Here is a 70,904-nt window from a genome sequence, read left to right as displayed (position 1 = left end):
AAAACAATCTGCTATAGGTTTCTCATTCAGTGATACAGAAGCTGAAAATCAGTGTATAACATGTATTGTCAGCCCCTTACTAATTAAATTTAACCTTCATGTCCTGCAAACACAGTCTCACAGACTTAGGCGTAAACAGATGGACAGCACCTAATTCTCAAGTGATCAGCACTCATTCCTGATCAGTTCCATTGGCTTTCTAACGGTCTTAGGCTGCCCAAGCTGTCTGGAAAGACACGTGTTAATCTCGTGTTGCTTGCTCTTTCTTTCTATGTAAAATCTAAAGAATGCATCAGTCTCTATTTCCACTGTTTTAACTTGCAAAAAAGCAAATAAATAAATAAATGAAAAATAAAAGGTTCGAACATTTACTCTAAACTTTTAATGGACTGATTCTTGTTTATTTAATCTTTCAACATGTATTGAGCAAATTAGGTGTGCAAAACTGCAAGAGGGCAAACTTGGAGAAAGGTGGCTGCTCCGTGTAAACAAGGTAGCAACTTCAATTTTTTTTACCAAAACTATGACGTTTGACAAATAAAGTTTTTTTTGATCAAATAAAAATCACCACAGTAAGAAAATTCACAGCCATGCTGAAGCTCAACACAATGATATTTGGTGATTTGATGAGCGACAGGAAATTGCGCACGGCATTGATGTAAAGGAGCCGGCTCGTTACAGGGCTGCAGCTGCCCGAGCTTTACGCTCTCAAAACCTTCTCCAAATTGACTTTTGCCTCCTTTTGTTTGGCTTTTTTCCTCTATGGCACTGCCAAATATTGTTTAAGAGGTCCTTTTCTGGCCTTATAACTTCAATACACATCATGAAGGAAAGTTTCATTTCAAGTGTTCCTCGCACTCTTTAACACAAAGTCCTCCTGGCACTGCATCTTTAAGGGAGCCATGTTGACCAGTAATATTGCTTTGTAAGAGGACGGCAATTTATCACCACACCCTCCTTTTAGCATTTCGCTCCAACAATTCTGCAAACAGAACACGGGATGCGTCTGCACCCACAAGTAAGAAAATCGCAAATGCTTTGGCATATGCCCTTGTGTCCTTACATCATGTAGTAGTTATTGTGGCAGCCACTGCAGCTGCCCAACACCGACAGCTCGCAATGACCCTTTACTCTGTTAAGTAAAGCTAATAAGACCTGTTTAAAGCACACAGACATGAAGCAACGAAGAAACTCTGCTCTTCTCTGCTGAGCAGCACATGGCAACATCAATGAAGAGAGCCAAGTACAGCCAGGCATCATCTTTCAGTTCTTTAATGATCTGAACCTTTTTACTTCAGAACCACAGAACACAAGATTTCACCTTTCAGCCTTATTAACATCAGGAAGGTGATGAGCAGGCCTGTTCCAAAACCTGGACTTGAGACTGAGCGATAAGAATATCCGCAAAATCTGAGATAGCTGCAAAGAGTTTTTTGCTCAGAAAAATATCAAAATTTGAATAAATACTAGTGATGCACCAAAATTCAAGACACACCGAACCGAAAACAGAAACAGAAAACAAAAAAAAAAAACTAAATCTGACTTACTTGGGCTTTTGAGTGAACATACTAAACATAAAAAACGATAATAAAATAAAAACACATCGATGAAATCTGTTTTCAATAGAACAAAACCGTGCTGCCAATAAATAAACAGTTTATATTAAATTTACTAAGATGATTGCAGTAGGAGTAGGCTACTGAAAATGCCAAGGACACAAACATCCTCAACAACAGAACTCTAAGTGATTTGGGGCAGCTATTCATTTTAAGTTATACCTGCACTTTGGGACTTTTCATTATTTCAAAACCTATGGGTACAGATGGAGCTGTGCAAAGGGGTGGGGCGTATCAGAAATCAGGAAACAGTGAAGTTGAGTTATGAGTTCGGGAATGAATCCTTTCTGCTTCCGTTTTGCTGTATAGATGTACAGATCAAGATGTGCTTTGCTGCACTATACATGCTATACTCATGAATGAGTACAACACTGGACACCTCTAGCGTGGCTCTGTCAGTGCCTCATGAAATTAAATCAGGTGGGCTGGAGATGAAATTGAACAAATCCATGTAATGGCTAGGATGGAAAAATCTGGAACCAAACCTGTATTGTTGTAACTAGCTCATAAATATTAAATACTTATTTGAAAACATGTTATATGTTGTGTTATATGATGTTTTTACAACCAGAAACACATTATCCAGATAAATGGTATTAAACCAAAAATTCCCTTTGTGCCTAAGACTATACACACAATGCTGTGCAAAATACACAGTATTCAACAGGAAATATCAGAATCAGGAAACAGTCCTGAAGTCCAGGTACTGAAACGTGAACCAAATAAATAAATAAAAATTTTATATATATATATATATATATATATATATATATATATATATATATATATATATATATATATATATACACATACACATACATACATACATATATATATATATATATATATATATATATATATATATATATATATATACATATACACACACACACACACACACACACACACACACACACACACACACACATACAAGCTCAACAGCCCTATAGGGGGGATATATATATATATTATATCTCAATAAGGCTGGAAGAAGCGTGAAGACGTGAGCAAAGCTTAGGAGGAGAGAGAGCAAGCAGATGAGAAGACAGTGATTATCATGTTATGCAAGATACTAAAAAATTAAAACCAAAGGAAAACGTCCAGGTATATCAACGCCTCTAGTGACCGTCGTAAGCTTATATATGATGGTATGAGCAGACACTGCACATGGGCTATGGCTCTTGACTCCTACGAATTATTAAAAAGCAAATGTCCTGGAAAAGGGCTGTCGTGCCCATAAAAATAACCACAGGCTGCAAAATACATATTATACATTCTCATGTTCAGAGAAGAAAGATTTTCTGTTGAGAAAAAGATGGAGAATAAAGAATAGACATCAGCAGAATGAAGCAAGTCTGGAAGGTGGTCAGGATACAGGGGGTGAAAAATTCCTCTCTCCATGTTCGGTAGCAAAAGGCAAGAACACACAAAGCCTCTTAAGAACAGCAACAAGACGAAAGTAGAACTGTGCTGCCGGCTAGTGGACAAATGTGGTACTTAATGAGAATCTCAAAGACGTTTCATCAGCAAACGTTAAAGAAAAACTAAAAACCAAACCAAATACCAAGATCTAAATATTCTGAATAAAGGTAACGACCTCCCGTTTCATTATCATGCAAATTCAAGCACTTGCACTTCTGAAATGATATAAATGAGTCACCCTTTTCATTCAAACGACCCACCAAATTAGCAGAATATTAATCATTTAAGTTTTACATTCATTACTTTTAACTCGGCAGTCATTATTTTGCTAGGAAACGTACAAAGATTCTTCTTGAAAAGCTTTGCAACCAAACATGATTAAATAGCTCTCACAGACTCCACACGCTTGAGCTTCTTCAGCAATACAAACCAGGTAGTTCCACATATTAGGAGTTTGATAAATTGGAACAAAGGAAAAAAAAAACAAACGTTTGTGGCTATGAACACTGATGAATGCGCCGATATGGGAACTTTGGGCATGATCTGATATCTTTTATGCATCCGTCCATGCCAACATTGAAACGCAAATGTTTACAGATTTTGGAAATTGAGACGCAATCCCCCCCGGATAATATGGAAAAAGACAGCATTTATTAAGGGCTGCAGGTGCAGTAAAGTGGACATTTTAGCATTTGCATATATACCTCATCAAAAATCAGTTTATCTAAACATCTGTCCGTTTTCACCTTTGAAAGCACATATCCGCTGCTACTGATGATTCCAATGTCATGCTTTTCTAACCAATAGATTTCTAGTCAACATTTCACACACTGCACTAAACCCAATTAAAATTTGCGTTCTTTGTAATGAAACATGCAGTTGTTCACTGAAATGACTGAAAATGCCCATGATATGCTCAGAAAAGCATAATGTGACATAACGTTTATACTAAATATAATACTGCCCAGGCCTAAGTGTGAGCGATTTCATCTAACAGCCTAAAAACCTAAGCATTTCAACTTGCTGAGTAAACAGTCTGATGAAGGGATTCGTTTTACAAACTGGATGTGTGGTTATTAAATCTGCACAGCGTCTCCAGCGTCTATAAAAATTCCACTTGATTTTTTACATACTCTAAAATGAACATTGGTCATTTTAACCCCCCTGTGTGAATTAACATGTCAATAAATATTCCAACATTGCTTGTGTGGAAAGACTCACAAAAGCATTTACTTCATCTTCAGCCTAAATCAAGTCATTACGTACTGGCCTACATAGACCTACATGACATTCTGTGGGAACAGTGGGCCTCGTTCACCAATATCAAGTTTTCTCTTTCGTTCTTGAGAAAGATCCTAAGAAAGATCCTACGTCAGATTATTCGCACTGCTGTGATCCTGAGTGTGTGTAGATTCTGTCCTTATTTAGGACAAATCCTAAATAAGAAAACACTGGTGAAAGTCAGAAGTGTCTTTGTGAAAACAGTGAGTGGGTTTTAGGAAGAAATTTCTTCTCAAGAACGATTGGTGAACGAGGCCAAATGACATCATGCCCATACGTCCGGAAAACTTTTTCGGACTGTCATAGCCAAATGCTGACAGCAGGTACCGCTCTGCCTTTCAGCCACTAACACAGGGAACCGGCTAAGGCACATTCAACTCTTCTATTGAAACAGTTCTGCCAACTCCACGGCTTCAGCCATTCAAACAGGCAAGAGTCTGTCAGTGCTGTAGGCACAAAGAGAAGCATGAAACATACAGCACTACCAACAAGCACCAGCGATCACTCCCATTACCTGCTGCTCGGCTTAAACTCATTCATCAGCGCCAACATGACACAAAAGCATGACCACATACCAAGAAAAAACAAGCTGAGCCACGATTATGGCTTTGCAGCTCAAACACAGGTGGAAGGAATAGGACTTTAAGCACATTTACTGCCAAATTAACATCATGTACCATTTTACTGGTTGATCTATTGACAGGTTAACAAAGCAGAAATGGCAAATCTGTGATCAAAGACCAAGTTTGTCTCGTTTAAGTCACAGATATATGCACTAATACGAATAGGACTATGTATTGGCCAAATACTAATATGAAATATTAGAAATAATATCTACTTTCAGCAGCAGACGTTATCAGTGATACTGATACTCTTTCACATCAGTAACAGCAATTATATTGCATTATATTGTTTAAAAAAAATTTCAGTAAGAATTTTTTTTTTTTTTATAAAAAAGCCCAAACAATAAAAATGGACTTAACTGAATAACAGACCAAGCACAGCTCCAAAATACTTAAGAAAAGATGAACTAAAAAGATGAACAGAAATCATGGCACTGTAGCAAAAAATGCATATGAATAAATGTGTCGCATAGTTTCTACTTCTTAATGTTAAAGACAAAAGCTGGGGAAATTACTTTTATTCTCACTGATTCACCAACAAAGTAAATGTTAACCTATGATGTTTCCCCGAGTCGCTGTGAGAGCTCTTGTTTAAAATACGCACTCAAACATGTTAAAAGAAATATTCAAAAGGTTGAACTCTTTAAAAAGCAAACCGTTCTAGCAGTGTTTTTACAGACGTTGGGCAGGAGGAGAGAACATGTCCGTGAGTTGGAAGTGGGCCAAATACCACTGCCACATGCAGTACTTGCCACGTCCTTCCCAGCAGCCTTGGCATGTGCCGGCCCTGTTTTGCCTAAATGCTGTAATATGAAATTAAGATATCAGGAGATAAATGTGCGTGGGGATGGTGCGCAGGATGAGGTTTCACACAGTGGATGAACAAAATTATTTCAGTGCAAACCTTTTGAACTTTCTCTTAAGGCCCTCGTCAGATGTTGTTTCATTGATCAGCTTTAAAGAAAAGAAAACAAATCCTTATGGCAACTTTGTGTTTAACCACACGATAGGAGTTCCAATATTTGGACTGCAGCTGCATGTGTGGAACTCCTGTCCATTTAATGGAGGAAAAGCTTTTTTCAGTAGACATTAAAGTCGACTTAAACATTTAGGCTGATTGAGAAACTGTGTCTTATCTCTGCTGTTTGAAAGAAAAACTGTCATTTTTTACAATTTAGGTGGAGACACACTCCCTATTTCTAACTTACCCGAAATGGCTATACAGGCTAGTGTCAAAGCAGGCTTCACTCAGCTCAGTGGAGTGGATGAGTGGTATTGGCAGCATAATTATACAGTCTTGGCGAAACAGCGGTGGATCAATGGAGAGAAGAAAAAAAAAAAAACACTCCAAAAAAAAAAAAGACTCCAGCACAAACTTGCCACTACAGCAGTAATAAACCAAAGGCTCACACACGCATCATGTCTCTTTCACAGCCCATCATTCACCCTCTCTTCCATACACACACACACAGACACACACACAAAATCACGTGACTGCACTGGGGTTTTTCCACTCAGCCCTGAGCTGTAACACAGAAAAACATGGCTGCCACCTCACTATCGTCCAGCTAGAACTAGTTATGAGGGGCACAAAGAGGGAGACTAACTTACAAAAAATAAACAAACAGAAACCACAAAGCACCTTTCACAGTCCCACAAAGTACCTGCTGTATCCCTCAACAGAAAGAAGCAACACGGTCTGCGTGACAAGTACAAAACCGCAAAGAAATGGACCGAACTAATAAAGTACTACGGCTTTCCTCACACGTACAAACACCCTCAAACACTCTCAGTTAAGAACACAAATAGCAGGTGAAGCAGTGTTAGAAACCGCAGACAGTGAATTCCTTCGTGCACACGCTTCTTATTTGACGCTGGATCTCTGTGGGATGGGATCTGTGAGCTGATATTCCATGTACATATCTGCTGATGCCTATACCAATGATGATACATAAACATGTATAACATTTACAAATGCAGTGAAATGAATAAAAAGCAGATACATATCAATTTGAAATGCTGGAGAAATCTAATACCAATAACTCCAATATCATCATGCATGGTGATCACCTCTATTGACAACTGCAGTAATGGCATTCCAAATAGGGGAAGTGACAAAAGGTACATCAACCATGGGATGCGGTCACAGAAGTAATTGGGGGGGGGGGTCCTTCATTTGTGTTTAGAGATGAGTGACTGGGTAACAGTCAAAACTCATCTTCACTAGTTTAAAAAAGGAAAAAAAGGGGAAACTGTGGCTCTTCCACTTTGCTTCTGAGGCATTTTCAGACCAACAGGAGAATATTTTCTACACCAATACAGTATCATTACACACTAGACAGAACACTTAGTACAGTGTAAAATGGCTGGCAGCCCCGGACCGCCTCATGCAGGGTGCCAGCATTGTTTGGGTGCTAAGCCTGGAATGATTCAGCGTTTCCAAGGCGACTAAGTTCTAGATGACAAGGCAAAGGCTGAGAGAGACCGAGAGAGAATGAAGGACACTTAGTGAGCATTTTTATAGCTTACTGAGCTGCTGCTGCTACATCTGTCTCAGGAGATCCAGAAACTGATAGACGCAGGCAGAAAGGAGAAAGGCTATTGAGCATAACCGTAAGGGTTGAACGAGGATACAGTCTGAAACAAATGTAAAAGAAAAAGGAGGACAGGAAAAATGGGAATGTGATTGAATTAGAGCTATTAGGCTGGACAATTGTCATTTTCTGATATACCAGTGGAAATGAAACTCATCCGACACCTCGGCCTCCGCACTGCTGTTAGATGATGTCCTATGACATCATAGCAGTGACATGATTTAGTGAGTCATACAGACACAGCTGCAGCTATATTACCATAGTGACAAAACAGACAAGCTTGATGCCTTTCCATTTCCACACACAGCCACAAACAGAAAAGGCTTTCGCTACGACTGTCAGACCTGACAAATACAGGGTGATAATCAAATACACCCCAGGCTGATTTACAATGCAAGCGGGAGCATAATTTTAATATAAAATATATGTCTAAGCCACAACATAGTTTAAATCTACAACTTATTAATTGGCACTTTCAGCTTAAACATCAGACAACACAAATATTGAGAAAACACTACCCCTTCAAAAAGAAAAAAGGCAAGGATATGGCTATGGTTAATGGACAAAATGGTCAGTGCATAATAACACTATCTTTGAAGTTCTTTCAAGGAGCTTCAAGTGCCCTTTAACTTCCAGTGCATAGGAGAAGCAGGAAAGGCTACGATCCTAACAATAACATACTTCACTCCCAAAAACATACAACAATATGTGAAGCTCATTTTAACCTCACAAAACACAAAGACATAACAAATGCATGTACTGAACTTTGAGTTTCTAGTGATGATAAATGAAGGCAGACTTATCCTTGAGCTGAGAAAGCTACTTTTGATAGCAGTATAGGGGTCACATTGTGTTCTGTCAGTACAGGTCATGTAACAAGCAGTAAAGTGGCAATAGGCAATTTGCAAAGGGACTGCAAAAAAGCACTTAAACAAGGAAAAGAGGGTGACAGCTGACTGAAAATGAGAAGTTCAACAGTAAAATGGGGGTGAGGTGAAAAAAAAAAAAAAAAAAAAAAAAAAAAAAAAAAAATATATATATATATATATATATATATATATATATATATATATATATATATATATATATATATATATATATATATATATATATATATATATACACACACACACACACACACACACATACATATAACATTATATACACAAATATATAATGTGTGTGTGTGTATATAATACAGAGAGAGAGAGAGAGAGAGAGAGAGAGAGAGAGAGAGAGAGAGAGAGAGAGAGAGAGAGAGAGAGAGAGAGAGAGAGAGAGAAAGAAATAGGTTCAGTGAGACAACAGTGCTATATTTAGAAGGAGCAAACTGGCCCAACACCGACCACTTATGAGAAAACACAGAGGATGGAGACAGAGCATTTTACTCAAGGACAAAAACTGGAATACATGAATATGACTTGGCAGCCAGTTCCTGTACAGACCATTCAAATGAAAGAGTGAGGTCTGCTTTTCATAATTTTTCCTCAAACACACAGTTAGCTGCATAGGTGTGTACACAGGGGTGCCACAGGAAAGTAAGTGTTGTTAGTACTCTTTCAGCAAATAATATGACATCTTGACTCTTACCTGTCCTCATCTGTGCCTGCTGATGTAGCTAAGGCACAGGCATCTGCACTTGTGCTGCCGTCTTGTCCAAGACCGGCACCTGCCTCTGAGGCACTCTGTCCAGTGAGCCCTGCCACCCCTCCTGCAGCCAGCCGGGGCAGCGATAGAAGTGACTGGTGCTGGAAGAGCAGGCGCCCAGCATCTTCAAGCTGGGAGGCGGTCAGAGGGGCCATTGCACCGTAATGACCTCCTGCTGATGGTAACTGGACGCCTTGGTGACGTAAGGTCAGGCCTAGTCCAGCAGAGTGGCCTGCAACTGCTCCTCCATGCTGAAGAGCCTGAGGAAGGCCTGGTTGAAGGTTGCTCTGAATGGCAGAGGAAGGTATACTGGGTACAGTCTGGCCTGTAGATGAGGAGGATGCCGGAGGTGGCTGGCTGACAGCATTTTGCTGTTGTTGCTCTGATGGTATTTGAGGTGGCTGGGCCTGACTTATTGTGTTTCCTTGTGCCAAGACCAACTGTGGAGCTGGAACTTGGGGCCTTGGAGATACAGCTTGTGGAACAGCCACTGGACTACCGACTGATAGGCCAGGTATCTGTGTGGGCACTGGGGTTGCCCTAGGCGCTACACTGCCCTGTACTGGTGGCATCTGATGAGGCTGAGCTGCGGCCTGGAGGCCTTGTGAAATCTGGGCATAATCTACAGGCTGTAAGCCCTGGTTCACAGGCACAGTTGCCTGCTGATTCATAGGGTATCCACTCTGTAACTGGCTTGCTTGGCCCTCTAAGGTGTAAGAAACCTGCTGTTGTGGTCTGACAGGGGGAGGCTGAACTTCAGTTCCCAGCAGACCTGAAACTGGAATAATCTGTGGGTTGTTAGGCAGGGCTACAGCAGGTGGAACAACAACATGTGTTCCAGGATCCTGGGGATGTGTATGAAGCTGAGTGGAGGGCTGAGCACTACCTTGGTGAGAAACTGGCAAAGCAGCTGTGGCAAAGGCCTGCTGAACAGGCTGTGCTCCATGGTCCCCTCCACCACTCATCGTGCTGCTGGAAGAACTTCCACTTGTGCTTTCATTCTCAGACTGGATAACACTCTCTACAGCTCGATGGGTGGGTGGCGCATCTGTGGACTGGGTTGCACCAGGAGCTTCTTTCTCATAATACTCTGTGCACATCCACCTTCCCTTCCTGAAAGGCTCTGAGCTGGAGTCCAACTTCACCACTCTGAAACGAGAGGCAGTGGCCGTGGAAGCAGCAGTAGCTGCAATCTGAGCAGTGCTGGAAGCTGGAGGAGGCTGTGCAGCTGCAATTCCTGCCACGGTGTTTCCTGTAGCCCCTGTGGTACAAGGGAGACTCCCTCCGACAGCTGTGGCCCCCACCACAGACCCTGGAATCCCTGTTCCACTGGAACTACTTGTAGAGCTTGACACTGAAGATAAGGGTTGGTTCACTATGCCAGCTGCATTAGCCTCCGCTGCAGCACGGACTGAAGGGGCTCTCTGGTTTCTACCATGCACAGCAGCACCAGATTGGGCTGAGGTGGTTGCAGGAGGAACAACGCTGCCTACTGACGCAGAGGATCCAGGCACCCCTTGAACTGGTTGAGGGGCAGCCACCGAGTGAGTCCCCTGGTCCTTGTGGTGTCCATGAGGCTGGTGGCTATGGTGATGGTGACCATGGTGATGAACAGTCCCATTCACCATATATCCTTGCTGAGAGGACTGCGAGTGTGAGTGATGCATCACTGGCTCATTGGGCGACACAACTCCTGGAGTCTCTCCGCCATGTAAGCTATTCAGTGTTTCTTCTGAAGAACTTCTTTCAGGAACCCCTGTATCAGTGGCCCGTGACACAGATACATCAAGGATGTCAGATGAAGACAGGTCCTCGGTATGTGACTCATCCATATCATCATAGCTCTCTGTATCATCTGCTATACTGTTGTTAGTACTAGCACTAACCTGCGCCGGCAGGACGCTTGTAATCTGGAAACCACTCTTTTTCTTCACCTGGGCCCCGGCGCTTTGGAGAGACTGAGACTGGCCATGTATGTTAAGGCTGTGGGGGGGAGGAGGGTGGTGGAGGCCGGGCGAGGACGATCCAGCCGGAGGCGTATGGTGCATAATTAGTGATGTCTGGTGGTCATCGGTCGGAAGAGCATTACAGTTCACGCTGGCCGCGTTAGACGAGGAAGAGGTGCCACCACTTCCCGTGTTGCTGCCCCTACGGCTGCTGAAAACTGCTGCGTGCGCCATCTTCCTAGTCCCGGGAGAATCCCCTGTTGAGTCCGAGTGATGCATTTTTAAATTTCTGATTGAGGCTTCACTGAGCGGGGAGAGGCGAGCGTAGCTCTCTCTGCTCTGTCGAGACTATAAAGTCTTAGCTAGCTTACAAGCTACTGCCTATGCAATGACGTCGTTAGCAGGACCTAGTAAACTGTATAGCCCCCATTTAAAGAGTCACAGAACAAGCCCGAGTGCGCCGAGAACGTCCACAAGGCACGGCGATAGCCCACGACTCGGAAAGTGACGTGTAGTAAGGTTTAGCAAAAGGCTCCTGCGTACATGAAATAGCTTGGGTACAGGCGGCTAGCGGCTGAGTATCAACCAGCTTGTTAGCTACAAGCTAAAATAGCTTGGCAAGGCTAGCGACTGCTAGCTTGCTGGCTAAATGACAAGTCTGAAACACACAAAACTGCGTGCGACTGCAAAGCCCGACTAAACATCTACCCACGACACACGTTCATATGTGAATATGAACTGCAACAGATCCAGTTCCGAGACTGACATCTGATATCACACCACGCCGGTATTTGGCTAGCAAGATGATTCAATACAAACAGTTGTCATACGACATCACCTCCATCGCGCTGGGCAGACGCGCTTCAGCCGCACTGCATTCCTGCTTCTTTAACTGTTTGGTTAAAATAGCAACGCGGTTAATCCAGCGAGTGCGTTAAAATCCACGCCCTGTTGTTAATGCTCTTCGTTTGCTTGTCGGACAGTTAAATCCATCGCGCAGCCGCTTCAGTTCAGGGTTTGCTGTATCATCCTCTTTCCTGTGATCTTCAGCCACCCCGCTGCCATAGCTGAATGCAGCTAGCATGCTAACCAGCGCGCTAGCAGGTCCGGCTCTGACGACGGGAGTGGGAGGAGAAGCCGCGCGCGGCGCACGCGGAGTTCTGGCCCTCGCGAGGATTTAGCGCTGATCCAGGACCAGCTCGCGGGACCTTCGGTCAGCAGCCGCGGGGTCTTCTACAGCAGGCTCCAGAACAGCTGGAGCTGACGCTGCTGACAGCAGGCCAGCTCATCTTTAATACTTCTGAGCACAAAGCTGTTATGTTTTAACGGTACAGAAGCGTCTCTGTACCGATTCTCCTCATTCCGGTTCTTTATAGCGTTCTGCCTTGGCGACCCCCGGGACATCAATGTCCTTTAACCCAAAGAGATTCCTATATATGCATAGGAATCTATGTATATGGCCACTTTATTAGGTACACCTTGCTAGTAAAAGGCTGGACCCCCTTTTGCCTTCAGAACTGTCTTAATTCTTCTTGTCAGACTTTCAACAAGGTGTTGGAAACGTTCCTCAGAGATTTTGGTTGGTTATTTGAGTTCCTGTTGTCTTTCTATCATCTGGAACCAGTCTGCCCATTCTCCTCTGACCTCTCACATCAACAAGGCATTTTCGTCCACACAACTGACCGCTCACTGGATGTTTCCTCTTTTTCGGACCGTTCTCTGTAAACCCTGGAGATGGTTGTGTGTGAAAATCCCAGTAGATCAGCAGTTTCTGAAATACTCAGACCAGCCCGTCTGGCACCAACAACCACGCCACGTTCAAAGCCCCTTAAATCCCCTTTCTTCCCCGTTCTGATGCTCGGTCTGCACTTCAGCAAGTCGTCTTGACCACCTCTACATGCCTAAATGCATTGAGCTGTGGCCGTGTGATTGGCTGATTAGCTATTTGTGTTAATATATATATATATATATATATATATATATATGATTAATGCCCAGATCTTTAGAGACCTTTTTGACAAAAAAAAACAAACCATATTAAATAGAACCCTTTTTGTGGGGAGTATGCTCAGTTTGATTACATAGTGATTCCTCAGGATCTCCCTACTTAGAACTCATCATCATCGGAACGTCGCTGACGTATCAGACTTTCTGTGAAAGGGGAAAACCTAATAAGGGCATACTCAGTTTATACCCTAACCTCTTCACATCTTTCTATCACTATTCTTCATTCCTTTTGTTGTAGTTAAATTAATATAGTTGTTTTACCTTTAATCTACTGTAAAGTACGTTGGACTACCTTGCATGTGTAACTGTAACCAGACTTTAGCCATACTTTTGAATGTTTATATAAACTGTGCATTTACAAATGCATTTATGTAAACGACCACACTAAAATATCCATCCGTAACCTAGCTTTTGGTCAAAAAGTAGGTCACTCAGTCCACTAAAGGCTGACAGAACAGGGAACAAGCTTCTGTGTGCATTCCACTAGAACACCTCCACAGTACTAACATTAATGAACAAGGCCTCTTACACAATTTGGATACAAGTACACATGGTTTACTTCATTCTCACTAAGCAAATATTTGGTTGTATCAAACTGTCACATTTGGTAACTTCAGTAGCCAGTCAGCTGACTTGTGATTAGGCCTGGGCGATATGGTAATCTGATATTAGCAATGACTGAGCAGTAACCCATGAACTGTGGGAAAGAGAAGTGGTAAGAAACCCACATAGGCCTAAATAATATTACATAATGTACTCATGTACTTTATTAAAAGCTTTTGACCAAATATTGTTACAATTAACTGCTATACAGACAAACCAGCAGAGCAGATTTCCTATAGAAATTGAGTTGAAAAATGCTCTATGGGTTTACATTCCACCACTGGATATCGGCTAAAGCTGAACTGATGCTATAATAATGGAAAACAACGCAGAAGCTCATAGGCCTGCTGTGAACTCACTCCCCTTATAGAGAGGATTCATAACACGGGGAGAGAGCAAGAGAGAGCGAACCTAGAGGAAAGCAAGAGAGTGAAATAACAGTAAATTTGCATTCCACTACAGTACCTTCATTTTTTTAAATTGATTGACAGAAGCATATTAGGCAACTTGGACACAATCAGGTAAAGAATATTCACTTCCAAAAGGTTTTACTTAACACTGAATGTGCAAATATTCCAGTATATTAAATCATAACTTGTTGGAAACTCAATATTGCATATCAACATACAGCATGATTTAATTAAATCAAATGTTACAAAGAAACCAATAAACTGTCACAATGCCTGTAACACAGGTTAAACAGAACATCAAATAACTCCGAACGTCTTGGTCTTTGTGACAAATTCATCAATCAAACTGATCAACATGATCTACATGGCATCACTGGTAACTGCAGCAATCTCCCAGATGTCATCATCATACACTGACATGATAGGGTGAACATGTGACACTTCATTCATAAGCATCTTTGGCTCCTCCTGCCTGGTTATCCCTACTGCTGAGGAAACATCACATTCATTCTTCAGTCCCTGGTGTAATGATGTTTCCTCAATCAGCTGCTGAGGATGGTCATGATTCTGGACGATGATTTGCTTTTCGTTAGAACTCAAGCTCTGAACAGTTTCCTGCAAGAGCCCTGTGGTGAGGTCTGTTGTGTTTTGAGAGGAGTTAACTGCATAATTGACATTTACCACATCAACAAAAGCCTGATCACCATCAGTTACAGCCTTATGACTACTGTTAGATGCTAGCTGAGCTGCCTTTTGTGACATATGGCTGTGCTCATTCTGGTCTCCTGCCTCTGTAGACCCACAAGGATGATCTCCATCTTGTGGTAGCCCACTGGAACAGTCATCAGCTACTAAGCTTTTAGCAAATAACATCGGAAGTACCCTTGGCTGAGCAGTTTGTGTTGGTTTAAGTGGTGCAGTAGTATCTTCACTGATGCTCTTAGGCTCAAATGGGGCATCAGCTGAGCCTTGACAGACTTTTCTGGGATCACTCTGACAGCTCTTTGATATTCCTTCAGTCTCTGGGTGGAGCTCTGCGGCTTCCATGTGACATCTTTGATTATCCTGTGACATACAGGGAAAGTTCTCCTGTGATTGACTTGCCAGGCAGCCTATATGTGGTCCAGTCTCACTGTCCTCTGTTGTACCTCTTCTACTAACCTCATTATTAGACATGGGACCATTCTTTGTTACTGCTGTGCTTTCAGGCATTATCAGGTTAGAGCTTTTACAAGCTAGGCCGAAGAATCCATTATGAATAATGTAGCGAATGCACTGTAGCATCACATTCCTTTCATGTCGAATATCTGGAGCCAACAACTGTAAATCAGAAAATAAATAAAACATTTTACAATCAAAGTTGAAATGGTATGCTTCACATTACTTTGTTTGCAGTTACTTTATCATATCAGTAAATGCATCTTGACCAATTCAAAGAGACTGTAAATTACAGAATTTCAAGTATGTGCTTCTCGTTTTCCTTACCATCTCCAGCAGGGTGGAACAGCGTTTCTGTGGACCTCTGCCGGGACCATGACCACCTCTGCCGGGACCATGACCACCTCTGCCGGGACCATGACCACCTCTGCCACCCCGTCTACCCCAACCCCCTTGACGTCCTTGACCTCTTCTGTTACTTTGGTCAGGCAAAGGGCGCAGTACTTGGTGGAAAGTCTCCAATTCCCCAACTGCTGGCATCTTTTCAAGCTTTAGTATGCAGTTCTGGGTACGGACAGAAGGAGCTGCCAGCAAGATCTTGTTCTCCTCCAAAGCCTGAGCAGTTTTCAAGATAGGAGTATCTGAAAGTTTTTCAAATCATATAAATAAGTATTCTATTCAGTCCAAATCCTCATGTTTCTGTTTCACAAACTCCCTTTGTAAACAAAACCCAGTGTTCATTAGTTGTAATGGCCTCAGTGAACTTAGAGATCATGCCATCATATCTGTGTCATAAAAATGCATGGAAAGTAGCAAATAGGCAGGTGTTTACATTTAATCATTAACCTCCTAAATTAGCAGGTACATGTACAGTCATGATGGAGCCATCGCCATTTTTACCAGACCGCAGTCTACATTTTTGGTGTGTACTTCAAATGAACTGACCTGCTGTACAGTTTTATACAGCTCCCTGCAGAATTATAGGCATCCTTATAAAACAAAATAAGCAAAAAGCAGGAATACACAATGAATTAAGACACAAATGTTGTTGGCCTTCAATATTAAAGCAAATGCTATATTTGGAAAAAAAAACAAAAAAAAAAACACCTCACATCAGAAAAACCAATCTCTGCTATTTCGGGGCCTCAGACAACTGAGCCTGCTTGGAAGAAGGCCCAAGTCTTTTTCTCCACATCCACACACAATGAACAGGATCATAGTTGGACAACTGTAGAACTTGGCTGGAACCTGCCAAACCAGGTTTCCAAATCTGCAATTAGATGCCATCTGAATTCCAAAAAATTATTTAGAAGGTACTTTAGCTACTGTGAAATCACAAATAAGGGCCCTGAGTGAACTAAACATCATTGGGATTGGAACTGGTTTCTATGGTCAGATGAGACAATAGGCCACTGCATCCTAAAAACACATCTTAACTCCAGAACAAACATCTATTAAGTACTTTTAGATATAAATACATCTTTCTTTTAACTAGTAAATTTACACAGTAACTGTTTTCACTTACACACCAATGCTTTAATATTAATCATAGCTTAACATTGAACCACCATTTCTAAAACAAACACCCACAGTGTAAAACTGAAGATGTAGTCCAGTCTTATATGGGCTCGACTATTTAGACATGCAAGCCTTTCGATTGCTCCAAAGCTACCGTTACATCTGGCAGCCTTTTCTGCAATTCAATTTTCAGCTTTTTGACACCAAGTGACAAAGAAAGATCTGCACTTCTGAAGAGAGAAAGAGCTGTCCCTCTCGATTAACATGGTCAGAAACAGACTTCAATAGATATTTAAATGGAAAGAGGTAAAACAGGCATTTTAAACAGAAGGAGCTTGTGTGTTATAAGGGGGTGTTTTACACTGTAAATTTAGACTACAACTGAAACAATCTTATATACAGCTCTTGCAAACATCTTTGTCAGGTCCAGATTTTTAGACTAGCCCAGAACTACATTGGGCTATTATGTACATAGTTACTGTTAATACTTCTCTGGAGCTGCATTAGGTAAAAGAATCCATCAGTGGTCACTCACCATCTGGTTCTTCCTCACTCTCGGTCATGTCTCCATAGCTGGACATAAGTGATCCCAAAGCAGAAGTCATATTCTTGGGGGCCACTGAAATGTCAACCTTCGTCTCCTTAACCGGCTCTTCTTTCTCAGAATCTAAAAAGGATTTACAGACAAAATGTAGCTTGTAGCTCCCTTTAGCTTGAAGACATGATGTTGACATGACATGAAAGCAGCAAACTGCTTTGCTAACCTGGGTCACTGTTGGCCAGGGCTCCAAGTGGGTCTCCATCATAAGGAGGTCGGGCGAGGGCCTGTGGCTGTTTCACCTCTGCACATCCAGTATATCGATGACCACTATATGCACCTCGTCCATGATTCTGGAATCCTCTTCCACGGCCTGAGCCCCGACTTTTAAACCGACTGTTTAAACATTAGAAATCAATTAACGACGATCAATTAAATTGGACTTGCACTGACTTACGCTGAATGGCAAACACTGCTAACTGAGGTAGACGGTCACAGGTGTTCACAAGCAGCATACAGAAATGTTCAGCCACATGAAAAGTACTAATCAATTCACAACGAACCCAAACTGGGCGGTCTCCAGCACGTCTCCCCTTTTTTCTCTGACCTGCATCATCTTCATTTTCTTATCCACATTGCTCAGTGTTGGGTAGTTCCTAAATACAGAAAGTAATAATATGTATAATATGTCTGATCTGGTGTGAAGCTCATATATATATATATATATAAAGATAATGACCATACTTTCTCCTTTCTTCTCTCCATTTCGCAATCTCCTCTGGGGTGTCCAATTTGATTCGTTTTGCTCCAGGAGCATGATTCTGAAAGACAACGTGGTGTAAGCTAACCCAGTTCTTGTTTATCACAAAAGGTACTATAGAGTTTATATTAAGTACGATACGGTACTCACACCCACTTAATTCCACACATTACTGAACAAGAGTACTTACATTTTTCCAGTGGATTCGTACAAGTTTCTCATGGGCAGCAAAACTGCAGTCATCAACTGAGCACTACAAAAGTAACTTCATGTTAATATAAGATGTTAATACGATATAAATAATTTACAAAATGCACTCATACTCCAACAATAAACGACACGCTTGATCTGGAAGTTCTGCAGTTTTGTCTGTGTGACTCGGGTCTGACTTCCAGGTGGAACAGTGAATTACCATTACATGCTGGGCAACATGCTCATCGTACTTGGCTTGGTTTTTGAAGCCTCTGTCACAAGTGTCACAAAAGTGACTGAACTCTGCTTCCTTCTGCTTTTTCTGCTGAAATAAACAACATGTGTTGGTGTAAGTTACTCATTATGCTTCTTCGCTTAGAGCTGTTAGAATCTGCTCTAGGCCTTCAGAGAGATGGACAAACATAATGGAAGCAGAACAAACTACAGAGAGTGAACCGAGTATTACTCTTCTGCCGCACTGCTTTTGGTCAAGGCCTTGCCTCCCGTATCGGTAGTCATGGTGATGTGGACCTTTAAAAAAAAACATGAAAGCTCAGTAAAGGCTGAAGAACTGAGGCATGTGCTGATATTTGTACAGACAGGACAGTGACGGTAGTCCACAGTTAATCCTCTCACATACCGGGATATCGGTGTTGAACGTGACTCGGAGAGTTAAGACCCTGATGACCGCTGAAAGGGCCGGTGGGGTTGGAGCTGGGGTTCCAGGCTGGTGGTGGTGGTGGTGGTGCAGACTGAATCCAGCTCCAGTCTCTGGAAGCCTGGAACTTCCCTGCGGGCTGCTGAGGAGTCCACTGAAAAGCCGGCGGCCTGAGCACCGGCTCTTGAGCCGGATGGCTAAAATTGGGCGGCGGATAGCTCCCAGGCTCGGACATCATTACCTCCCTCTTGTCGATGAATATAGTCAACTGTCCGGAATCTGTACCAACTGATTTCACTCACCCAAACAGCTCACACCGCACTGCCCTACACGCTTTCCTGCACACGTGCTAATCCGACCCAACGTCATTTCCTGCTCTAAATGATGACCCCTGAACAGAAGATGGCGGTGTAGGACTAGGTTAGGTACCGACACACGACCCCTCTGTATAATTCGGCTCAGGTTTAGTTTAAAAAGTGCTCATTCGTCTGTATTTTTCCGGTTAAAGCGGCCCTGCTGTAACTCTTCGCTGTGGCCTCAGAGGGGCTGTTTCTACACGGCTGCTGTAAAACGCCCTCCAGTATAATATATATATATATAGACCAAAATAAAAAGACATTTAATTTAATAACCGATTGAAAAGTACAATTAAATACATCCGGCACTTTCTGCTGGGTGGTTTCAGCCGTTTAACGCTTTTTCAAGTCCTTTCTTTGTGGGGCTTGTGTAATATTTTAGCTTGCGTTCTCTCGAGTGGTGCAGCTCCGGCAAACACCTCTGAGAGGAGCTGTTAGAGATGACGTGCTGGTGTTCACCCGTGATCACCGAAATGAATCATCCAAAATCAGTGGCTGACCTCACTAATGCTCTCATGGCTGAAGACAATCAACCCCCCACAGCAATCTTCAACCATGTAGTGTAAAGCCTTTCCAGAAGTGTAAGAAGATATTAAATTGGACATTTAAAGACATTTGTGCATTTTGAATCATGATCCCAGTGCAGGTACTGAATTACAGCAGGTTTATCCGTTGGACTTCATCCATCTGGCAACAGAGACCAGAGATGAGAGCCTGTTTAGCAGAAGCAGGAACAAGTCACTAAGTTGTACGTGCATCTTAAGTCAAGTGCCAAGTCTTTTATCATTGATTCCTAAAAAGTCAGTATGCATTATTTTATTGATAACCTATTGGTACTTCAGTAGCCATGACAGACATAAGAGTAGTGCAGTATACATGAAGCGAATATAAGTACTATTAAAGATTGAGAATTTTGGGAGCATAGGATTCAAATAAGTGCAAGCTTAGTGCCAGTGTGCGAAATACCCCTTGGTAAACAGGGGTCCTATGTTGGCTGGCTACTCCAGCATTGGCTTGCACTGAATGAGAGCATTCAATGGCATCACATTGTTTGGTTCAAGTTTCTTTTGGAATGATCTTGTCTAGTTTGGTAATGCAGTCTTCCATATATTAACACATCTCCTCATTTGTCTTGGGTTTAAGAAATATGTTTTCCCCCCAGAGGTATCCCAGCCATAGTTGATAGGCTACAAAGGACCAACTGAGTTAACCACTTTGCTACAGTGCCCACCTGAGGCAGAGCAGTGTTGCATCCCTAGTTAGTTGAGAAGACCAAAGACAGAAGCTTGCTGACTGTGGGTGAAGCAGCTGAACAATAAGCCTTCTCCGAATTTGCAATTGGGTGTCTGTTTTTTCCTTTATGGACAGCATGACAAAATAAGTTTATTTTCAGGGACCTGCAGAATTTTGATTTTGAGACATTCAGGCGGTCCAAGAGCCTAATTATCCCCCACCCTTTACCTACATTAAAGACAGCAAAATGACGGTGAATGACGAAGCTGAAGCTGGCTTCTTCAAATTTGTCCATCTTAAATGGTCCAGCATAATTCAAGGCGGAAAAGCAAATCCCATTCAAACTAATCACCTGACAAACCATTTTCATCTTTTCACTGTGATGCCAATCAATTAAGAAAGGTAAAACACATTACAAAACCATCAGGAACCAACAGAAACACTTAATGGTATCTATGGTTTTTTTTCAGCAGGGCTGTGTCCAGTTTATGGAGGTGAACCTGAATTCTAGGCAATTCACTTTTCTTCCAAAATAAAATAAGCACAGTGACAGTCAGTAACAGAGTTGCTATGTATTAAATTTATGGCAGCAATTGTATTCATTTACACGAAAAGTATATACAAAATATAAATACTAAAATTAGAAACATAATCTCAACAGTTTTTATGCTTTTAAAAACACATTTTAGTGAAAATCTGTGTCCTCATTCATAGAAAAATACTGGATTTACTAAATATCACTTTGTCTATAAAGCACTTTGTGCAAAGGTGTCTTTGGTCTTGGCATCATGAAGCAAGTGATGGTTCTCAGTTAACAGATGACGGTGCTGCTTCTTTTCAGTGACCACTGGCCAGTAGGATGTGTTCTCTGCGTACCACTTAACTGGGAGGAAAAGAGATAAAATACTGCATCTTACAACTAAAAGAATAACAAATACATAATTTACAAGAACCTTAAGATGTATATATTTAAACCTGCACTATACTTTAAGCCTTTAAAAATGTTCACATTGCCATCCCTGACTGAAAAAGCAAAACGTTTTAAATATTTTAAGTATAGGGCAGACAATAAAACATGCAGATTAGGATCGGAGAGCTACGACCAAGAACTGCAAGGCAATGCAGACACCAGAGCATGACATCCTACAGAACATGCAGTTTAAAATCATCTCAGTAAAATCACGGCTCCCTCTTGTGGACATTATTTCTATAGTATGGAAACACTAATGGTGGGTGGGCTGTATGGCAAATATGTATCATCACAATACTTAAAAGACATTTTCATAATACAGGATACATGTTATGTTTTTTTCTGATGTGTATAACCGACATAATGCCATAATGCAAAAATCTGTGCCTCACCTTAAAAAGCTCTGACTACAGACTTTATTTATTCAGTTTATACATTGTTTCCCTTACATTGCAATCTCCTGACCAAAAGCAAAAACCTTGATGTGCTGTACCACTTAGGAGTCAAATCTGCCCTTTAAGGTAATGAGTTACAGACTCTGCCACCAAGTTTAAGATGAGATTTATAAGAAAGTAACATGAAATGAATGAAAATGTCAAAATGATTTACTAGTCCTTCTGATGCCGTCCTTCCATGAGACCTTTGGCTTCCATCCAAGTCTGTGCATCTTGTCTGATACCATTGGGTACCTCAAGTCACTGACCGGTCTAAAAAGTAAAAATAAAATCTCAGAAAGGCACGAATTATTAAACTATCCAAAAGGGAGAGAATACTTCAATAGTGACAAATACTATGTAGGGACACAAGTCACCAAGCTACACTGCATGTTACAAAATATTCACCAAAAAGTGCTTTTAGATATTTTATTCAACAAAAATAATGAATTACATGTGAACAAGTTATTAAGTGAAAACAATATTGTATCCATTTACTTTCCCCTTGCCTTGAGGTTGGATCTAGATCTTTGCTGCATATTGATTTTATTATTAATTCTCATGTTATACAGCTTTCTCTGTCATTTCTGAATCTTCTAATGCTCTGTTCATTATTCTGGATGCATTTAAAATTTCTTCGCAACCTGTGAAGTTGCACAGGATTAGCATATTAGAATCATTTTTTAAACATGCCTGCAACCAATTGGGTTTTTTTATTATTGAAAACTTTGGAATGTAACCAAGTCCCTTACTCACCTGTCCTCAACAAACAGTAGCCAGTCATCCAGCTGGTCATTAGATGCATTCTTCACCTAGGGTATAGGAATCATCATACCAAGAAACTTTTGTTTTCTCTTACACAGTCATTAATTTGTACATTCTCATTAAAAACCTGCTCCTTGATTATCTATCAGTAGCCTTAGCCTTCAGAGAGGTTTACAGAATGTACAGTCAGGAAATACCACAAGAAATACAAAGAAACCAACACAGACTTTACAGGTGCCATGTATGTAAAGCAGAACTAAAAGTAGCTAATGCTAACTGAGTCAAGCAGAACCTACCACCTTCACCAACTCTCTAGCGAGTTGGATGATGGGAATCTCAAAGTTAGCCCCAATGTTGTAAATTTCCCCCAGGGCACCCCTCTCCATCAGCATCAAAAGGGCCTCCGTGATGTCTTCAACATAAAGAAAGTGACGAGACTGGAGGCCTGTTCCCTGAATAGTGCTGTAAGGAGAGAATAGAATTCTGTTGCATTTGCTCACATACTACTACTTTTAATTTTTAATCAACACAAAGCAGGCTTACCATTTTTGGTCTTGTTGTAGGAGCAATAAAAATTTGGGAATAACCTGGAGTAAAGCAGGTGAAAAAAGAATTCACTTTACATACTTTACTATTACTACTTTCAAAAATATTTATGAAATATGATGTCTTGGACACCTTTTCATGGTATTGCCGTGGTCCATACACATTACTGCTCCGTGTTATTATTATGGGGAACTAAAATGTATGATTGGGGGAAAAAAAAAAGTTAAAATCAGTTAAATGATGGAGAGGAAGATGAAAAAGTAATAAAGAAGAGACAATATTTTATTTAATAAGCCATTCCTCCCCCCGATTTTGTCCCCTGTTTAGTTGTGTCCAATTCCACCCACTAGCTAGAACTCCCTTAATCACACCATACCACCAGCTCTAGGAGGGTACAGGCCAGCACACACATCCTCAGAGTCATTTAAAGCCAGTCACTGATGCTTATGTCATTTAACAGCTGAACGTTCTTGGAGGAGAGTGCGAACACCTAATTGTGTTAAGTCAGCTAACAGATGAATGCATTAGCCAGCATTGTGCTGAGTAATGGGGAAGAGGGAGGACCATCCTAACCACTCAGAGAACAAGGCCAATTACACTCTCTTGGGCTTCAGGCCACTGACTGGCTGTAAGAAAAGGAGACAATATTGACAAATCATAGTAATGAGTACCTTGTGCTTTTCCCAGTATGACATCACAAGGTTTTCAGCAGCAGCTTTTGATGTGGAATATGGATTAGTTGGCCTTTTTGGACTCAATTCATCAAATTCCTGTCAACAGAAGATGATCAAGATTACAATACTTTATAATCCAAGATTATGCTCAAAATTAAAAGGATGGCAAAAACAGACTTACCTTGTCCAGACTATCTCCATACACCTCATCAGTGCTCATGTATATGAACTTTTCCACTCCAGCCTCAAATGCTGCTTGGAGCAGTACATTTGTGCCATCTGCATTCACATGCATGAATTCAGATGGATACAGGAAGGAATTCTCTAAGGGAGAGCAGAAACATGTGAATACTTAACATGTACCTGCTTCACTGAATGCAGATGGATCACGCACAGCTAGGTGGAATCTCGACTGAACTAAGTTTTCAAAAAACCATTACTCACCAACATGTGATTGAGCAGCACAATGGAAAACAATGTCAATGTTTTCAGAAGCAAACAGATGATTAATAAAATACCTGTCGCATATATCCCCCTGTCAAGAGAAGGGCCAAATTAGTCAGTTGTTGACTTGCTGATACATGACCATTATTTAATGCTTTTAAATCACCTCACTTTCACTACAGGCACACTGATTCTGCAGTCAAGGAGGGGGCTTGCCAATGTTGAAATGAAATGAATGACACTTCAGGAATCAAAGTGCAGAAATGAGTTACTTCTGATATTCATTAACAAAATCATTTCAAAGCATCAGGACTGGTCCAGCTAAAAGTAATGCAGAACCAAGTATTTCAGAGGTGGCGAACTGCAGATCCTAAAGGCTGGTGTCCATCACGACTTTGGTGATTTTCTGACTCGTAACACAAACTAAATTTGGTATTCGAAATATCTTCTGCAAAATAAATGACAAATTAAACAAATGAAGGGTGCTTTCTCATGTTTGCCCAGTAGTAAAGGTAAGTTTGTGTTATTATGAAGAAGGATGGTTCCTACATTTAAAACCTACCTGGATAAATGTGTAAGTCCTTGTGTTCTCAAGACATTTGAGGTTCTTCAGACTTGAGCAGTAGTCCAACTGAAATAGAATATATTTAAAAATCTATAGATCATGTATCGATAGTATATGTTATTTAACAAATAATAATAATAATAATAATAATAATATGTTTAATTTACTCACTGAATCAACATTGACGATTCGCCACAGGGGATATCTCACAGCCACAAGCATGATAAGATGTGACCCACTAACCAGGATGAGTAGGTCGATTATTTATTTGGCACAAAGCTAAAAAGGGATGGTTGTAAACGCTTTAATCTTTGACCAAAGAAATAAACCGCACTTACATGAAACCAGCTCCCCCAGTCACCAGAACAGTCTTACGCCCCAGCTTCAGCTTGCTGAGCTCGGGCTGTGTCTCACTCGGATCTGACATCGCTGCTCTGGAGAACTTCACATATTCACATTAGATATTGACATTATTCGTCAGTTAAGAGGTGTTTTTCTCTCTGTATTGATTAGGCCGGGTCCCAACATGACAGCCAATCCGATTCAAAGTCCTACTTTACAGCAGCAACACCAGAGGCGACGCTGCAGCCGAACACTGGTCAGCGCCAACGCCTAGCTTTAAACCGCTTTAACAACAATTACTTATGCCTTTCACAGCACTGGTGTACACACCTACACCTACATGTATACGGCTCCACGGGAGTTGAACCGTTTCCTCTAAATTCAATTACTAAAGCACAAACATTGTAAACACTCCTAGCCAGCTAGCTAGCTAACTAGCTATCAACACTTCACGACCCATTGGACGTTTTGCGGCAGTGCTGACACGTATCATATCAGTTGCCAGCGTTGCCCGGCCGTTGTCCCGCCTCCCTCCTCTTGTCATTGGCTGCACTGACGTTCGAGGAGGAAATCCTCTTCAATTGAACGGTCACTAAGCCCGTCAATCAAAAAAACAGTCAGCTGAAAGGGGGCAGTCTGCAAAGTACAGTCCTCATTCATTGCCGTATATGAGGAAAATAAGTCATTATTTTCAGCTGGTAGTGATGAAACGATGTATTCGTTTTCAGTCATTTTGATCGCGTTCACGCACAGTGTGTGTCCAGCGGTTGGAAAAACCGTATCGGGAGTGTTTCGGAGCGACACAGCGAGGGACAACAATGGGCAATATATTACAAGATTTCTGTATCACGGTCGGTGATCTGAGCCATTCAGAATACAGAGCAGTTTAGTTGGGCTTTCCAGATCATATTAACGTTTTGTAACATGAAAGCTTCTTTTAATGTGCATCAACTTTGGATGCTTTAACGTATAGATAAAGTTAGCAGGTATATTATGTGCATCGCAGGCTTATACACTTAGTGGATAAATCACTTAAGCTGATTGTCACAGTGGTTGAATATACTTCTACATTACAGTAAGCTGTGTTATGTGCTTAAAAACATCAGCTGTGTGTACATCTTTCTCTCTTTAGGGGAGAATGGCTTGATGGCTTACAGACTGGAGAATGTGCCCTTGGCAGTGCAGAAGGAGGCCAGGCTGCTGCTGTTTCAGGGCATGGAGGGCTTTGACAACTTAAGTTGTCTGGACAGAGTGTCAGCAGCTCGGCTTACTAGTGAGTCCAGTCCCTTATTCACGCTGTGTTAAAATCTTTTTCCAGCAGTTTGTCTTCTCGATAAAACAACAGAATCGAGCATCATGTGCCCAGCCTTGTTCTGTTCCAGCACCAGACATTAAAACGTTCCTTGCTAAGGTTTCTGATCAGAAAGGAGGATGTTTTGCAGTAGGTCTTCTCTAAAAGCGCTTCAACATGCCGATAACCTCGCTGGAAAACATCTGACATGTACTTGGGAGTAACCTTTAGGCTTACTGCAACAAAGATGGTCAGTGCTTACTCTCTTAGCTATTAAACATTCAAAAGTTTAGGGATAGTTCATGCATGGCCTTTTGGTAGTAGGAACCTCTGTAAATGTGCTTCTTTACAAATGACCTCAAGATCACATGAATAAGGACATTTTACATAGATGATATTGATGATATTCATTTTCAGTACAGGATAACTGAATAACTGAACCATATTCCTTACTGTTTTGTTGTTTGTGGTGACAAAGATCAATATTAGATTATTGTACCACTGATTTAGCTAGAAGCCCAGGACATCTGCTCATTTTTTCAGGTATTATTTCTGAACAAAATGTGCTGCTTAATAAAATAAAGATGCAGAGACTTTTTAATTGAAATATCTTAAAATAGTCAATCATATCATATTGGTTGCAGTTGTCAAACAGGATTTTTGAGTCTAACTACAATAATAATGACGGTTACCTTTACCTGTAGCACGTTTTTTGCTGCAGAATCACATCTGCAGAGAATCTTTACCAAAGAACAAACATCAAAACACTGGCAAGACAAAACATTAAATAAAATTTTAAAAAATCACAGCTACAATTTATTTTCAATCTAGTTTCAAATAACATTTACCTCCTCTGCATCAAGGCCCAGCTTGTCATGAGGCCTGTATGGCTACAGCATTTTTAACCCCTAAACCCACCAAATGATATCACCTCTGCTAGAATGTATTTGAGAATATACGCTTACAATACACACTGAGCCACTATCCAATGTATCAGGTCCACTTACCATACAGGTGCAGTCTTTACACTGTAGACCGTTTCTCTACATTTAGCCCCCTTTTACCCTGTTTACCCCAGGACCCCCTCTGGACCACCAAAGAGCAGGTATTTTTTGATGTTGGCTCATCCTTAGCACTGTGGTGACACTAACGTGGTGGCCTGTGACCACTGATGAAGAAAGAAAATCTACACAACTGTGCAGCAGCACATAAGTTATTATCTCTGTCTTTTACATCTACAAGGTGGACTGACCAGATAGGAGTGTCTAATAGAGTGGACAGTGAGTGGACACAGTGTTTTAAAACTCCAGCAGCACTGCTGTGTCTGATCCACTCACTGGCTGAGAATGACCCATCACCCAGATAAGATGTGCTCTATGGGGTTCCTGTGAGGATCCTGACCATTGAAAAGGGGCTAGCAAAGAACCAGTTGGACTATAGTTTGTAATTGTAAAACTACAAAGCGCACATAAGAATAACAGATAAAATGGACAAAGGTGTAGATGGAAATGAAGTGTCTGCTCAGTGTATATAGCACACAGACAGAAGGAGGTATAATGCTATAGAACTTTCCATTCAGAAAAAATAAATTTCATACGTTCAAATGTATTATGACTATGTGTTTAGTCACATTATTGTATGTATACAATTCTTTATTTGATGAGGAATGATTTTACAGATATTATTTTAGTGGTGGATATGTTATTGCTGTTAAGTATCAAACATATGATCATGACTCTCAAACGAGAATAATGTCATCACATTTATAATACTTTCGCAGTAACACTGAGCTCAGAAGAGCACAATGAGACCATCCCTCGGCAGGTGAGCCCCCAGGCCTGGCATGTGATGTATGCAGATCGCTTCACCTGTCAAGAAGAGGAGATGGATGGAGTGATTGAGGGTGTGGGCTTTCAGCTCACCATGTTAAACCCAGACTCTGCAGGCAATCCACTTGACCACTTCAGCGCCGAAGAGGCCGGTAAGTTTGACCCTGACATTACCTAATAAGAGAGCGCTCTGAGATGATGTCATATCATATTGTATTATATTTGCCTAAATTGTTTAAATTGACTTTTCAAGCTTCTTCTAAGGCTGTTGGAGAGAATATTGTGACACAGTGTGATCCTCTTGCTCTCACCAGGTTTGCATAGCTTCTACTTCATGCTGATCCTGGCTTATTTTGTGGCCTGCTGTATCTACATACAGCCACTATGGCAGGCTTTGAATAAGGGGGGTCCCATGCATACTGTACTCAAGGTCCTATCTACAGCACTTTTACTGCAAGGTCTATCTGTGCTCTTTAACTACATTCACATGGCCAGGTGAGACACAACTATGCAACTGCCACATTAGCTGTGCATCTCATTTTCTGTCAGAAAGACGACGCTGTCTCTGTGTGGTGTTCATCATGCCTGCTTCCATTCTACAGATATGCTAGAGATGGAGTGGGAACTCCTTTAATGGGCAGCCTAGCAGAGTGTGAGTCTAGCTCTTCATTTGATGCATCCACATTATTTACCATTAATAGTGTACAATACAACAAATATACTGATAAATACTAGTATAGCTGTACTTGGTTACTAAACTCCAGTATTATTTTGGAAGAATTTTACTTTTTTAGTATTAGTATTAGTATTTTTTAGAATATTTTCAAGAGTCGAATGCAAAATTTGGGCAACTTTAACCAAAGTGTTAGTTCATGTAGAACACATCCTCTATAGGGAACACACTTCTACACATTTTAATGAATAATTACTGTTTATTTACTAAAGTTAAAAATCTAAAATGTTATGGGACATTTTATATGTCATGTCATGTTGTTTTTTTCCCCCAAATATGTTAGATTTATTTCTTTTAAAGGTTTTTGTTAAATCAACAAAACTTTTGACTTGACTGGGGAGCGTGCAAACCTTTGCGTACCGCTGTACTTTTCACTTCTTACATTTTCCTTTTGATCTTCAAAGTACTTGTTGCAAACCTGAAAGGCCAGATTTGGCCCTTTTCCTTTTGCCAATAAGTTGAGATCTTGTGCATTTGAGTGTATTATTTTTAGTAAAACATCCAACCAAATTCATATCAGTGTAAAATTACACTGATACCCAACACTATGTAAATGTGTCTCTAATTTCAAGGCTAGTACCACACGCGACACCACGTGCAGTCGCACAAAGAAAACTTTTAATTCATTTGTGAATACTATTTACTTTTATATACATACGTGTGTTTAGACATAGACACTTTCTGACTTCCACTGAAGTATGTTTTTGTCTCCATATGTCCAGTTATAACTAAGACTTTATTCACACTTTCTACCACGATTGTACACATACTGACAGTTATTGTTACAATCCCTAGTAAAGTCAAAATGAAAATGACACAGAACAACAGTATTTATTGATATTCTTTGGAAAACACACCTGTGATAAGTACTTCTGTTCTGTGGATGTCTGCATGTAGTGTGTGACATGGTGGCACAAGTGCAGATGCTGTACATGTTGCTGAGTCTGTGCATGGGCTGGACGCTGAGCCGAGGCAGGAAGTCCCAGAGTAAGCCCCTGCAGTGGGACTCCTCCCCAGCATCCACTGCTCTTGCTCTTGGTGGAGTTGTCACACAGGTCAGCCTGCAATCTTTTACTTTAACTTTAAAATAACAGTTCATCGAAACATACTACTTGTGGTTAATTTAACCCCCAGTGGGCCCCTGCTTCAGTTTCTCTTGCTCTTAACTATATAACTTGTGGATCAGAGAGCAGAGTGATTCAGCTTAGGCTTGCACCCTTTCCCTTTGTGCAATGAAACTCCTCTAGATTCCTTAAACCTGTAATAATGTTATGCACCATAAAGGGTGAAATATCCATATCCCTTTCTATCTTTCTGAGGAACTTCTTCTTCTTTCGGCTGCTCCCTTTAGGGGTCGCCACAGCGGATCATCTGCCTCCATCTTGCCCTATCCATTGCCTCCTCTTCTTTCACACCAACCATCTCCATGTCCACCTTCACTACATCCATAAACCTTCTCTGAGGTCTACCTCTTCTCCTTCTGCCCGGCAGGTCCATCTCCAACATTCTTTGCCCAATATATCCACTATTCCTCCTCAACACATGTCCAAACCATCTCAACCTGGCCTCTCTGGCTTTATCTCCAAACTGCTCCACCTTCACTGTCCCTCTGATCTGCTCATTTCTAATCTTGTCCATCCTTGTCACTCCCAACGAAAATCTCAGCATCTTCATCTCCGCCACCTCCAGCTCAGCCTCCTGTCTTTTAAACAGAGCCACAGTCTCCAAACCAAACATCATAGCAGGACGCACTACTGTCTTGTAAACCTTCCCTTTCACTCTTGCTGCTATCCTTCTGTCACACATCAGCCCTGACACCCGTCTCCACCCACTCCATCCTGCCTGCACCCTCTTCTTCACCTCTTTTCTACACTGTCCATTGCTCTGGATGGTTGACCCAAGATATTTGAAGTCATCCACCTTTACGACCTCTACTCCTTGCATCTTCACCTTTCCACCTGCCTCCCTCTCATTCACACACATTCTATCTTTCTGAGGAACATTGTTGTTAAACATTTCAAGAATTATCTCATGCATTTGCTGGCAAACTGGTGATTCTTGGCCCATCTTTGCTTTTAATGGACTAGGCCTTTACTAGATTCTGCTTTTGTCCCAAATCATAATTACAATAACCTTTTGGCATCACCTGCTGCAAATCTCATCATTATTCAATTATTTTACGTCATTATTAGCCCTAAATTGCTCCTGTCCCAATTTTTTTTAATGTAGTGCAGGCCTGAATGCAAGGACTGGATGTATATTTACAAATGAAAGGATGTTGACCAGACTACATTTTAAATATCTTGTCGTACTTTTTGCAGTGAAATACAAATCAAAGTAAATTTTAGAATTCACTGCTTTCAGTTTTTTATTTGCATTTTCCATACTGTCCCAACTTATTTTGATTTGGGCTTGTAGCAGAATTAGCAGGGACCATTATGCAGCATCATCGTATTTCAGTGGATCAATTATTATTTATTGCATTTGTTTTTTTGGATTTAGTATTCTTTCCCTGCACTGCTCAGACAGTGAAAGCACTGCTTTTAACTGTATGTGTAATGTCACTTTCACTTTAACCTGTCTGTTTTTTGCTTACTCTTTAATCTGATCACACAAAAAAATTGAATGTGACAATGTAAAGCCCGCTGATTGTTCCTCTATAACCCTGTAGGGGGTGCTTCTGATCTGGGAGCAGTTTGAGGACACAGAGCACCACAGTTATCATGCTCACCGCAGCCTAGCTGGCTTACTACTGATGGCACTGCGTGTGGCCCTTACTCTGCTACTTGCATCCGTATTGTACCAGATCATCTCCGCAGAGAGGAGCACACTGAAGAGGGACTTCTATCTCAGTTTTGCAAAGGTAAAGCAGTTCTCTCTGATCACAGTTTTCACAGGTACAGCTATAGATCTGGGCTGAAACTCCTACCTGAAGTCACTCCCCGTGCCAGTGGAAATCACTAAGTAAGGAATAAACCCTGAGAGATGTTAAGACGCAGAAGGAGAGCCCAGCCCTAGGCCAGCATTGGGAAGTGGTGTTTGGAGAAGTGATATCAACCTCTTTTGCAAAGTTTAGTGCTTACCTTACTCTAACACCAAAAACATGATGGACTGGATAATGGTAATTTGCTAAGAAGAAGAATGAGGGATATTAAATTAGGGAAGCACTGAAGTGCAGTGCTGTGGCCATCAGAACTGGAATTGGACTCTATCTTATAGAGCAGAGGATATACATGATAGTAATGGGAATAACAACATATTTATTCTGAGCGCTTCTAGTTATTTCCTTAAATTATAGAGTCATCAGTTATCGTGGGTAAATGGATCCAACAATCTCAGTATTATTTTCCCACTTCATCATCACTAATATACACTCACTTTATTAGGAACACCTGTACACCTACCCATTCATTCAATTATATAATCAACCAATTGTGTGGCAGCAGTGCAGTGCATAAAGTCATGCAGATATGGGACAGCAGCTTCAGGTAATGTTCACTTCAACCTTCAGAAGGGGGGAATACGATGAGATTTCTGTGATTTTGACTGTGGCATGATTGTTGGTACTAGATGGGCTGGTTTGAGTATCTCTGTAACTGCTGATTTTCCACTGACTTTCTTGGAATGGTGAAATAAAGACAAAACATTCAGTGACAGTTCTGTGGACAGAAGCTCCTTGTTGATGAGAGAGGTCAACAAAGAATGTCCAGACGTTTTTGAGCTGACTCAGGTAACCACTCTGTATAAGTGTGATGGGCAGAAAAACATCTTAGTATGCACAACACATCAAACCTTGAAGCGGTTAAGCCACAGCTGAAGAAGACCATGTTGGGTTCCACTACTGTCAGCTAAGAACTGAATGCTGAGGATGCAGTGGGCACAGGCTCACCAAAACTGGTCAGTTGAAGACTGGAAAAACAGCCTGGTCTAATGAATCTTGGTTCTGTGGAGGCACACAGATGATAGGGTCAGAATTTGGCACCAACAGCATAAATCCACGGACCTAACATGCCTTGTGTCAGCAGTGATTTAATGGTGTGGGGGGTGTTTTCTTAAGACTATGTTGGGCATGTTAATACCCATCAGTTATTGCTTGAATGCCACAGCCTATGTTAGTATTGTTGACCATGTGCATCCCTTCATGACCACAATTTACAAATCTTCTAATGGCGATTTGATCTGAGGCTGCTTTGAGAAAAAAGGGAGGCCCTACCCAGTACAGTATTACTAACAGTAGTAGTATTACTAATAAAGTACTTGGTGCATGTATGTTCAGAATCAACTTGGTCATCATTAGGTTTGCAACTATCAAATACAGTTACATCCACAATTTTTGTAATTTTGCCTCAGTACACCACCACAATGGATTTGAAATGAAGCAAGATGTGATTGAAGTCTAGACTTTCAGCTTTAATTGAAAGGGTTTAACAAAAATATTGCATTAACCGTTTAGGAATTATATTATATTTGGATGCAAATCCTTAGACTTGAAACCCAGAATTGCAGACATTTACTGTAACTACCTTCAGTTGATTCTTGTTTCGGGGTCTTTCTGCCTTCACTAATTGATTGCATGCTCAACTGTGTTGAGGTCAGGTGACTAACTCAGCCATTTAAGGACATTCCATTTCTTTGCATTAAGAACCTTTTGGGTTGCTTTCAATGTCCATCTGTACTTTGAAGCGCCGTCCTATCAGTTTTGCAGCTTTTAACTGAATCTGAGCAGAACATATAGCTTTATACGCTTCAAAATTCATCCTGCTACTTCATATCAACAGTCACATCATCAATAAACACCAGTGACATAGTTCCTTTGGCAGCCACATATGCCCAAGCCATAGCACTGCCTCCATCATGATTGACAGTTGATGCTTCAGATCATGAGCCCTTCCTTTCCTTCTCCTTCCTTTTCTCTTCCCATCATTCCTGTACAAGATAATCTCGGTTTTATCTGTCCACAGTATCTTGTTTTCTCGGTTTTGGTAAACCCCTTCAACTGAGGCTGAAAGTCCACTATTCGGTCACATCTTGACTACTTGCTTTCAAATCCATTGTGGTGGTGCACAGAGGCAAAATTACAAAAATTGTGTCGCTGTCCAAATACTTAAGGACTTATGTTCTTTCAAATGCTATCACGAATATTGAAATATTCTACAAGTATAAAGGATGCTTAATTTTGATCTCTACATGAAAAAACAAACAAAATTTAATTTATCATTAATTTGGTAGAAGTATTTAAGTATTATTTCAAATTCTTTATTCACTGTTTGAAAGTTGCTTAGGAATGCTTTGTGCCAGACCCTGAGATCAGTTGTGTAAATTTCAACAGCTGGTGCAATCCAAATCTGAGTTCCACAGCTCCATGCAGCTATGTAGCCAACATGCTCTCATGTATTCTTGGAATTAGTTGCGAGCGAGGGCATGCAAGCAGTAGGCTTGCACCTATTTGGCTTGCACCTTACTTTAAAGTTGAGTGTAGTCACCTCTAGAGCTCTAAAACAGATTAACAGTGCGTACTTCATTCATTTCTGGTTACATAGAATTGGTAAGCACTCAAGTATTTTAGCAATGCAGATTATTTTCATATCAACATATCAAATTAATATTGAATATTTGTTGCACATGGACTCATCAAACCAATATTGCACGTATTCTTCTTTAATAAAGCTGTGTTTTGTTTTAGGGCAGTTTCCTGTGGTTCCTTTGTCATCCAGTCCTTGTTTTCCTTTCTGTAATATTCAATGAGCATCAGAAAGAAAAGGTAAGAGGACATCTCTACCACAGGCTGTTGACACTATGCTACGAACAATAGTACAAGAAAAATTTCAGCACATCTTCTGACTTTTCCATTTCTCATTTGTTTATTTTTAGATCATAACCATTGGTGTGATTCTGTGCCAGTCCATCTCGGTGGTCATCCTGTACAGGCTCTTCCTTTCTCGCAGTCTTTACTGGGAAGTGTCATCTCTGTCCTCTGTCACACTCCCCCTCACCATGTCGAGGGGGCCTCGGAACCGATATTGAAGTGCAGGAAGTATCTGCCACACTGTGACTCCTGCTGTAAGGGGTACAGAGGAGAGGATAGCACTCTGCTTCCACTAAACAGAAGAGCATTGTAGAGAGAATAGTCACATGTGTATGCACAGTTGTACAGATGAATAAACACACATGTGCGTTCTCTTATAGACAGTTTTGCAGAGGAGCAAGAGTCAGTACCTGCTGGGCCTTGGTTAAAATAAGCCCCTGCAAGATGAACTGAGGTAAATACTTGGGAATGTGTTTTCCCTTCAGGTTGCAGACAACAAATGTTTCTGAGAATTTTCTAAGTGAAAAGGCACATAAAATTAGTGTAGAACTTTATGGAAAAGCATACAGTTGATGTGGATGGGATAGAGAATGGCCATGTTCTTGGTAGCTAAAGATTCTTGGTTCGTCAGGAGCTTATCAGATATCCTGCATTGTATGACCTTTTATTTGTGGTTTCAAGGTCAGTCTGTTTGGCTCAAAGCTATACATTGAATTCACGCATTTAGATTACAAAGCTGGGAACAAATTACTGGGTCCCATGCGCCACCTCTGTGTATAATGACTTCATATGAGTCATTAGGCTCTGTGAGATTAGTAAATTTGGTGCCTGTTTATTGGGAATAGCCCATTAAATCAAGGAAATAAAGTGATTCTTTACTGTGTAGAGCAATAGGGTACAAAAGCATTTGCACACAGCACCAATACAACATGCAGCATGCTTTTTAGGCTATACTTGAATAAAAATGCCAATGGTTGTGGTTTGAATCGCTAAGTACATTCATCTTGTACATGGTTTGTTTCATTTTCACAAGTGCCTGAAATGACAATCACTTTGCCAGTGAAGAAGGACTTGTGTTGTTTTTGGGGTTAATGCTAAAAAATATAGAGGATATTTATTGATCTGTTGAATTGTTTACACTCTTCACAAGCAAAGACTTACGTCTGTGGACATAATTGTTACCTTAAGCATGGTTTGTAAATGATTACTGTTATGCATAAAACATTTTTTGTTAATAAATATCTTGTGAATATACTTAAAAGATTGGCTCACATTTCTTTTAGATGTTAACATGGTCCATAAATATTTTGTACACAGTAACTGACAGAAGTGTAGCTATAGCACATATTGGCGGATTTGTCTGTCATTGTAACGGAGGGAGTTTTGTAATTTTGTTGAATGACTGTAAAATAACTAATGGCACACAGATGTGAACATGGAGGGTTGAAAGCTTGCCCCTTGTCTTTGCCATCTATCTTTTCCCCCTAGGTATGTAAAGCAGTTGTTCTTTCTGTAATACACATTTTCTGTAATACCTTTTCTGTAATACGCTTGGACCCACTTTAAAGCTAAAGTATGTATGATTCAGAAGAGAGTGGTCTTGGAACGTGTACAGCTTCCAGGTTCCCCCCTCCCTCTGTGCTGTGTTCCAGCCCTGCCTCCAAAACCCCTCCCTGCAGAGGGCAGTTATTATTAGACTAGCAAACACTATTAGATGTTTATTTGATAACACTAACCAGTTGCCTTGGCATCAGAAACAAGCTAATGTTCATCCGACTGAAGCATCACAGTAATTTAAGATATGCACTGATACGTGCTGCTGTAACCACTGTAGTTACTTTGTAGTTAGTTTTTTCAAAAATCCAATAAAACCTGAATCAAGCAGGCCAGTCTTTCTCTCCCAGAGCTCCCTCCACCTCTGAAAAACCGTTCCGATGTTCACTCTTGTGTTATCTTGTTATCTAAGTGTCATTCTTTCTTTTTAGCTTGCTTTTCTTCATTTGTCATCTTCTGGTTACTTGTCTTTGTATGCTGTTGCTGGCAAAGCAGGGATGGGCAATTTTTTATTTGCTAGTGGTCATTCATCACCAATGCCTTAAATGCTGTCTGATTGGCCACGGGAGTCCACGGTTCTTGCAGTCACAGGCACCACAACAATACTTTACAACCACATCCAACTAACCTGCTGTGAAAATGACGCTATAAAACGGACTGCAAGCAAACTACGTAAACAGTATAGGCTACTAAGGAGCAGCATTAAGGGAACTTAATGTGATAATATTACTTGGCTGTGTTTTGTTTGCACCAAGCAAACAGCAGTGCACATTCACTTTTCACGAGTTTAATGCTTCGCAGTTCTACCTTAAACATGTAAAGCCTGTAAGACATGCATGTAAGGCGTGGTCTTTATTTTTCATGCTGTTTTCTACTGTGAATCCTTCAGTAAATATGTTCTGTCTATTTATTTATTGCATATTGTAAGAAATTGTGTCATATTTGTTTGCTCAAACATATTATCTACCTTATGGGGTGTGTGTAGTTGCTACTGTTAGCCACATTATTTTAATACAATCATTCACTGCAAAAAAGGTGAGCTGAAATACAAGCGGTAAGTCCTGAATGTGAAGAGAAAATGACTTCTTTCTGGTGAAATTATCTGTCTGTGCAGCAAGATAACTTTACTTGACAAGTAATCTTAAAATAAGTTGGTCCCAGTCTAGAAATAAGAAGGCTCAAGTGTTCAAAGGTTTGAAATGAGTAGAAAATGTTGCTTTTCATATCAAATGACTTGTGGACAGTGAAATACGCCCAATATTAGCAAATCATTTTTCATGTTTGTTTTCTTAATTTTAGCACACTGAAAAAAGTGAAGGAATGAACAAGAAAATACATCACTAATTTAAGTGAAAATGACTTATACTAGTGGAATATGATTATGCTGTAACAAGTTGGCTCATCTCGAAATAGGTAGGTCTAATGTGATATTTAATTTAAAAATACTCCTAAATATCACAGCAGACGTCTTAAAACAGGAAACCGATTTTACTGAAATCACAACCAGGACTGCAAGTGAAATTTCCATTAACATTTACCCACAAATGTGGGTAATAAAAAGTTATAAAACTTTGGGTTATAAAAAGTTTGGGTTATATAAATATAAATAACATTATATATAATATAATATAAATAACATTATATATAATATAATATATATAACATTATATACACAAATATATAATGTGTGTGTGTATAATACATATATATATATATATATATATATATATGCACACAGAGAGAGAGAGAGAGAGAGAGAGAGAGAGGAATGACATTGGACTATTGGACTATTGACGAACGAAAAGGTTATACTGTTTGAACATCAGAGAAAAAAACGTTTTTGAGTGAAATGAAACTACAGCAGGGAATGAAAACACCTCGGCAGAGGAAACTGAAGAAAAAATGAATGTCCTAGCTACCCAGGTACAGGTGCATGACAACAAATGAGAGAAAGACAGTGCAGTACAGCAAATGACTTCATAACCTGGAAATACCAAGATCCTGTCAAGCTGATGTAAATACATCTGGCCTTCGAGGCTGGTTAAAAGGCAGCCATTAGTATGCAGCAATGATTACTGGAGTTCGATACTTACGACGATGCTACAAATATGACCTACCGTCATCCTGTCAGGCACATTAGGTAGCCTGTCATGGTCTGTCATCCACAAAGGGCTAAACATTTTGCTTTCTCAAGTTTTCTTGAAACATGTATTGACTGTATCAACTACGCAGAGAAAAGGTAAACAGAATCAAATTCAAACAGTTTAGCTTTCAATTGTATCAGTTAAGCACCACTCTTTTCAGTTTCTTAGAATTTTTCAAGTCATAAAAAAATCATTATGTCATAATCTTGTATTTAATGTAAAGTTGCATTTGTGAAATGTACTATATAAACTGAACTGATTATTATTACTTGTCCTTAGCATAGCAAGTTGAAATGTGTTGTACCTTACATATCCTACATAACGTCTACTCCGGTACATGTCTAATGACTTTCTAACCTCTGGCTTTCATGAGGCAATGAAATCTTCCATAATACCAGGTAGTGATGAACTATTTAATTTCACGAGTTTCCAATCAAAGCCTGTGTGCTGATGGTCCACAGTGATGTCACCAAAAGAAATTGCCCTTCATGGCATTTTTCCAGCGCTAAATGTGGCAGCTTTTGTAGGCAAATGTCATTTTGGTCAAAATTAAAAGTAATTAAAAATATTAAAAAATTTTCTCCAGTTATTTATTATAAATGTCTGATAATATTTCTTGACATTGCAAAAACATTGTACAACATTTTATGGGTACTGTTTTGTTTGTTTCTCTCTGCCAACTGTAAATAAATGTTTTAGGCTAATGTCCTTAGAGGTCTGGTCCCATCACCAACACTGTGTTTCTCTAGAATGGAGCTTTCACATCAAACCACTTGCATTTATTTTGTTTACATTTTAGTGATTGATTTGATTGAATTCTGCAGAACTTTTAAAACATCTGTGGAATTCTCCTTTCACTTGTAAGCCTTAACACAGATGCTTATTAACAGATAGAATTAGCATGTTTTAGCTAACATTTATTTTTCATAGTGATTACATTATGCAGGAATTTATTTAACTGAAAATATTTACTGATGGAACCTGTTCAGGGTGTATCCTGCCTTCCACCCAACGACAGCTGGGACAGGCTCCAGCACCCCCCCGCGACCCTGAGGGAGAAGCGGCTTAGAAAATGTGTGTGTGTTTGTGTGTATTTACTAACGCATTAGTAGATTTAGGATTGGTAGGAAAAACAGCATGCACAGTAGAGGTCATGTTACATGCAGGTCTTACAGACGTCAGATGTTCAAGTGTGAAAACACTGCCAAGTAATGTAGTGGTCATAAAGTTACCTCAGCAATGCTGCGTCTTAGTAGCCAATATTGTTTATGTAGTTTGCTTGCAGTCTTTGTTACATATTAAACAGTTTTATACCGTCATTTTCACAGCAGATAAGTTAAATGTGGTTGTAAAGTACTGTTGTGACTGCAGTAAGTGTGGACTCTACCTCAGCAGAGCCCCTTTTCAGCTCAGCCAATCTGACAGTGTTTAAGGCATTGGTGATAAATAACCACCAGTAAATAAAAAACTGCCTGTCCTTCCTTTGCCAACAACAGCACACACGACAAAGATAAGTAAGCAGAAGAAGACAAATGAAGAAAAGCAAGCTAAAAAGAAAGAATTACACGCAGCCCAACATAATGCATGGGTAAACATCTGGGCATTTTTTCAGCGGTGGTGGGAGCTATGAGACCTGAAAGGCTTTAGACCCGATGCAGAGTTAGACACACATCTGCTCAACTTTTAAACCACTGTTGTGCACAAACAGTGATTGACACACTGTCAGACACTCCTCTTGGCTCTGATTGTTTGTTTTGATCTTATTTCGAGCTTATTGGATTCCTGCAAAGGGCATTAGGAAATCTAAGAGGAGCCAGAAAAGTTATGAAAGTTCTTAAGACAAACATGAAGAAGTTCATAAGAATGTTCTTAAATGCAATTTTCTGAAATATTCTGTTAAGAAAGTCTTCATTGTTTTCTTATGTGGGCTATGTTGCATTTTACAGTTTACCATAAACATATACATTCTGAATTTGAATTATTTCGGTTATCAAGTTTAATCTGCCCAGAGGACAAGAAAAAAAAAAATAAACCACGCATTAAAAAATAGCAAACAGGAACTGGAGGTGATGATGAAAGAAACAACAGCCAACAGGAAAAAATCCTCATTTAAAAATGTGATCATTGTACGGTGACGGCAGAAAGCAAGAGATGAGGAAGGAGAGGAGTAGCAGATTTAGATGCTTGTCTTGTCAACTTACGACAAGTGTGAGGGGCTGTTAAGAAAAGATTAAGAAAATGATGCAAGCCTTGTTTCTGAGCAAACAGTCAACCTTAAATAAATAAAATAGACTATGATGCAAGCGCAGTTATGGAAGCAACAGCAAAAGGAAACGTGAAGAAGAGAGTGCAGACCATAACAATCAACATAGTGAATGGGGCCACTGAGAGATCTTGTGTTGCGGAGTGGAGCCCAGTGGCCGTGCTGACCGGCTGCACTGACTTCAATGCGACTACATGTGCTTCTTTATTTTCTCACTTCAACCTTTGCCCCACATGAAGTCGGCAGCCCTGTTTTATAAAGCATTCTCTTAATTTAATAAATAAAATATTTAAATATCCATTGTTGTGGCTAACTGTCTAGTGTGTGCTACTGTTTAACTATGTTAAATTACAAGCTGACTTTTCTGTGCTTGAACTCCACTAAATACCATTCATGTCTAGGCTACACGCACAACTTTAACCCTTTTGAAAAACTGAAGCACATGCCGACACTGATTAAGTTCATTAATATTCCTAGGAAAATAAGAAGGCAAAGACAAAGAACACACAAAACCACAATCACAAAGATCACAAATTATTTACAGACAACACACCATGTTTTAGCGTACGTTTCTCTTCTGACTCACTGATGCTACTTCTTTCAGTTTTAACGAAAGGTCTTACATAGTTCAGCTTCAAATGATACAGAGAAATGACCTGTAAAAAGACAAACTTTCCTTAGTGTAGTCCCTCAGGTCATCTGAAGGAGAGCCAGTTCTGAGTAATTTCTGCACTGAAGGAGAATAATCCCATGTTGAAGGGAAGATGTTCTTCAGTTGAATGCATAGACACTTCGAGGCAGAAAGGTGTATTCCACCAGGCTGTTTACAGCACATGGGCATGGTTACATAATCATCTCTTCAAACTCATCAGAGAAGCCAAGGGGAACCAGGGCAATCTGGTAGGGATTTGATTAGATCTGGCCAGTCCCTATGGCACAGTTCCCCATAAACTAGTGCTGAAAACTCATGTGAACTAAAATGAGAGACGGCCTACTTTATTATAGCAATTCCAGGCAGGAAACATTACTGGCTGCATTAACACAGTGATCCTGTTTGCTTTGGCAATTCATGTGTTGATAAATCTGAGCCACCAGAGTATGGAGGTGGTTAAGGGCCATTGACCAGACAGGCCAGACGATCCATTCAACCTGCAATGTTGGGGACTGGTCCATACCACAGTGTCCCCTTGCCAGCTGAGTGGGGCCTTTGAGCACATCTTGATCTGCTGTCTGAAGGCCTAAGGAAAAGGTTGGTGTTGTCAGTGTATTGACAGATTGCTCAGGACTCTTTTGGAGGTCATATGCAAAGCTGTCAACAGCAGCCATGGGGTAAAACCCACAAAGCAAATCATTAGCGAGAGCTGATGAGAGCTGGAGCAAACCCAAGTTCAGCACTTAAAGCCATCGGCCTTCTCAACACTGTGCAAGACTAGCAGCTGACGGTGGACATGGGCAAGCAACTAAAGCTGCAAAAAGACCACCCTCAGACCCAGCATGTCAAAATCAAATGGGCTGTTGGTACTTGGGAAGTAACTGTGCCATGGGAACTTCCACACGGCAACTTCCGCAGTTCTTTTAGTAGTCTCTAGAAATCACTAAATTAGCAAATTTGCATGATGATGAAACCATCTTTTAGATATCATTTGCATATCAAAATGTATTGCATTTCCCACAAAGATACTCAGAACAGAATAAACTGTATTATGTTTTTATGAAAACATATTAAGGATGAAGAACTGTAAACAAACTTAGATGCCCCTGCTAGAAAGACCAGCGTAGACCTATGTAGCTGGTCACCAGCACATTTTGTATTTTGGATGCTGCTATACAGGCCAACCATCCTGACCATGATGAGTGACCGACTAAACCAGCACCAGACCAGTACCAGAATTCATGCTGGTATAAGCTGCTTTTTCCAGCAGGGGTGAGTGCAAGAACTTCAAGAATTGGTATTATTTTTTTTTTTTTTAAATACAGCTAAGCATTTCAAAGTTTAAACAAATGACAACGGATTACATGTGGGGGGTGAAAAAGAAACCCTGTTGCGAATCTCGTGGAAATAATTTTTTTGAGAAAGTTCAGAATGTGCTCTGAACCAGGGACTCCTCATAAGTATTTAGTTCAAAACAGTCAGAAGGGGGCGCCAGTCCACAAGTCATAGCCACAATAAGCTGCAACTTCGTTAGTTAGAGTGTGAAAGACGTTTTCAATCATATTTAATCATTTTTACATAATAAACAACAATATGATACAAATTAATTAACTTCTAATAAGATGTTTTAATGCCCTTCATGGCATTTTTCCAGCGCTAAATGTGGCAGCTTTTGTAGGCAAATGTCATTTTGGTCAAAATAAAATGAATGAAAAATATTAAAAGATTTTCTCCAGTTATTTATTATAAATGTCTGATAATATTTCTTGACATTGCAAAAACATTGTACAACATTTTGTGGGTACTGTTTTGTTTGCTCCTCTCTGCCAACTGTAAATAAATGTTTTAGGCTAATGTCCTTAGAGGTCTGGTCCCATCACCAACACTGTGTTTCTCTAGAATGGAGCTTTCACATCAAACCACTTGGACTGATATTGTTTACATTTTAGTGATTGAATTGATTGAATTCTGCAGAACTTTTAAAACATCACCAGCACAAGTTATAAGATGTTTTAATTCTGGTGAATAAAGTACATATACTTTAGTGAAATGTAGATGGATTAGTACTTTCCTGAGTATTTTCAAATAGTAACACTTTTACTTATGCTGAAGTATGTCAGCGAGTAAAATGATGTGAAATGTGACGTTCTACAGTCTACTAAAATATTTTTGACCTGATACTTTTGTAGTTCTATTCAATATGTGTTTTGAGAAGGTTCCACAAAAAGTCTTTATTTTACCCAACAAGTATTAATCATTTTACTTGTGTATTCATGAAGGCTCCTCTACCCACCTCTGCTATAGCGTTCAATAAACCAGCACTTGATCTTAAAACTTGATTTGGAACATATGTGCCTATAGTCTGTGAAGCATGAGAGATGTTTGGAGAAGTTCAGCCATTCAGAGCTTTCAATCAAATCAATTCTAGATGAAACAGCCAGCATGGAAAGATGCTGTTGAAACAGGCCTACATTGCTCTCTCTGTCTGCCGTGTGCATTACTCTTCAAAGTTAAACTAAACTTTATAGGTACTCAGAAACAAAACATTACAATAGACTAAACCAGAAAACATGCTTGAGTCAACTTCCTATGGTTGAGCAATATGTGACAGGCTCTAACTGATGCTAGTGAATATCATCAATATTTATAATTTGGTATTCATACATGGTCAGTAATGTTCAATTACAACAAATCCATCTGTTGCTGGTCCTGGTTTTGTTTCCTTGACTCAGTTTTAACAGTAAGTATAATACATGTGTTTCTGAAGAATTTGAATTATTTATATAACAATTATTTAACATTCATACTGTTAATAACTAATATTTACTAACCATAACTATTCATTTTGACTGACTCCTTCAACTGCCTTCCTGAACCCACAGGCACCCAGTACATTATGCATGGAAGTCTTATAAAACTAAGGATGTACGATAATATTAGATCCATATCAGTATCAACAGATAATTGCATAAAAAATGATCACCATCAGACAGACATTTGTGAATGTTGTATTTCTTCATTATGCTAAAAAGCTGTTCAATGTCTCTGTAGTGCTAATTCAGGTAGTAATTTCAGCTCATTTCTACATTTTAGAAATGTTTAGATGTCAACATGGGTTTGGGTGTCAGCAGATCCCTCCAAAAAATGCCGCATATTTTCTAGGATGTAGGATGTATGATCTATAGCCTACTGTCAACTGAGACTGAAGCGGATTGACAAAATGACCGTGTATGAAGACACACTGAAAATGTTAAATGCGGAACAAAACTCTACTTACTGTACTTACTCCCAGTCTTAGCCTTCCAGCCTCCATAGCCAAAAACGTAACCCATTATTACAGGCTTTAAGCAAAAATCCACCAATTTCATCATTTCTGCATATTTCAGAGGCTGAGATGGAAACAAAGTCATTCGGGGTGTTTTGATGTGATGGTGCATTGGAGAGAAACTAACTAACGGATTCTTTTTTCAACAAAGCGATAGTAACCAGGGGTCACAATGTCAAAATAGCATTATATAGTTTTTATTTACTACCCAAAACCACATGTAACCTTGCACGTCTTCTGACTTTTATATGCTTATATGTCTGAATTTGGGGGCTATGTGGCCTTATAACACCCTGCATGTACCCCTCCACCACGAATGCCTTTATAAAGATGCATTTAAACATTATCTCCCAAACAGTGCCCTATGCAGCGGGCCGTGTATTCTGGGGCATTGTATGTAATAACCATCTGTGTGGGGCTTTTGGACACAAAATCTCAGTCAGTTCCTCTATACAAAACATTTCCCATCAAACCACCTGGGTGACTTTGATTAATGACTTAATGACTGAATTATGCAGAGCTTTTGACAAATTGATGGAATTGCCCTTTAAGACGATTGAAAGTCGTCAAAGATCGCCCCCTACTGTTTCCATTCAAAAGTTGGTTAAACAATGAACTGAAGTGATGCGCGTTACAGGGCGGATTAAAGGGCCCCTATCATGGAAAAACATTGGTGTAGCCTTTACTTAGTTTTGTTGTAATATGTAAACACTGTCAAAGTTTTAAATCCACCATTCATTCCTCAGTCCATGTAGCTCATAAATGGAAGCTTAAGCTGAAAGAACAGCTCATCTTTAAAGACTCAACTTCCAAGCATTTCTCCAAAACTACTACAAAGGTTGTCACGTCGATGATGTGACGTATCAACATCCTACAAGGCGGCAGCACCAAACCGCGGGGCCTGCAGGTAAAAGGTCTCTGTCACCTGACGCACAGCACCTGTAGGTCTATGACTAGAAGTGACGCAATGCAAGAGTCGAACATTTCAGTCAAATGGCTCAGAAAAATGAAAGGTCCCGAAAGTTCCAGCTGAAAGTCTTTTAAACCAACCAAACCTTCCAAAGTGACAGCGCGGAAAAGGTCTAAAGGCGGCCAGCAGATGGCGTAGATCGCGCCCCGTTCCCCTGCAGGTGCTGCGATGACCGCAGGAGTTGATCATTACAGATTTGAAGCTCGTTATCTTTCTGATGACCTTTCTCACGCAGCTGTATAACAGGGTTAAATAGTCTTCCGTGAGGGTGGCTTACATTGATCAATAACGCTGAACTACTCCTGCCCATGATGACACAGGCTACACGTTCACTGCTTTTAGTTTGGCTTCTACACGCACACATTTAACACGCTAAACTACTGGCTTTTCTTGGACTTCGGGAAACCAAAACATGCACCAACGCTGGAATGACTAGAAATATAAAGGGTAGAGAAGTTAAAACGAGAAGACACCAGACACTAGAATAAAACACGATTTGAGGATCTGAGCAGCGTCGGAAATGTGCCTGAATAACGCGTCCGGCCTCCGTTTCTCTTCAGGAAAGATCCAGAACTGTTTATTTAGTTTCGCGTTTCAGCTCTGCGCTTACCGACAGCCGCAGAAAGTACAGCTGTAAATATTCTTACAGGGTGAGCTTTAATCTGAGCAGACCACCTCCTCAGCACTGGCGGCTATAAACACCTGAAAAACGGCTCTAATCTAGTTGGCGGTCAGACAGACCAACTATTCTCTACAGAGTGTAAACCTGGGCTCTGAACCATCAGCAAAACCATGATATATTAGGCTTTGTCCAGTGTTTAAATCACGAAACAATGTTTTCTACATCTAAATAGCTCCTCACTGGCTGCATGACTAACATTTAACCGCCGTTTGGGTGTAGAAGCCGCAGATTCCCGACCAGCACCGAGCCCTTCACACAGAATAGGGAGCCATTTGAGAGGCAGGCGGTGTGAACGCAGCCTCAGAGGTGCAGCCGTGGTTTTAAGGTCCAGCTCTGCGCCTTATCATTGTTCTTCTGGGAGAGGCGCGGGTTTGTGCAGCTGTGGTGCTGCAGACGAACCTTTGGAGGTTCCACTCCAGAGACACTAAAGTAACAGGACACCCATCTCGGTCGACTCACTGTCTGAAGAACGATGAGCTCAACAGTTTAAGGCGGCTCAGCAGCTCATTTTAAGAGTTAAAACACGGTTTAACCGTGAACCCCTTGGTCTGATGAGGGAACTCGGTTTCCAGCACTTCTGTGAACTAAAACAACGCCGAGAAACTTTCTGCAGAAAATCTGTCTTCAAACACATACAAGCCACTTCTTATTTGCCATTGACTTTATTAAATGCTTTATTAACCGCTGAAGAAAGAGTGCGAACACTTACAGACGTTTCATTTGTACAAATATACAACTTCAACCGGGTCCATCATGGGCACGCGCGGCCCTCCAGCGCAACCTGCCGTCCAGTCCTCCTCCTCTCACGGCCATCATAAGGCCGCTGCGTACGCTGGGTACGCCTCGTGCAGGGTTTTGCTCATGCCTGGCAAAAACACGTAAGCTACGGGAGGATGAGGGGCGGAGGTCGCCCACCCTGGGCAGTTGCAGGGCATCATGTATCCCGGGTTCGCGGGGCTAGGGTGCGTGTGCGTGGCGGCCCCCAGGACGCCCACGGTAGGGAACGCAGCCACACGACCCGGATATTCAAACGAGCCGTGCGCAAAAGCTGACTCGGACATTTTCGAGTGTATGTCCACGTACGGGTAAGCGCTGGTGGGCAGCGGATGGCCGAGCAGCGCTCTGGTGGCGGCGGCCACGGCTGCAGCCTTTTCCGCCTCCCCGCCCTGCAAGAGCGCCCCCTTCAGGGAGTCGGGCTCTCCGAGGCTGTACGCCACGTTCAGCTGGTACCTGTCCTTCCTCGCCGCGGTCTTGGGCTTCCGCCGCGGTCTGTACTTGTAGTCCGGGTGCTCCTTCATGTGCACCGCCCGGAGCCGCTTGGCCTCGTCGATGAACGGCCTCTTCTCCGAGTCCGACAGAAGTTTCCACTCTCCGCCCAGGCGCTTGCTGATCTCCGAGTTGTGCATCTTCGGGTTGTCCAGTGCCATCTTTCGCCTCTGAGCCCTGGACCAGACCATGAAGGCGTTCATCGGGCGCTTTACGTGGTCAGTCGGCTTCGACATCTTTCCTTTCGCTTCGCTTTCTTCTCCTGGCGCCGAGTTCCAGCCTGAGCTGCAGCTCCCAGAACCAAAGCCGTGTCAACTCGAGCAGAGTCCCGTGTTCCTCACACATAAGTAAAAGAGCGCGCGCTAGGGCAGTGACATGTTTCTGAAACTCAACTCTTCGTCAGGGAGACGGCGGCCACGCGCCTGTTTAAGACGGGGAAACTTTTCCAGCGCGTCTTGCGTTGTTTGCGTGCTGGCGGGTCCGCTCTGCTCCTCAGTTAGTCCACTGAAGAGTCGAGCGCGTGGGACCCTCCGGCTCACCGGCCTCTCTCTGTGTGAGCGTGTCTTCAACAGGTGCTCGGAGATCAGCCTGCTGGACGGAAGAACTGATTCGTTTAGAAAAATAAGCGTGGGTGACATCAGCGCGTGAGACAGGAGAGGGCCTCTGGGCGGCGCGCTCACGCGCCCGTGTTTACAGCCTTATCAAGTTTAGTTAAGCCATGAACGATGAACGAGAACCGTGAACGTGTGACCAGTGAAATCTATTCACACACAGCGAAAGCCTAGTGTAAGTGCTTTAATCAGCCCCTGCTCGTTTCCCCTGATTACAGTCCTGATCTGTGTTTTCTGTGGTTGGTAACTATCCAACTTCTTCTTTAGGTGATGCACAGCTTCCTCCAGAGTTCACCAGACCTGCCAGCACCTTGATAGACCTGAGGAATGAAAAAGACTCTAAACTGAAACTCGAGAGAAATCGAACCTTTAGATCTTCATTCTTTTATAGTATTTAATCATTAAGATGAATAAACGTCTTGGAAAAAACCACGGGACCCGTTAAGTATATCTAATGGTTCCTGATGATTTTGTAATGTGCTTTTCCTTGATATCGCAGTGCAATACACTAACAGGTGACCAATGGCTGGTTGTAAATGCATTTGATGGTTTCCTAATGGCTTCTAAAGGTGTTCTGCAGGAAACTAGTGGTCTCTACTGGAAAGAGTTAAGCCAATTTCTAACTGAAAGCAAAACCAGTAGGTTTTAATCCTAATGTTATATTATAGTTCTCTTCCAGCAGGACATTCAGGGTGTGAAAGTCTTCTAGAGTCAGAGTTGTTCACAGTGAGGAACCAGACGCCTGAGGTGGTTAATGCCCCTAAAGCCCCCTCACAGAAAGACATTAGTTAAAGGGGGAAATCCTGTGGAAACATGTTTCACTATTTATGGCACCCGTAGCTACTTCACACAACAATTCATGGTCGATTTTTGCACTCTTGTAAACTTGCAAGGTCTGGCCTCAGTTTAAATGTCCTCTGCGATCACAGTGGGCTTAAAAGATTGAACATCAAGCATTAGACGCATTAGTCGAACAATTAAACCGGTTCGTTACATCTCCTGTAAGTTTTGTATTACACGTGTTTATTACTCTCTAAAGGGAGCTCTGAGTTCGAGTAATGTTCCCGGGCTTAGTGGCTGCATGGTGCTGAGAGAAGTCATTGTTGGAGTGAAAGAGCAGCAGGAGGATTAAGATGATAATGCACCTCAGCCCGTGCCATGAGCCTCTCAAAGAACAGGTGTGGATTGACAAGTGTAAGTTTCTGCGTGGGTAACAGGCGTCTCTCAGCGTGGCTGTGTAACTGTAATGCCCGTCATTAAACAGCTCTCAAATGAACAAAGCGGTTCATAGAGCCTAAGTTCCTTTAGACAGGTTAATGTTTTTGGAATCCAATCTGTGGCCTCCCCAATAAAGCTTTCTCCTACCTTTCATTCGCACATCGAGTGAAAATAAAGCAGCGTCATTAAGTACACATCACTCCTCATGCGGGCTGGTCAGTCCAAAAGAGAGAAAGAGAAAGAGAAAAGAAGTCGTGTTTCACATGGGAAGAAATGAATTTCAGACTGTGCATTTTAAAATTTCTCTATTCTTTATACACCAAGGGACCAAAAGTATGTGCACATCCCTCCTAATTACTGAGCTCAGGTGTATACCATCAAGCACATGGTCATGCAGTTTACAAACAGTGGCAGTAGAATGGGTTATACTGAAGAGCTCAGTGACTTTAAACATGACACTGTCATAGGATGTGAAATAATCTCTGCTAGATCTGCTCTAGTCAACTGTAAGTGCTATTGCTTTGAAATGGAAGCATGAGGCAACCCTCATTTTCATTGTAGCCGAGCATTTACAAAAACAGGGATTGACATGACAAAGAAAATAGTAACTACATTTAATCATTTTAAATTAAAAGAAAATTTAAAATAACAGTGAATAAAAGATAAAAGTAGATAAAAATAGAACTTGAGATTTTAAATGGTAAGAAATTAAGATCAAAATAGATAAGAAATTAGTAAAGTAATAATACAATATCACAAAAAAAAAGTAATCATAAAAACTTAAAATAAAATGAGAGGAAATAAATAAATAAATAAAAAGAGATAAAAAAACTAAGGAGAACTAATACAAAAATAAAAGTTACGAATAAATATAATTAAGTAAAACAGGTGCAGGCCGTCTGTAGGTGGTTTGATATTAAAAGTTTAAAATGACTGAGTGACACCAGTGACCTGAGTTTGTGACAACAGTCTATGGAAGGTCCTTTCCTGTTCCATCATGACTGAGCTCCTGGACAAAATGAGGTCCATAAAGACAGTTTGGCACAGAGGAACTCCAGTGCCCTGCAGAAAGCCCTGACCTCAACCCGACTGAACACCTTTAGGATGAATGGGATGTCAGTTATGAGCCAGGTCTTTTGGTCCAATATCAGTGCCTGACCTCACAAATGCGCTTTTGACTGAAAGGGCACAAATTCCCGCAGACACACTGCGAAATCGTGAATAAAGTATTCCCAGAAGAGAATAGGCTGTTACACCTGCAAAGGGGACTGACTCCATATTAATGCCCATAGTTTTGGAATTTGATGTTCAACAAGCTCATATAGGTGTGATGGTGTCCAAATACTTTTGGCCATGGTCTGTATACGATGTATATCGCTGCTGTTGGAAGAAAACCCCGTGTCTCCATTTTTGTCGTTTTTCAGTTTTTGACATAATTTGAAAATATCTGTTGTTCTGTATATGGTGTGTGAATGTCTTGGAGAATGGTCCAAAAGAAACATCCCAAAATTACCTGGAAACACGTCTGGTTCCACTGACTTACATTAAAAGTGAAGTATGTTTTTTCCTTCTCCTGTAAAGTTACCATTTTCAAGATGGTCTTCCAACAACAACGATATGCATACATTTGATTTTATTTGGTCCTTGCCGCTGCTGTCCATGTTCATATGTTCATGAATGAAAACTGCAGTAGTGAACTCTGTAGAACGCCACTTCTTGTGTCACAGTCTCACCATCATGCTGAATTTGATATGCTAAATAACTTCCCCAACTGGCCTAAAACGCTACGACCCACTGGGAATTCTCCAGACTCCCACTTACCCTCTCCAGCATTGCTAGCATAAATAACAATGGAGTAAACTACAAACAAACCTACTGAGATATGTTATAAGTTATAAGTCAGACATCTTTTTCCAACTGTATAGAGAGAATGGATTCAACAGAAATGACTTCGTAGATCAGGTGGACAACAAAGTGAAAGTTAGTTACTAAGGTAGGTACTTGACAATCTAGGTAACTTACCTGAGTTTGGCTATTATTTTCTGGCTGAAAGGATAAAAACGGATAAAAAACGTTGTGCTGAGTAAAGACAGAATCAGCAAAGTAAAGAGTTACACTAACGCTAGCTTGGTTGTATTTCTTAACCTATAGATTAGTGGCTAGTCAGTGGCCAGCAGTCAGAACTGTTTGACACTACTGAGACTCCCAGTGTGTGTATGCTGTGTTTGTGTAGTGTATGCTTGGTACTGTTGAGAGAGAACATTGCTGAACAAAAACATGAACACAGCATAAAATTGTGAGTTCTGTGAAACTGATGAGCCTGAAAGCTCCAGTGCTGTCCTACAGAACACTGCATAACACCAGATTACACCAAGAGCCTGTGCTTTGAATTCTGTTCTCTTTCAAGAAGCTCCCAAGTGTTCATGTTGGTTTAGAAGTCGAAGAACCGACAGCAAATGCAAATGATTGTCAGTGGTTTTCAGACGTGGTATAGCTATTGTTTTAAAGGGACGTAAGGTATAAAAGATATACTGGCCTTCCAGTTCCATTTGGTTCGTGTACAGCTAAATTTCACAGAAGCACAAAAATACTTTTTTATTTTGTCCCCAATCCAAACAAAAAAGAAGCGATTCTTGTACTTCAGTATGGCGCAGTATGAACGACATTTGCACCTATGATGTGGGATTATCAGTTTTTTCTTATGAGCGTTCAGGTTCTTCCTCCTTGTGGTTTAAGCATGGACATTTCGATGAGAAAGTTCTTGCTCACGCTTTTAAAGCAGACAGCTACTGTTTGCTCAGAACATGCTGGCTGGTCTGGCTAAGAAAGGCCAGTAATTCAGGCAGTGACAGATTGAATGTGTAAACAAAGTGAAACCATGCAAGAATCAAGATAGACTTTTGCTAAGCTTCCTTTGACTAGGCATTACTTTAAAAGGGGGTTACCACAGCAGCCATTATAAATAGTCTATATTAAAATCAGGGCAATCCTTCAAACATTTCGACCAAAAAAACAAAACTAGCCTTTAGAGAGAGCGGAAACAATAAAAGCTTTTCCCATATGTAGACCCAACTTTCTAAGAAGCAAAAAGGACGCCTGAACCAAGTGTGGATAACATCAGAACAATGCGGTAAAATGTAATTAAAGAGACAAATGATTCAAAGTCTGGTTTGAATTTGCTCCGCCTCTTCCTCTCTTCAAACTTTCTCTGGTCAGAAAGCTAGAGTCGCATTGCATGGGTGATCTGAATTATCTCTGAAGGAGAAGCTCATTTAGTGGCTGAAGAAAAGAAAGTTCTTTTGAGAAAAGGGAAGGAGGGAACAATGCACTCAAAAAAGGCTTTCACTTCTCATCATTGAAGAAGAGGGCCCCTTCTCTTCACACAGCTGTGCTCTGTTCTTTCTCACAATGATGTAACCTTGGTGCCATAACTCATGGTACTCAGTGCACTTGCATTGGGAAGAATCGGGTGCGCTGCAGTAGACACTAAAGTATATGTAAGAAGCATCAATAATAGAACTGTGTGTGGTTTAGATGAACTTTGTGTTGACTGGAGTAGTTAGCCATGCCACGGTATTTGCTGTAGCACTGGAAAGAACCAGCCAAGAATTCCATACACAAGAATTCCACTCTTTTATTTCTTTTCACATCGTCAAAGATCTATTGAGAAAAATCTATAAAAAAAGGTTTATAATATATCTCTGCAATATGTTAAATAAAATGATTGCTTTTTCTTGCTCGAGGACCTGCCAGGCAGTGGAACGCCTTTGGTTATTTCAAACACACTTACGCTGAGGTCCTAAAATTCTATACTGATTACATTATTAACAATAAAAGTGCTATATGGAGGAATGCCAGAGAAGAACTATCCAACAGACTTATTTACAGAGCCCATATCCTGAATTTGTCCAGTATTTATTTTCAGTCATCACACATTCATTTCTGTATGACCACCTGAACCCCTAGAACTAAACAGGCCATTGTCCCCCTTTTAAACAGTGCTTTACAGACTGATATATGAAAACCACATATTTTCTGAATGGTTGCTCAGTAGTGTGCCTTATTCAAAAATGCACTCCTGGCTGTCGCTGTTTTCGGAACAGAACCTTCTATCTCCATTTTTCAGTTTTTATCATAATTTTAAAAAAAGGCTGTTTCCCTTTACATTGTGTGTAATTTTCATGATGAATGGACCAACAGAAATGACCCAAAATGACGTGTAAAAAATTATTGTTCCACTGACATACATTAAAAATAAAGTAGGTGTTCTTCTCCTGTAACGTCACCATTTTGTAGATTGTTTTGACAACAGCGATATGCAACTTCAGCGTGAGTGGAATTAAACTGCTGTAACCTAAAATATGTAAATGTGTAAAAAAACCAACAAATTCAAAACCTTATTCTCCACCTACGCTCAGTGTGGACTGCGGAGTGAAAACTACATTTTGGAACCTTAACAACGTCTCAAAAAAAATTCAATAAGTAAGGACAATTTGATCTTGATGATGATGTGGAACCATTTCTATAAAAGATTCACAGAACCTCCACATATTGTCAAGTGTCTATACCACAAAAATCATTTCGGAACCTCTAGTTCTCTTCTGCTGTATGTTGAGACCACATGGTAAAAACCTGTTAGCTTTAGTCAAAACCTCACTCATTTTTAGCTTCCTCCCATTCCAATGTCCTCGTCTGTTCTCCCATAGGGAGGCCAGAATCCAGCTGACATCACAAGCTGTTTTGTTGCCTGTTCTTTGTGGTCTGTAATGAATCTAATGACTGTGAAAGGAGGGAGGAGGATAACTCCAATGAGGGAGAAAGACGGTCACGCTGTGTGGCTAATGCCCTGAAATTTGTGACTCTGGTGAATGAGCACAATGGGAGTGAATGGCAAGACAATGGCCAGTGTTTTTGTCCACTCAATTTGTCTTTGGTCTCTCGACCTAATCACATTCACTGGGAGTCTTTTGAAGCTTTGGCTTGGGAGAAAAACTGCTGAGAGCTTTTTTCACTGAACAAAAGGGCAGAAAGGATAGGAATCTTCATCTATCAGCAAGGCAGCAGGATTTGAAGAGAGGGATCAGGGTGCTAAGGAAACAGAGAATGGAAAGGGGACAATGGAAAGAAAGGACAAGTTGTATTGTCTTGACAAGTCAGCAAATTTACCAAGTTTACCATCGCTGGAATATGAGTTACCGGTTTATATGTTTAAGATGCTTTTAAAACATTTTGTAGTCAGTTCTGACAGATGTTAATCTTCATCTTGAGTAAAATCTAACACAGCACACTTGAATTGGTCTTCATTTATACACTTGGGCCGAGTTGCACAGCAAGGCAGCTGCTTCCTCAGTTTGGAGTTTCACAACCTGCATGGCCACCTTTACCAGAACATCATGGAGCTGCAACTGATGTCCACCAGGTCATCATCATCTGTGTTTACCATTTACTTTACCTTTGATCTGATCTGGTCATTTCATGAAAGCACTGCAATATTCAAAGAAAGACTGGATGACTAATTAATGAATTACACTAATCACACTCATAAAACAAAGGTTCCTAAATGGTTCCTGTCTTGTTTGAAGTGCTCCAGAACTTTGAAAAAGTAAATACATGTCATTTACAAACACTTAAGCATCCATAGGAGATTTTTTTAGGGAAACAAAAGTTTTTTTATTAAATTTTTATTTCCAAGATTTTGGAGGCACCAAACCAGACCTACAAGTACACCCAGTATATTCTCAAAATAAAAATGTCTCCTTAAAGTTTGAGCAATGCAGTTGGGGAACTGGATGTGTGTTTTGAATTGCTGATATGATGGAAAACCATTTATTCCTTGCTTTTTTAGAAACAAAAAGTTGATGAGGTAAATGTTTAACTATCAAGATGTGCCATTCACTCACCAGTCCACACAGTCCATGTATGGAAAACTTTTTTTTGTGATGTCACCAAGACATTTACATATTTCCACATATTCAGCCTACAGCAGTTTATCTCCACCCATCCACACTGAAATTATAAGGAGTGTTGAATAAGGGTCAACACAGGGCAGCCAATCAGAAAAGAGATGATTTACATACATCAATCTTAAAGGCACAATTACAAAAACAGCCACTTTAGTTCTGATGTTTGCTTTTGACACATAAACCACACAAATGTCATAATGTCTCAAAACAAAGAAAATAACTAACTAAATAAATAAACATAGGATAAAGGCAAATTAAATACAAGCGACCCATTATGTGTAATGGATGACAAATCTGCCATCACTGCATAACTAATGAAGACTGTGTATGTTGTGCAACAGGATAGATGTTACATATCACAGTGTAAATCCATGGGAGCATACCATTAAAATAGTCTTGACCAAGCTATACCCATACCCACACTTTCTAAGATTACTGCTCCAGGGAGGTATACCAGGTATCTCCAGCAAGAATGGATTTTGGTTATCTATTTCATATTTGCCCCCAACCTTGTGCATTAAAAGCCCCTTTTTAAATGAGAGTCAAGCCATGCATTCCTTCACATGCACACCTTTGAACTGGACACAATGGGACCCTCCTTTGCAAACATCTCACACTTTTGTTTGCCCATCGAAGAGGAGAAAGGCCCAAAGTATCACTTACGCTCTCAGGATTGCGTACACGCAAATGGAGAGGGCAAGAGAGTGAGATCCGACACCTGTTTTGCCCAACACTTCCACTCGGTCACAGTTAAACCACCATTCTGCCTTTAGGGTGAAGTCTTTTTTTTTGCACAACCATAGTTAAATCTCAAAACAGCGCAGGACTTCGCAATACTGTAAACAAAGGCCCACCATCCCCTTCGGCGTTTCAGCCTTTAAGTCCATGATCTATGCAAAAAGCATTGGAACAATACAGAGGTGGGGACCTCCCTTCTCATGCACACTGCTAAAATACCTGGAGTCCTACATTATTCATTAATGGGGTTACATCCAACATTTCTTTTGTTTAGATTTGTGAGTTTTTTTCAGATGATCATAAATTCTAAGCATTTAAACATGGCAGACTTCTTGTTAGGCCAAATAATTAAAATTTGCACTCACTGCATCGGCTTAGGTCAGCCTGCAGGTCACTATAAAGCCATGTTTAGCAGCGTGAAGGCAGGGATGAGGGAAGTAGGGCTAACTGCTAAATTTCTAAAAAATAAGAGTTTTTGTAGGGCGGAATCCATTTTTCAATTTTGTTTTCAACATCTGAAGTACTCCTTACGAAAGTTAATGCTGAATTTTAGAGTGAATCCCTTCTATTGCCAACAGTCGGCCACTTTGGCTGTAACTTGGGTGAGCTGCTAAAACACAAGCAGGAACTGTATGCTTGTTTTTTTGTCTTGAAGAAGTCTAATATTGTTTTAAAAACGTCAACTAATAACGGTCTCCTATTTTTGATCAATCATTATAATAATCTCCTGCTAAATTTGCATGTGTAGCTTGACCATGGGAATGAGTGTTTTTCACCTCACATCAACAATCTGATTGGTCGATACTCAGTTCATACACATAAACGTTGTGCAGCCTGAGAGAGCAGAGACAGTTGGGTGGGCACCAGCTGTGGTTGCTGTATTGGTTAGAAGGATACAGCTGTACCTCGTCATCCCTCTCCAAACAATTAAAATGAAAAAGGAGCGTGGTGTCACTGACTCCGTGAAAACTTCATGCACCCCCAACGTCCATGCCAGGGGCATTATTAACACCGGTCACTCCAGCATCACTGAAAAAGAGGGAACGCACACCAGCAGGATCTCACTACAGCATCAATGTTTGTAGTACTAGACTGCATGTATATGAAGTAGAATTAAGTGTTTTCTGGTACACATGGGGTGCATATGAAGTAAAAAAGATATTGTTTAGCTGGGTCTAAGCTGAGCATCTCAACAGACAGCTAACCCATCTGCATCCCCTGCACATGCACTGTACATTTTTTGGCCCTTTCACAGGTGTACCACACATACCTGTCTTTTTACGACACTGCAATGCATTTTATCTTGTGGAAACATTTGTTCTGTGCTCTAATCTGCAAATCTGTAAACCCCTGTACAATTATACACAGTGAGTGATAAAACAAAGGGTTAAAAGCAGTATTTAAGATCTTGGCATTAAAGAAAAAAATGACACAAAAAGCATTTAAACAGAATTTGCTGGTGTTGAAAGTTTCGCCGATAATGGATATTTTAAATTCTCCTGCTGCTCTCTCTTATAGTAAGTGCTTACTGTGAAAGAGACAAACACATTTCTTCATTTCTTTATGAAACGTTTTCAAGGGCTCTCTTTTTATTTTTTTCATTTAATTATTTGGGAAATTTTAAATAGGCTCTGCCTAGTATATAGGTCAATTAAACCTAAAAACAGAACAAAACTGCAGATCTCTTGATTAATCCTCAGCATAATCAGTTTCTTAATTACTAATGCGGTCAATAGTGACAGCTCTACAAATCTGCAAAAATGAAATGAACAAATATTATGCTTTTTGTGACACATGAGCACACAGTCATCTGTGCTCGTTCATGTAGGCTCAAACACTAAGCTGGCTCACAAGAAGTTTCAAGATAACCACTAAATTCGTTTACACTTTGTTGTCATGCACAGGCAAGAAACTGCACATTGCCCCTTTTAATAATGTGTATGTTTAAACATTAACCAAAGAATTTTCCACAAAATAAGAACACAGGACAGACAATTGCATTGATACAGTCTATAATACAAGCAAGACTTTCAGCAGAGAAAACTCCAGGTAGGCTGACCCAGTGCAACAATTAATCAGAGATTTTGTGGTTGAAAGTGAGCTGCTTGAGGATTCAGTTTCTGTCTCATTTATGCCAACCTGAGCAGAAATAATTGGACAGTTCAAATAATTTTGTACGCAGTAATCTTCAACATCAAAAACTTTGCCTGATGACGTCCAATGTTCTAAAAACGAACTGTACTGAATAACAATCATTTCTCTTCAACAGGCACTCTCTTCAAAAATATACAAATAATCAAGACAAAGAAAATAATTTGGTCCTGTTCAAGTCAACCCATAGAGGATTAAGAGGAAGACTGGTAGTGCAACAGCTGAGCAAACTAGCTCACAATAAAGGCACAAACCTTTGTACATTTTCATACCTGCTGTCCCTTTCAAATTCACAAATCCCAATAATGATATCAGCTACTGAACAGTGTTTTCAACAGAAAACACACAACACGGGCATCTTATGGAACAGTCTTTAAGGCACAAACTAGCAAAAAAAACAAAACAAAAAAAACGGTTCCATCGGTGGATATTAACGTGATTAAAATTATTCTCACTTGTAAAAGAAAAAAAAGAAAAAAGCATATTCTGCGTCTTGGGAGCTAAATAAAATTTTTGGACAAATGTAAACAGATATTTGGTTTTTCTTTTTAGCACGGATACAATACAGCATCAAATAGACGTTATCAGGAAAAATAATTCTAGATTCACTATCACTCTGAAATGTAATTTTGAAACTAGACACAAAAAGTGTACAATATTTATGTATATTTATATATTTACTTAGTATGTGGGGTCCAGTGTCTAATAAAAAGCACTGTAGAAGAGAGTGGTCATTCTTGGACATTTATCCTGAGCAAAAAGGCAGCACATGAGAATCATAGACACAGTTACAAGACAAAGGACGCCCTATGCTGGTGATTTGTAAGTGTGTCTAATGAGTTGGGCCAGAACGAACTAAGGAATGCCTACTGTGCCATTGTTTCTATCCCAGTGATTGATTTTTTTGAGAGATGGACTAGATGGTAAAGATGTTGAAGAACAAGCTCTTCCTGAAATATTCTCTGTTTTACATTTTACTTCCATTCGGTCACAAGGCCACAGTAATAATCAGAGGGTACTGTGATCCCATCAAAACATTTCAAGGTTTTCTTGTGGACTGTATACTTAAAAATGTTGATTTACCACAGTGCACTTATTTAGTAGGACTAGGACTTAGGACTAGTCTGGCTTGGACTAGTTTTAGATAAAAAAAAAAAAAGTCACCTTTTGACAGAATTTAACGAAATTTAAAGAAATACATATTTCAAAAGCAATAATAATAGTAATAAATAATGCTTCTACAAGCAGTAAAAAAATATCCAGCAATACCATTAACTATATAGTCAGGGGACTGAAGGCAACAGCATAATGAAAGAAGCAGTTAATATTAAGTTGAAGAGGCTGCTATCTGCTTCTATGAAAGAGCTTAATTCCCTGGGAACTTTGGCTATATAAAATCTCAGCACATCTCAGGCAATCCTGGTAGATGATAAGGCACATACTTTGACGCATCACTAAAGTGAGCAGTGAAATCATTACAAGTAGTCAGAGTGCTGGTTTAGAAGGTACAATCTAATGCCTGGAGAAGTGCAGGACAGCCTTGATCTTGGTTGATTATTCTCTTGATGAGCCTTTTCCTCTCTCAAGCTCAGGTATGTATGTATCCAGCATGAGCCTGTGTACTCTGGGTGTGCGTTGTCCCTCTGTTTTAATCCTGTCCGTGAAGAGGGGTGAGTGTTGTGGATAGGGCAAAGATATGCCTCCAATGGCTCCATAGAGAGATGTGTAGTGGGCAACCCTTGAGCAGCGGCCACTAGGCCCTTACAGGGCCGTTTCGAAGATAACCAGGCTAGCCTCTTTGCTAGAGGTCAGACCATTGGACAGGTTGGGCCGACTGCAGTTCATATACGCCTGCGGACAGAGGAGAGAAAGCATGGGGGATTGTTACATGGATAAGGAGATGCACAAGGTCCTTTCAGAAGACTTGGAAGGAGATGAAACATACCTCCCGTTTCCTTTGTCAAATGACAAAGCATTTCTAAACATGAGAACATGCACAATAGACCAGCGAATGGTCACAAAATTCCCCCTTCTTTAATATCATTATTTTGCAGAAATGAAAACCTTACATTGTATCTGTGAGCACTGATTGGCTGAGAAAGAAGTCGACAGACAAAAAGACACCTGGCGTTCCATTTCTTTTTCGGATGGAAAAGAAAAAGTCCCGACGACACAAATAGCAACCGACAAACAGTTGGCCATACTATCAGATATACTCCCAATTGAGCTTGCATTCAAAAGGCACAAAGGCAGAGTGGTGCGGTATCAGGTGATGTGTGTTTGAAAGCCCACCGGTCAGCTCCAGAGGGCCAGCTCAATGAATGAGCTCAGCGGTGAGGGAGGCAAAGGGGAACCTGATCCAGAGAGAGAACGAGGGGGGAGAAAGGCTCCTACAATAACCCCCATCAGCCTGCCAGTGCAGTGGTAGAAACTGATACGGATGAAGGGCACAATGGCCAAGGCTCTTTGAAATGCTGAGTTTTGTGCATTTCTGGCATGGGCACATGTGGCACAGAGAACAGGACATGAGAAAAGAGGACATGCTGTTTGTTGTTTGTGCAGGAGGGGAAGCACCATGGTTATGTTTTCAGTTGGAGCAGAGGGTTCATGTTTGTGTGCATGTATGTGCAAATAAACTCACTGGACAAAAAAAATTGCCAAATGCATCATCACTTTTCTAATACTTGGTTACGTATCGCCTTGCCTTAATAACAATGTCAATCCTCTCAGGTACAGGCCAATTTATACTACTGCAAAGATGCATATAAACACATCTGTGGCATGACACAGAGGAAGGGATCACAGGCAAGTGTAGCTCAAGATTTGCAGAGGCCATGATGTGCACTTTATCAAAATTTCAACTATGCGTTGTGTAAATCACCGGCTGATGCCTGATTGGCTGTCGGGTAGCGCTTGGGGAGGGACAAATCCCAAATAATACCCAACCTCAAATGAAGCAAACATGTTTGTAGTACATGTTATGCTTAAGTATTTTTGGCAGAACCTACACAAATGCCAGAGCACATATCCAGCCCTTAAGGATTATACCAGTCTTCCTGTCTATTCTATGAACTAAGTGCAGGTGTCAATCCGCGTATGTGTGAGGCTATTTGAGCATTTCACTGTTCCAAATTGAGAATTGGGACTGAGGCATTCTGGTCAGTGAAACTGTACCAGTGTTCCATTATGTCTGTATAACCAGTCATATATATACCCTACAGTGTCATCCAGGAATGTGGCAATATCACTGTTCTGCTGAGACACTAGAAGCGCAAAGTTAGTGGATGAATGGGCTAAAACAGAGACTAGTGTAGTCCTTAAGGTTTATTTCTACTTTTGCATCTGCAAACATCTGTGGGCACTGTCTGTTCTCAAGAGAGTGGTGTAATCCTTACCTGACAGAATTGGCATCATCAAGGCTACTAGGTGACTAACCACGTATTAAAGAAGAAATTATGCATGCGACAATTTTTGTGGCCAGGGGAGCTTATGTTTGTATTGTATAGATTTGGTGCATGTGTTACAGTGTATAAAGGTATGTACGTACGCTATATTTCCAAAAGTATTCGCTCGTCTACCTTCACATACATATGAAATTGAGAGAGATCCAATTCTTAATCCATAGGGTTTAATATGATGTCGGCCCACAGCTGTTTTGCAGCTATAACAGCTTCAACTCTTGCTTATAGGAATTTTTGACCATTCTTCCAGAAGCGCATTTGTGAGGTCAGACACGGATGTTGGATGAAAAGACCTTACTTTGGAACAGGAAGGGGACATCCCCAAACTGCTCCCACAAAGTTGGGAGCATGAAATTGTCCAAAATCTCTTGGTGCTGAAGCATTAAGAGTTCCTTTCACTGGAACTAAGGGGCCGAGCCCAACTCCTGAAAAAACCCCACACCATAATCACCTCTCCACCAAACTTTACACTTGGCACAAGGCAGTCAGACAAGTACCGTCTCCTGGCAACCCCCAAACCCAGAGTCATCCATCGGATTGCCAGATGAAGAAGCATGATTCACTCACTCCAGAGAACACGTCTCCACTGCTCTAGAGTCCAGTGGCGGCACTTTACACCACTGCATTCCACGCTTTGCATTGTGCTTGGTGATGTAAGGCTTGGATGCAGCTGCTTGGTCATGGAAACCCATTCCATGAAGCTCTCTACGCTGTTCTTGAGCTGATCTGAAGGCCACATGAAGTTTGGAGGTCTGTAGTGATTGACTCTGCAGAAAGTCGCTGACCTCTGTGCACTATGCCCCTCAGCATCCGCTGACCGCTCTGTCATTTTACGTGGCCGACCACTTCGTGGCTGAGTTGCTGTCGTTCCCAATTGCTTCCACTTTGTTATAATCCCACTGACAGTTGACTGTGGAATATTTAGTAGAGAGGAAATTTCACGACTGGACTTGCTGCACAGGTGGCGTCCGATCACGGTACCACGCTGGAATTCACTGAGCTCCTGAGAGCGACCCATTCTTTCACTAATGTCTGTAGAAGCAGTCTGCAGGCCGAGGGTCTCGGCTTTATACACCTGTGGCCATGGAAGTGACTGGCACACCTGAATTCAAAGATTTGGATGGGTGACTGAACACTTTTGGAAATATAGTGTATGTGAGTGTGTGAATAAGTGAGAGTACGTATATCTATGTTAGAATGTTTAAGAACTGCATGACTGCGTATGTAGTATGAAGCATGACTGTGTGCTGCTGTTGTTTGTACCTGTTTTGCCAGCTGCTTTAGGGAGGCTGCCTCCGCCTTTCCTGTCTGTTGCACCATCTTGTAAAAGATTCCATCCTGGTTCTGGAGGAGGACATGAGGTTCATCATAGTCATGGATCCGGCCCGCATCGAGAACCTGCAAGCAAGGACCCTTATTTCACTTACTTTAAGCGAGACCCTCTAATATACGCAGTGGTGGACTAATTATTTATATACAGACATGAAATTTGTAATGTTAGCACCGTTCAAGAGTCAGTATTCACATCAGGTGTCAGGGTTTATGCCCCTTGTTTCAGACCTTGACCAACAGTAATTACAGCAGTGGGTAAGCCAGTAAAGCTGTAATAGCGTCAGTCAGAATAGGTATGTATGTGAGTAAACAATAATTACATGAGGTGTGAGTTTGGGGTGAGGGAGGTGTGCTATGGTTTAGCTAATTACACAGCCACATTGTGGGTGACACTGAATTGACCACAGAAGAAAGAGAAATTATTGAAAGTAGCATGAGCCAGTCTGAGTCAGCATATCTGTGTATTACTACAGTTTAAGTCAGAGTCAACAAAGACAGGGCAGAAGACAGCACTTCCAGTGTTTGCCAAAATTCTGGTTTAAAGTCAAAACAGACTCCATTGTCTGTAAACAGTAACCTTCAGTAAAAGTAGAGATGGGCATTGTGTAATTAAAAATTCTGACTGATTTAGTTTAACATAAAGGAAAAAAGACCAAATATACATTGTGCTTTTGCACGGGCCACATTTTATGTTTTATGCTTATTTTTCCAGTATGTTAAATTCAGCAAATAAACAGTAAATGTGTGTTAAAAAGGAGATCCGCTAAGGATACTTTGCTTAGAAGATCTTAATACTTAAGTAAAACTCAAGGAAATCTATTTTGTAGGTTAACAGTGGCTTATTATTCTGGAATGTCTCTTCAATTTTAATAATTTACTGAACCGAGCCTAAAATATGTGCATTGTGCAAAGTACTAAAAACAGAACACAACAATATACAAATACACATTCAGTACTGTTTTCTAACCCTAATCCTACCTAAATTAAAGGCTTTTCAGGGCCCAATAAAACTGTGCTTAATTTTTGTTTCCTATGCTAGGCTAAAAGGTTGGTGTCTATGCTAGGCTAAAAGCTAACCTCATATTTATTCATATTTATCCATATTTGTTTGCTCCCTCAACAACAAACTGGTCCTGACAGACTGTGACTGAGAACACAGAAGGAGATTCTACTGCTGTGTTTTCCTTTTTACCTGAACACGACAAATACTAATTTACTTTTAGTGTAAGTCAATGGAACCAGAGTTTTTCCATTTTGGGCTTTGTTTCTTTTGGTCCATTCTTCATTAAATGTACACTCAACGTAAAGGGTAACAGGCATTTTCAGATTATGTCAAAAACTAAGAAAAAAAAAAAAAAAAAAAGACACTACAAGTTTTTCTTCCGACAACGGTGATATGTTGCATTATCTGTGCTTATTAGTAGCAGTATAAAGATTACAACAATACATTACTATGAACTTCAAGCAGTATAATTGACAAACTGCTCGGTAACTCACAAAAAAATGAAGAAAAAAAAAAGCTTTAAACATCCTCTACATCAATGACACCGAATCAAGTTCTGACGTAGCAACCACAACTTGCCAATATCCGTCACTACTGGAATGACTTTCTTTCTTGTTTCTCTGCCCACTCTTTCCAGCCTACTTGTTCTGGCACACAGACAGCTTTTTAATGTTTGTATTTCCCGCTGCTTGCTGCGGTAGTGAGGGAAACAGCTGATGTCAACACAAAGCACAATGGTTGCTATATTACACTATAAACATGTGGCAGATAAGGCATAATGCACATTAATGGCATTATGCTTCCACTGCTAGGCTGCCATCAATGTGCAGTCTTTTGTCTAGGAAGTCAGCAATCATTTGATGCTGCTCATTTGTTTTAAGGTGAAATTAATAGTCTGTATGAAGATCACTTAATTCTGTAACTCTCCATAATAGAGTTATTCCATTCAAAGGTGTCTTTTAAAGAACATTTGGCTTTCAGTTAGGCCTGCATGGTATCTGTAAGCATAAGGTGCATGCTAAAGGCCAGAATCTATGTCAGTGCTTTTTGCCACTCACCAGTATGCGGTCACTGTCTATGATTGTGTTCAGTCTATGTGCGATGGTGAGGACAGTGCACTCCTGGAACTTCTCCCGAATGGTCTTCTGAATGAGCTCATCTGTTCTGTAAAATGCAGGCACACAACCACAGCTTTCAGAGATAAAACATGGGTGAATGATAGTGTAATTCATATAGTGCACCACAAGATCTTGTGTAATCACTTGCACAGGTATACAGTTACTAGGTATATTAAAACTCAACAAAAATGAGCACGAAGGGTTTGTGGTAAAATGCAAAATGCTACTGGCTCTTACTTTGGATCGACGTTAGCTGTGGCCTCATCAATGATGAGGATGCGGTTCTTCCTCAGGATGGCTCTGGCCAGACAAACAAGCTGCCGCTGGCCAACACTGAAGTTAGAACCAGATTCAGCCAGAACTGTCTCCAGCTTACTGGGCAACTCCTCTACCACAGATTTTAGCTGAACCTGAGAGTGTACACATGGGTATTTAAACATACATACACACGAAATGGACTTTCTGTAATTATAACGTACATCCCTGGGCTCAAGCTTCTAATCCAATTGTGAGTGAGCACATGCTTATTAGTGAAGTTGTATGCATGTGTTTATATTTGCATAGTTATACACCTAGATGAGAACCACATATCCTCCTAGGGATAGCACAAATTTGACAAATATGACTGGGGAGAATATTCTGCCGTTTTTGTGTGTACCTCCTCTAAAGCGTTCCACAGGGCCTCGTCTGAATGTTCGTTGAAGGGGTCCAGGTTCTTTCTCATTGTGCCAGTGAATAACACAGGATCCTGTGGGATGATGGACATCTTCTGGCGTAGGTCATGTAGGCCAATCTCAGAGGTCAACATGCCATCCACATAGATCTTGCCCTCCGGCTCTGCCAGGCGGAACAGTGCAGAGATCAGAGAGCTCTTTCCAGCACCAGTCCTACCAACGATACCAACCTTAACAATGCAAGGAACAGACAGGAAAGATTAGCTAGTGCTAAACCAAAGACAGGAATGGTCAACAGCAAAGCTTAATAGATGCTAATGGATGCACTATATTAAGAAACACCTGAAGTCTATAACAATTAGTGGTGCTTTATTTGACTTACCTTCTCTTTGGGTCTAAACATTGCTGTCATGTTTTTGAGGACCACAGGCCCATCAGAACTGTAGGAGAAATTGACCCGGTCAAAGGTGATCATGCCCTGACTAGGCCATTCAGGAGGAGGTCGTTTCTGTGTTTCCCATGGTGCTTCGCTCTCGAGCTCAGTATATTCCACCACTCTCTCTACAGAAGTCATCTAAATGCACATAGAAGCACAGAGGTTATGGATCAGTCTTACAAGAACTTTCACACCTTCTCTTTTGCCTTAAACACCACACTGTGTTCACTCAAAGGCTACTAAAGGAAGTGCTTACCATGTTCTCCACTTCAGCGCTCTGTCTCACACCCCACTGAAACATACCTGTCAGGGTGACTGCATATGACAAGGCCAAGCCTACAGCGCCTGCCTCCAGATCTGACAGACAGAGGCCAGAATGGCATCAGTACTGTCCCAGTCATATTAACAAAAACACACAAAAACATGCAAGACAAGACAGGATTCTTGGCCTAACTTCTCCACTGAAACCGATCAGTCCAGAAAGCACTTGGGACAGATTTTAAAAATAGTCTTGTGCTAGACCTGTCACAATTATTACATCATCTGAGTGTAATTATATGAGCTGATCGCAAAAAAATTTGGCATATTTGTTTGAGATAAATATATGAAGATAAGAGAGAATTAACACAACAGATCTTCCAAAAACAATAAAAACTTCTGACTCAGCGCCTTTAGAGGGCAGCAGTGAGTATTTTTTTTATTTGAGCTGTGTCTAATTATCAACAACTAGGTAGCAAAAAAAAAAAAAAAAAAAAAAAAAAACCACCCACCAACGTTGCCACTTTAGACTTATAGTTCAACAATTGCGTACAATGAACGAAAACACAGTTAAATTGTTAATCACAAATATATATGGCAATCATTAGGTAAAATTTCATGATTGTGATGCCTATATTATGCTGCCTGGCAAATACTCAAATAATATTCAAAAGGACTCTGAGGCTTTATAGTACAGACTGATAATGGAAGATTTCTCACTGTGTCTCAGCAGAATGCATCCAAAGGCAGTGATGGTAACAAACACGGAACACATTCCATCCAGGCGCACAGCGAACCAGCGTGATGTAGTCAGGAACAGAAACCAAGCCTCTGTAGAAGCACACGTTCAAGATTACATTTCTGTTTGACTGAAAACTATAGAATTAAGCCCTGGAACTCTTTAGCAAACCTGAGTGCAGATCCTGATGAGCATCAAAGGTTTGCTGGAACCTTTCCTCAGCCTTGAAGGCACGAATAGTCCAAAGGCCTTGCAGTGAGGACGACAGGTGGGAAAATACAGGGCTTCGAGCTTGAAGAAAGCACATGACACACATACAAACACTGGTGGATCTTTTCTTATAACCCATTTGAATTCTATTCTATAAATCCCTTATTATATTCTATATACATATATTCTATATTTCACAATACGCCGTAATAGCCAATTAAAGACACTCACTAGTCGATTCAAGGCGTTTGACATCACGGGAGGTCTGCAGAAAGTAGCGCCGCAGGAACAGGAAGACTATAAGCAGGGGCAGCACAGGGATCATAATCCACGGGATGACTGAAGCAGCCACAGCGATGACACCTATAATCTGCAAAAACACCTAGCAAGAGAGATACTGTATAAGCTCTTTGTCATGGTGGTCAACTGCTGAGTTGTTAACAGCACTCTGAAGAGCTCCCTAGTGTTAAAGCTTTCACCCACAGCCACTTCAGGGCCTTCTACAAAACCCCACAGAATATTACACCATGACTTGACACTTTCTGCTGGTCTCCATCTAATAAAGGTATCTCCAATGGTTTTGATGGTTTTCTTACCTCCCACTCTTTCTCCCCTCTTCAAACATATAATCATGTCAACATACTGCATGTTAGCAAACTCTGGCATCATGTAACTGAAGTAAAGATGACCCCACGTTTTGGTGCACCACAAAAAGACAAAAAGCTTTTTCTTAGCTAGTGATGGTTTCTTGTTGTCCATTCAACGCTTCTGCTCATGGTATGGGAACTCTCCATACAAGGCCCCCCCCACAGTAAGTCTGAAGTGAACTCTTTCTCTAGAAGCTTCTATTCCAAACCACTGGCTTGGTTAGAACATCTGCGAAGCTGTTCACGCTGCTAAGCATGAGACAAAGTAAAACGGACTCTCCTTGGGTGGCACAGAAATAGCTGTCCCATCTTTCTTAGTAAAACCCAGTGAGCCAAGTCAGGGGTCACGCTTTTGACAAAACGGGTGACAAATGAGGGTAGAATGGGAATAGACTGTGTTTAAAGGCCCAAGCATTTGAGGGCAGTGGGTCTACCCACAAACGCAAGGAAAAACTCAAAGCCCTTCTACCTACAAGGGCGTCTTGATAGCTTTAGTCATTGTCTATAGATTCTCTGTTTTGCCTTCACACTAAAGCAGCTAATAATGAGAAGAATAGTGAGAAAAAGACAGTGGGAAAGGCCCCCAAAAGGATGAGTGACAATAGTCAAGATGGTAAAGTCCTTTCAGTGCGTTTGCCACCGAAAGAGAAAAAGGAATCCCCTTTCCTGACAGAATGAAAAGCGCTTTAATGGAAGACTATTGTACTTTTTTTTATTTAGTCTGTCAAGTGGCAGACAATGGCACTTTGTGGACATGAAGTGGTATTTGTCTTCCAGAGAGACATGCTGACCACATTCTCTGTTGCCAGGGAATAAGCTGATCTACACTCTTAAAAACAAAGATGCCAAAAAGGGTTCTTTACCCGATGCCAGAGAGGAATACGTTTTGGTTCCCTAAAGGACCTTTTAAAGGATGTCCTTTTGAGAACTATTTTTGTGAATGAGATATGTGAGCAGGAAGAAAAAGTTTTTAAAGTTTAAAAAACCTACACGTAATGTAAAGCTTCTAAAAACCTTTCAAGAAAGTATGTAAAATGCTAAAAAAAAAAAAAACTGTGATTCATAATTTGTGTGTGACCTGTATTCAATTGAAAGCTGTACAAAAACACAATATTTGATGCTTAGCCTTGTACATTTTATTGTTTATTTTATATACACTGTGGGCACAATTATTAGGCAAGTCTTATTTTTGAGGATTATTTTTATTAATGAGCAGCTACAGCGCTCTCGGTTAACCCAAAAAATGTTAATAAACCTCAAACATGAATGTTTAAGAAAGTAAAAGTGATGTTTTGGCTTTCTAAGGTGAATATCTATATGTGCACAATTATTGGGAAACTATGATGGTGCAGAATTATTACGCAGCTAAATGAAAAACATTTTCCCATCTCACTTTATTTTCATCTGTTCAAGTGAGAATTATAAACAACCCAAAACTTTCCAATAAACATTTCTGAGAAAAAACAAAAAAAACAAAACAAAAAAAAAAACTAGTGACCAATACAGCCACCCTTCTATTCAGTAACAGTGATAAGCCTTCCATTCATGGAGTCGGTCAGTTTCTTGATCTGTTGATGATCAACTTTTTGTGCAGCAGCAGCCACAGCCTCCCAGACCCTGTTCAGAGAGGTGTCCTGCCTTCCTTCACTGTAAATCTCCCGTTTAAGAACTGCCCACAGGTTCTCAGTTGGGTTCAGGTCAGGTGAGGAAGGGGGCCACGTCATAGGTTTTTCATCTTTAACGCCTTTACTGGTGAGCAATGCAGAGGAGTACTTGGATGCATGTGATGGAGCATGTCTTGCATAAAAGTCATCGTCTTTTTGAAAGACGCAAGAAGACAAGAAAGTGTCTTCTAAAAACTTGCATTAGGCTTGGGAGTTGATTTTGAGCCCATCTTCAACCCCAAAAGGTCCAACCAGTTCATCTTTAATAATACCAGCCCATACCAGTACCCCACCTCCACCTTGCTGGCGTCTGACTCGAAGTGGAGCTCTGTCCCGTTACTGATCCAGCCATGGGCCCATCCATCTGCTCCATCAAGAGTCACTCATTTAATCAGTCCATAAAATCTGTCTTCAGATTCTTCTTGGACCAGCCTAGACACTTCAGCTTGTGTGTCTTGTTCAGTGGTGGTGGGTTTCAGCCTTCCTTACCTCGGCCACGTCTCTGAGCACTGAACATCTTGTACTTCTTGATACTCCAGCTAGGCTGCAGTTCTGGAATATGACAGAACTGGAAGATAATGGGTTCCTGGTGGCTTCACGCTTGATTCTTCTCAAATCCTTGGCAGTTAATTTGTGTCTTTTTTCTCAACACGTTTCTTGCGACCCTGTTGACTATTTGCAACAAAACGTTTGATGGTTCTGTGATCTCGCCCCAATATCTCAGCAATTTCAAGAGTTCTGCACCCCTCTGAGAGACTTTTGGTCATTTTTGACTTTTCAGAGTCAGTTTAATCTCTTTTTTGGCCCATTTTGCCTGAAGAAAAAAGCTGCCTAATAATTATGCACACCTTTATATCGGGTGTT

General features: G+C 40.7%; 6 protein-coding genes across 9 annotated transcripts in view; 1 reads left to right on the top strand and 5 right to left on the bottom strand.

Annotated features, from left to right (window-relative positions):
- zgc:65895 (uncharacterized protein LOC393546 homolog) overlaps positions 1-12,295 on the bottom strand; it is a 28,981-nt gene extending 16,686 nt beyond the window's left edge. The window contains exon 1 of the mRNA XM_017712930.2: positions 9,127-12,295. Coding sequence (XP_017568419.1) covers positions 9,127-11,408 — 2,282 coding nt within the window. The 5' untranslated portion in view covers positions 11,409-12,295. The remainder of the gene's footprint in view (positions 1-9,126) is intronic.
- A 1,922-nt stretch (positions 12,296-14,217) lies between these two features.
- nufip1 (nuclear FMR1 interacting protein 1) lies at positions 14,218-19,501 on the bottom strand. 2 transcript variants are annotated; one of them, XM_017712929.2, is made up of 10 exons: positions 18,956-19,501; positions 18,782-18,846; positions 18,536-18,637; positions 18,314-18,376; positions 18,108-18,184; positions 17,927-18,019; positions 17,590-17,759; positions 17,361-17,492; positions 15,635-15,948; positions 14,218-15,469 (listed from the first exon to the last, which is right to left on the bottom strand). In XM_017712929.2, exons 1-10 carry the CDS (start codon positions 19,209-19,211, stop codon positions 14,510-14,512), a joined length of 2,232 nt encoding a protein of 743 aa, XP_017568418.1. In that variant the 5' UTR covers positions 19,212-19,501; the 3' UTR covers positions 14,218-14,509. The 2 variants fall into 2 exon arrangements, with proteins under 2 accessions (XP_017568418.1, XP_017568417.1); XM_017712928.2 differs by having other exon boundaries at positions 18,536-18,640; positions 18,956-19,498.
- A 1,621-nt stretch (positions 19,502-21,122) lies between these two features.
- LOC108436437 (dTDP-D-glucose 4,6-dehydratase) lies at positions 21,123-25,768 on the bottom strand. Its single transcript, XM_017712927.2, has 12 exons — positions 25,299-25,768; positions 25,132-25,198; positions 24,958-25,026; positions 24,396-24,486; positions 24,133-24,275; positions 23,949-24,047; positions 23,410-23,469; positions 23,275-23,318; positions 23,028-23,193; positions 22,723-22,778; positions 22,142-22,239; positions 21,123-21,445 (listed from the first exon to the last, which is right to left on the bottom strand). Exons 1-12 carry the CDS (start codon positions 25,385-25,387, stop codon positions 21,309-21,311), a joined length of 1,119 nt encoding a protein of 372 aa, XP_017568416.1. The 5' UTR covers positions 25,388-25,768; the 3' UTR covers positions 21,123-21,308.
- A 167-nt stretch (positions 25,769-25,935) lies between these two features.
- On the top strand, positions 25,936-36,215 carry gpr180 (G protein-coupled receptor 180). Of its 2 annotated transcripts, none has more exons than XM_017712924.2 (9): positions 25,936-26,153; positions 26,435-26,575; positions 28,374-28,574; positions 28,737-28,917; positions 29,025-29,074; positions 30,053-30,210; positions 31,827-32,018; positions 34,839-34,916; positions 35,027-36,215. In XM_017712924.2, the coding sequence occupies exons 1-9, from the start codon at positions 26,015-26,017 to the stop codon at positions 35,177-35,179; spliced, it is 1,293 nt and encodes a 430-aa protein (XP_017568413.1). In that variant the 5' UTR covers positions 25,936-26,014; the 3' UTR covers positions 35,180-36,215. The 2 variants fall into 2 exon arrangements, with proteins under 2 accessions (XP_017568413.1, XP_037392458.1); XM_037536561.1 differs by having other exon boundaries at positions 34,844-34,916; positions 35,027-35,165.
- Positions 36,216-47,194: 10,979 nt separating this feature from the next.
- sox21a (SRY-box transcription factor 21a) lies at positions 47,195-48,587 on the bottom strand. Its single transcript, XM_017712926.2, has one exon. It carries the CDS (start codon positions 48,051-48,053, stop codon positions 47,364-47,366), a length of 690 nt encoding a protein of 229 aa, XP_017568415.1. The 5' UTR covers positions 48,054-48,587; the 3' UTR covers positions 47,195-47,363.
- Positions 48,588-58,234: 9,647 nt separating this feature from the next.
- The window catches only part of abcc4 (ATP-binding cassette, sub-family C (CFTR/MRP), member 4), a 45,913-nt gene continuing 33,243 nt past the window's right edge, over positions 58,235-70,904 (bottom strand). Inside the window, exons 21-30 of one of the 2 annotated variants that reach the window (XM_017712923.2) lie at positions 67,961-68,111; positions 67,691-67,810; positions 67,501-67,611; positions 66,779-66,879; positions 66,469-66,660; positions 66,071-66,316; positions 65,650-65,822; positions 65,353-65,458; positions 63,223-63,357; positions 58,235-60,349 (exon numbers count right to left, since the gene is read on the bottom strand). In XM_017712923.2, the coding sequence (XP_017568412.1) occupies positions 60,260-60,349; positions 63,223-63,357; positions 65,353-65,458; positions 65,650-65,822; positions 66,071-66,316; positions 66,469-66,660; positions 66,779-66,879; positions 67,501-67,611; positions 67,691-67,810; positions 67,961-68,111 (1,425 nt within the window). In that variant the 3' untranslated portion in view covers positions 58,235-60,259. Of the gene's footprint in view, positions 60,350-63,222; positions 63,358-65,352; positions 65,459-65,649; positions 65,823-66,070; positions 66,317-66,468; positions 66,661-66,778; positions 66,880-67,500; positions 67,612-67,690; positions 67,811-67,960; positions 68,112-70,904 lie in introns of those variants that run through there. The other variant, XM_037536501.1, reaches the window with a different exon arrangement.

The sequence above is a fragment of the Pygocentrus nattereri genome, chromosome 30, assembly GCF_015220715.1.
Source record: "Pygocentrus nattereri isolate fPygNat1 chromosome 30, fPygNat1.pri, whole genome shotgun sequence".
NCBI classification, from domain to species: domain Eukaryota; kingdom Metazoa; phylum Chordata; class Actinopteri; order Characiformes; family Serrasalmidae; genus Pygocentrus; species Pygocentrus nattereri.
Note: the sequence above shows the minus strand (reverse complement) of the source record. Positions and strands in the feature narration are given on the sequence as shown.

Excerpts from the sequence above, each read along its gene's own strand:
- sox21a (XM_017712926.2), bottom strand. The coding sequence starts at position 48,053 with ATGTCGAAGCCGACTGACCACGTAAAGCGCCCGATGAACGCCTTCATG.
- LOC108436437 (XM_017712927.2), bottom strand. The coding sequence starts at position 25,387 with ATGTCAGATCCGAGTGAGACACAGCCCGAGCTCAGCAAGCTGAAGCTG. Across the intron at positions 25,199-25,298 it reads ACTGGGGGAGCTGGTTTCAT|TGGGTCACATCTTATCATGC; the intron begins GTAAGTGCGGTT and ends CATCCTGGTTAG. Across the intron at positions 22,240-22,722 it reads CTACTGTTTGTTGAGGACAG|ACCGGTCAGTGACTTGAGGT; the intron begins GTGAGTAAGGGA and ends TTTACTTTTTAG.
- gpr180 (XM_017712924.2), top strand. The coding sequence starts at position 26,015 with ATGTATTCGTTTTCAGTCATTTTGATCGCGTTCACGCACAGTGTGTGT. Across the intron at positions 26,576-28,373 it reads GTCAGCAGCTCGGCTTACTA|TAACACTGAGCTCAGAAGAG; the intron begins GTGAGTCCAGTC and ends ATACTTTCGCAG. Across the intron at positions 28,575-28,736 it reads CTTCAGCGCCGAAGAGGCCG|GTTTGCATAGCTTCTACTTC; the intron begins GTAAGTTTGACC and ends TGCTCTCACCAG.
- nufip1 (XM_017712928.2), bottom strand. The coding sequence starts at position 19,211 with ATGATGTCCGAGCCTGGGAGCTATCCGCCGCCCAATTTTAGCCATCCG. Across the intron at positions 18,641-18,781 it reads AAAAGCAGTGCGGCAGAAGA|CAGAAAAAGCAGAAGGAAGC; the intron begins GTAATACTCGGT and ends TGTTTATTTCAG. Across the intron at positions 17,493-17,589 it reads CCTGGCCAACAGTGACCCAG|ATTCTGAGAAAGAAGAGCCG; the intron begins GTTAGCAAAGCA and ends AATCCTTTTTAG.